This window comes from Neofelis nebulosa, chromosome 1, assembly GCF_028018385.1.
Source record: "Neofelis nebulosa isolate mNeoNeb1 chromosome 1, mNeoNeb1.pri, whole genome shotgun sequence".
Lineage (NCBI taxonomy): Eukaryota > Metazoa > Chordata > Mammalia > Carnivora > Felidae > Neofelis > Neofelis nebulosa.
The window spans coordinates 42,640,132-42,712,220 of record NC_080782.1 but is presented as its reverse complement, the minus strand read 5'-3'; the positions used below and the strand labels follow the sequence as shown (position 1 = coordinate 42,712,220).

The 72,089-nt window shown below is 39.1% G+C and overlaps 1 protein-coding gene across 6 annotated transcripts; it reads left to right on the top strand.

Annotated features, from left to right (window-relative positions):
- Window positions 1-21,169: 21,169 nt before the first annotated feature.
- On the top strand, window positions 21,170-68,546 carry CSNK1A1 (casein kinase 1 alpha 1). Of its 6 annotated transcripts, XR_009258849.1 has the most exons (12): window positions 21,170-21,301; window positions 21,919-22,025; window positions 40,374-40,500; window positions 44,999-45,097; window positions 47,502-47,585; window positions 51,844-51,983; window positions 53,339-53,417; window positions 54,417-54,491; window positions 57,596-57,702; window positions 58,682-58,794; window positions 60,587-62,855; window positions 63,611-64,070. XR_009258849.1 is itself a non-coding variant. In XM_058719798.1 (11 exons), exons 1-11 carry the CDS (start codon window positions 21,179-21,181, stop codon window positions 66,022-66,024), a joined length of 1,062 nt encoding a protein of 353 aa, XP_058575781.1. In that variant the 5' UTR covers window positions 21,170-21,178; the 3' UTR covers window positions 66,025-68,546. The 6 variants fall into 6 exon arrangements, 4 of the variants coding, with proteins under 4 accessions (XP_058575781.1, XP_058575765.1, XP_058575789.1 ...); XR_009258852.1 differs by lacking the exon at window positions 47,502-47,585; XM_058719798.1 differs by lacking the exons at window positions 60,587-62,855; window positions 63,611-64,070 and adding an exon at window positions 66,017-68,546.
- Window positions 68,547-72,089: the final 3,543 nt, after the last annotated feature.

Here is a 72,089-nt window from a genome sequence, read left to right as displayed (position 1 = left end):
AATGGAATCCTAGAGTGCTTAAGTGACATACCCAAACCCCCCCAGGAGTGAAGACCTGACCCCAAAGCAAGGCTGACTTCTAAATCAGACTTTCTGGGGTGCCTGGGTGGCTCAGTCGGTTGAGCGTCCGACTTCAGCTCAGGTCATGATCTTGCAGTCTGTGAGTTCGAGTCCCATGTCGGGCTCTGTGCTAACACCTCGGAGCCTGGAGCCTGCTTCCGATTCTGTGTCTCCCTCTCTCTCTGCCCCTTCCCCGCTCATGCTCTGTCTCTCTCTGTCTCAAAAATAAATTAAAAAAAAAATTTTTTTTAAATAAAAAATAAATCAGACTTTCTGTTTGTGGGGAAAGTCTTGCATGCTCAACACCTCAGTTCTGCTCCTGTAAAGTGTGTGTGTGTCTGTGTGTGTGTGTGTGTGTGTGTGTGTGACCAGTCTTTTCTTGGGAGTATGGAATCAGCTGCTCTCTCTGTTCCGCTTTATATTATTAATGTGCACCTTTCCTCCTTGCTTGTGTTGAATATTCTGTGATTTCAGACACAAGTGTCAACACTCCCCGGGCAACTGCTGTATCACTGGGGTCTCAGGGGTAGCGGGGTCCCAATTCCGCAAGAAGGACTTATTTGGTAATTTAAGGAAAAAGGAGACAAGCTGGATAGTATTTTCATTTGAAACTGATGTTTCTTAGATTCTGTTTGAGGACTCTGGATTTATCTTGAGTTAAATTCCTAAGGTACTAACACTAATATCCCATTTCTTATCCTAGGTCACAAATACTTTGATGCGCAACAATCTAGAACTGCCAACTTCGGAGGAGGCATTCTTTTCTCGGTGCTCTAGACAGCTACTTGTTTGTTTTCAAACTGGAAACCTCGAATGGAGGATTGGGACTGGTTTCTAGAAAATACACAAATGAATGGACATCACCTTGCCCCCAGTGACACTACTTCAAAGATTAAAAGTTCCTCTTCTCTTCTATCCTCAACAGTGATCAATTTTCAAATTTCTTTTTTGAAAAGAAAATGTACGTACCTAGCTCAAAATTCAAAAGTATACCGTTAGGGCTACAGCTTATTGATCTTTGGGTGCCTCTCAGTGCCTGCCATGTTGCCTTGCATACAGTAGGTGCTGAATAAGTGTTGATCGACTGGGTGGATGAGTGTGATGAAAAAGTTGTGGGAGACAGAGGAAGAAGTGGTTTAGTTAGGATGGGGCAGCAAACATTTTGCCTGAGATGCGTGGGCTTCAAAGGAGCCAGTTGCAACAACTCCCAGACCAGTTGCAAATTTGACCACAACTTTATCTAGAGATCTGCATTAAAAGCGGTGGCCTCAGGGGCACCTGGCTGGCTTAGTTTGATGAGCATGTGACTCTTGGTCTTGGGGTGATGAATTGAACCCCCACGTTGAGTGCAGAGATTACTTAAATAATCTTTAAAAAATCTTTAAATAATCTTGAAAAAATATTATTTACTACTAAAATGAATAATCTTTAAAAAAAAAAAAAAAAGCAGCGGCATTAGACCCTTTTGGATGGTGCACGATCTAAAGATTACGTACCAGCCAGAGTCTTTTTGCTGCAAGCGATACTCACTGCTTCTGGTTAACTGAAGCATCAAAGGAATTTATTGAATAGTACTGAGCTCAAAGAATCAAAGGACAGGCTGGAGAACCAGATGGGCGTGAAGGGAGGCTGGGGGGCCAGACCCGCAGAGGAAACCACACGACAGGAAAAACGCTGCTTCTGGACATCGGCAATGTACTGAGGATGGGTGCTACAACGGACCCAGCTGTCACTGCTGCCACCAGATATCGCGTGCCACCACTACTGGAATAAGTTTTGTACATTGCCTGCTTCTCTTGGCTCCTACCTCTAGAATCGTGATCCAGGTGGGATTGGCTGATCGGTCATGCCTGAATCCCAAACAGTCAGCGATCAGGGAACGCTTTTGGCTTCCTTGAGTGAGATGCAGGGCTCTGCTCTCCAAACTTACAAAGGCAGTTTGGAGGCTGGGCAATCAGGAAAACGATAAATGTCCACCATGTAGTTATGTTCTAGTAATTCATAGGCCCCAAAGGGAAAGAATTAAAGAGTATAATCTGTATAAAGGGCTGCATAATACAGCATCTGAGCTGAACTCGCAAAACCAGACGAGGTGGCTATTACAGTTATTACCGAACCTTCAATCTTTTTCAAATGTTATAAAAGTAAGCTCTACGCCCAATGTGTAGTTTGAACTCATGACCCCGTGATCGAGTCACATGCTCTACCGACCGAGCCAGCCAGGTGCCCATTTCCCAACCTTTTAAAATTGCATCCATCTAAGAACTTCTTTATAGCACTAGTATTTTCTTCCCAAGCCTTTCCTTCTCTTTCTCTGTGGAATCACTCATAATTGCACGGCTGAGCAAAGAAAGGTTGAGAAGAGGTAAATTACGCCAAATGTGTACTTAGCAGCACAACACAGGCAGTGCCATGAGCCTAATGAATCGGATTTGTTTTTCTGACCAGTTTGTGTTTTCGTTCAAACTGCTTCCCTCTTTTTAGAGTCTCGGTCTTGAGACCATAGCGATTTTTTCGTTCAGCTTCGTTAAATCCACCACTCTAATTTCTACACCGATACTACAAATAGGTGCAGGACACCTCGGTGGCTCAGTCAGTTAAGCATCCACTTCCGGCTCAGGTCGTGATCTCGTGGTTCGCGGGTTTGAGCCCCGAGTCAGGCTCTGTGCTGACAGCTCAGAGGCTGGAGCCTGCTTTGGATTCTGTGTGTGTGTGTGTCTCTCTCTCTCTGTGCCCCTCCCCCGCTAGCACTCTGTCTCTCTGTCTCTCTCTCTCAAAGATAAACATTTAAAAAAATAATTTAGAAAATAGGTGCAAAAAAATAGGTGCTATTTACTGAATGCCTGATACATGTCAGAAATTTCTCATGGATGATCTTTAATCCTGACCACCACCCTATATGATTTGCATTTTATAATTGTGGAAATGGAGGCTCAGGAAGATTAACCCATCCAAGGTTACATGGCTCATAGGTGACATCTGTAGCCAGGTCTATCCAGTACACAATTCTGTGTCTCAGATGGCTGCTTTCTCCAAAGATTCTCATCGCCATTTAAAAAAAAAAAAAAAAAAAAAAAATCTTACTAAAGGAGCACCTGGGTGGCTCAGTCGGTTAAGCATCTGACTTTGCCTCAGGTCATGATCTTACAGTTCATAGGTTCGAGCCCTGCGTCAGGCTCTGTGCTGACAGTTCAGAGCCTGGATCCTGCTTCAGATTCTGTGTCTCCCTCTCTCTCTGCCCCTCCTTCATTCATGTTCTCTCTCTCAAAAATAAATAAATGTTAAAAAAAAATTTTTTTTAAATTCTACTAAGTCTGAATGTAATGATTTCCTCTGTCTTCGGAGATCTTAAATCGTCAGAAAGACAAGTCAAGAAATTATCGGTTGCGTGTCCTTAGCAGAATTAAGCTTTTATCACATTAACAGGCTAGTTTAATAACCTCATTACTAATGTATAAAAATTTTTATAACAAGAGTGTCTGCTTTATTCAGCCCCAATTACAAGCCAGTTACTATGCTAGTTAGCCCTAAAAGATGAGTTTAACCATGTTCTTTTTTATTAATGAGAAACCTGAGATTTTCAGCAACAGAAACTCGCCAGGGGCCTCGCTGCTCCAAAGGGGCAAACCTAGGACCACAGCCGCAGCAGCCGGGACTCTGAAGCCTCCTTTGGTCCGCGATGTCACACTCTTTCTGGGCCACTTCTATAATTTGTACTGATGTGCTCGCTTCGGCAGCACATATACTATAATTTGTACTGAGAAACACCACCTAGCATCTCTTCTGTTTCTTTCTCCTCCTGGTTTCCAGTGGCTTCCATCTGTGTTCCCAACTTGTCGTGGGTATAATCACCATATAAAGACAGAGCTCTTCCCTGTTCCCTTCCAAGTTTCCCAGCTCCCTCTTCCCATAGTCAAGGGCACAACCTTCTCCTTCTCCTTCTCCTTCTTAATGTTTATTTCTTTATTTTTGAGAGAGAGAGAGAGTAAGAGCATGTGGGGGAGGGGCAGGGGGAGTGGGGGAGAGGGAGAGAGAATCCCAAGCAGGATCCATGCTCAGCACAGGAGCCCAGTGGGATGGGGGTGGGGTGGCGCTTCATCCTATAACCGTGAAATCATGACCTGAGCAGAAATCAAGAGTCCAATGCTTTACCCACTGAGCCACCCAGGCGCCCCAAGGGCACAACCTTCTCACACAGACTCAGCCCTGAGCTCTGTCATAGTCCTGTTCTTAATGTGCAGAAAGATGTGAAAACTTAGTTTTGAAGTTTAGGAGATACCCTCTAAATCTACTTTGCTGGAATCCCATCCCTGAATAAATGCCTCAGTTCTAGAAATTGACTTTAACACATTACAATCATGATTTTTTAGCCCAGGTTTGGGAAACTTGTGTTTACCCCACCTTACTCCTCGTATTAGTCAGTGCTCCTTTGGTCCCAGTGCCAGAAATCCAACTCATCTAGAAATCATAATGTCCATTAGAGACATCTCTAGAGAAAAGACCATCTCTGCCTATGTGTCTCTTCAAGAGAACAAGCCCTCCTGGGGCACCTGGGTGGCTCAGTCAGGTAAATGCCCGACTCTTGATTTTGGCTCAGGTCATGATCTCACAGTTGCTGAGATCGAAAGCCCCGTGTTGGGTTCCTTATTGGCACTGGGCTCTGTGCTGACAGGGCGGAGACTGCTTGGGATTCTCTACCCCGCTCACTCCATCTCTCTCTCTCTCTCTATCAAAATAAATAATTAAATGTTAAAAAGAGAGAGAGAGAGAGACAGAACAAGCCCCCCTAAAAGTTCTCCAGCAGACTTTTCCTCCCATGTCATTGAGTACAATAACATGTCCATACCAAACCATACCTAAACCAATTGCTGACTGGCTTAGATGGGTGAAGACCCAACACGGGGCCAGCCTCCTCTAAACCATTAGTTATGTAGACTTAACACAATTGGAGTCTTTTGGGGAGGGGGAAGGACAAGGGGGAATGCCCTTGGGTAGGCATCCAACAGTGTCTGCTGCAGGAGGGAGTGGGCAATTCTACAAGGAAGATGAGAGCCAAAGATAAGGTGACCCTTCCTGCTGAGTCCTTAAAGAGAGAGTTCTTACCAACTAGATAAGCATGGAAAGTTATGCCAGGTAGAAAAAGCTGCATACATATCACTATGCAACTTCCTAGGGGTGCCTGGGTGGCTCAGTCGGTTAAGGGTCCGACTTCAGCTCAGGTCATGATCTCGCAGTTGCAGGTTTGAGCCCATGCCCGCATAGGGCTCTGTGCTGACAACTCAGAGCCTAGAGCCTGCTTTGGATTCTGTGTCTCCCTCTCTCTCTCCTCTCTCTCTGCCCTTCCCCCACTCACGCTCTGTCTCTCTCCCTCTCACAAAAATAAATGAACATTAAAAAAATATGCAACTAGCTTGTGTTTTCAGGAAATGCAATCACTTCATTATAGCTAGATTGAATGTTATACATCGGAGTGTGCAGTGACAGCTGTAGGCAGGCACCGTGTTCTGGAAAGCACATATGTCCTGCTAAGGAATTTAAATTATGTCTGTAGGCAATGGGGGAGTCATCAAAGAATGGAGACAGCATCATATTATTTGAATTTTAAAAACATCACCTAGTGAAAAATGGATCCCGGAAAAATATAAGCTGAAGGCTGGGAGACTAGTTTGAAAGTTGTGGTGTTCAGCCTGGGGTGAGATAATAAGGCCTCAGGTTAAGGCTGCAGTAATAGTGAAGTAGAGAATGAAAGGATAAGAGGAAAATGTTGAGGGAATATCTGATGACCTATAGGATGTGAGGGGATGGAGGGCCTAGGCCTACTGTGAGATTTTTGTCTTGGGCAGCTAGGTGCATGGTGGGAAACTTCGCTAAAGAAAGGGCATCCTAGAGAAGGAACAGGTTTGGGGCAAAGGTTGGGGGTGGGAGAAGTAGTGAGATCACTTTTAAACCAGCTGACACCCTGAGCATGTCCAAGTGAAGACGTCCAGTGGGAAGATGGAGGTAAGGTTCTGGAAGAGGGAAATTGAGATTGATAATCCAGCTTTGGAAGTCACTGGCAAACTGTTGTACATGAACCTATAAGAGTGAACGAGAGGGGCGCCTGGGTGGCGCAGTCGGTTAAGCGTCCGACTTCAGCCAGGTCACGATCTCGCGGTCCGTGAGTTCGAGCCCCGCGTCAGGCTCTGGGCTGATGGCTCGGAGCCTGGAGCCTGTTTCCGATTCTGTGTCTCCCTCTCTCTCTGCCCCTCCCCCGTTCATGCTCTGTCTCTCTCTGTCCCAAAAATAAATTAAAAACGTTGAAAAAAAAAATTAAAAAAAAAAAAAAAAAGAGTGAACGAGATTAGCCTGGAAAAACGGGAAGGACATGAAGAAAATAAGACCAAGGACAAAGACCTGTGAGCACAAGCAAGGGACAGACGGAGAAGCTGGCTAAAAAGCTAGGCTAGGGGAAGTCAGACAGTGGGGAGGTGAGCCAGCCTTTTATAAAACTTCCTTAGGGACAATTTCTTTCAACTGTTGTGCTTCAGTCTGGTCCCACACCACCAAGACAAACTACGGTTAAAATTCTTGGCCAGTATTGTTTGAATTATTTTAGTATCTGATTTTTATTTATTGGTTTCTAGTTGAAAGTCCACTTGATCAATGCAATGCTTTGCTGGAAACTGCAGGAGAAAAAAAAGGTCTGGTGAGGAAGGGAAACTTCCTCAATGCAATATGCATTCCCTGTCCTGGAATACAGCCGGCAAGGTCTTGTTGCTACACATTTAAGGATCTGCAATAATGTGGCCAAGGGTGTAAATAATTTGTAAGACTGGAAGTTGATACAACCTTTGTGACTCAGCAATTTCACATCTGTTTCCTATAGAAATCCACACAGTGCACAAAGACACATGGATAAGGTTGTTTATTGTGACTTAAGAAAAAAAATCAAAGTAGGGGCACCTGGGTGGCTTAGTCTGTTGAGCATCCACCTCTTGGTTTCTGCTCAGGTCATGATCCTGGGGTTGTAGGATCAAGCCCCATAGGGCTCCATGCTGAATGTGGAACCTGCTTAAGATTCTCTCTCTCTCTCTCTCTCTCTCTCTCTCTCTCTCTCTCCCTTTGCCCTTCCCCTGCTTGCACTCTTTCTCCCTCTAAAAAATAAAAAAAAAATTTTTTAAGTAAAAAAAAAATCAAAATAAAGAGCTAGAAATAGCCCAAATAACTGCCAGCAGGAGATAGTTAAATAAATTCCAGAGTGTCTACACCAGGTACTGCTATGCAGCCAATACAAAAAGAATAAAGTTTTATTTATAGGCATGGACTTGTAAAGATGTCCGTGTTATAAATATTGTTATAGATGTTGTTATATTAACTGAGAAAAAAACAGGTTTCAGAGCCATATGCTTAACATGTCCATAGGTAAATCTATATAATGCATATATATAATCCATTAGCCATTCAATAAATGCTATTGAGTGAGGCACTGTTCTGGGGATACATTAGTGAACAAGACAGAAAAAAATCCTGTCTCAATGAGCAAACGTTCTAGGGAAGGAGGTTAAGTCAAAAAGAGTAAAAGCATAAATATATAAATTTAGATACTAATAAGTGCCATGAAAGAAAATAAAGTAGAATAAAAACCTGACGAGTAGCTAGGTATGGTGAGGGGATGTGGGTAAATGGTTATTTTAAATAATTTGGTCAGGAAACGTGTTGCTCAGGAAAGAACCTCTCAGCTGTGATCTGAACGAAGTATGTGTGTAGATAAAGAGATTTATTTTAAGGAATTGATTTATGTGATTGTGGAAGCTCAGTAAATCCAAACTCTGCAGTGGAGGTGGCAGGCTGGGGACCCAGGGACGAGTTGCAGTTTGAGACCAAAGGCTGTCTGCTGGCAGAATTCCTTCTTGCTTGGGGGAGGTCGGTCTTTGTTCTATGAAGGCCTTCAGTTCATTGGATGAAGCCCACCCGCATTGTGGAGGATATTCTGCGTTAGGCAAAGTTCACCTATTTAAATGCTAATCTTATGCAAAAAACATCTTCACAGAAACGTTCAGAATGATGTTTGAGCAAATATCTGGGCACCAAGGCCCAGCCAGCTGAGTTGACACACACAACGAACCATCTCTGGGGCGCCTGGGTGGCTCAGTCAATTAAGCGTTGGACTATTGACTTAGGCTCAGGTCATGATCTCACAGTTTGGGAGTTCCAGCCCCGAAGTCAGGCTCTGTGCGGCTCGTGCAGAGCCTGCTTGGGATTCTCTCTCCCTCTCTCTCTCTGTCCCTCCCCCTGCCCAAAATAAATAAATGAACTTTAAAAACTTAAGTATCACAAGTCCATCCCTTGTCAACTTGGCACCCAAATGCATCTCCTTAAGCCACACTTAGTCTCTGAATAGACAGTCACAAGGTCACACTTCCATCTCACATGATACAACTATCTCGTGTACAACTGAAAACGAAAACACACTCTTTTCTCCAGAAGACAATACAAAGTCCTTGGGTAATGTTGACACGTCTCCTTAATTACTGCTGTCTGCCATGTGACAATACAAGAAGACTGCAACCCAGAAGAAAGTTCTCACCAGAACTTGACCATGTTGACACCCTCATCTCAGACTCTCAGCTCCCAGAACTGTGAGAAAATCAATTTCTGTTTTTTAAGCCACCCAGTCTATAGTCTTTTTGCTATTTATTATTTGGTATTTGTTACTATGGTATATGTTTCCTTCCCTTTCTTATCCCCTTATCATGTAACATAAGATCCATTGACTTAGGGGCGCCTGGGTGGCCCAGTTGGTTCAGCGGCTGCCTTCAGCTCAGGTCATGATCTCACAGTTCGTGGGTTCAAGCCCCAGATTGGGCTCTGCGCTCGCAGCTCAGCTCAGAGCTTGGAGCCTGCTTCGGATTCTGTGTCTGCCTCTCCCCGGCTCATGCTCTGTCTCTCTCTCAAAAATAAATAAAAACATTAAAGAAAAGATACATTGACTTTATATTGTCATATTCAAGTTTTGTTAATCAAAATGCAGTGTTTGATCTTGTTTAGAAAGCACCATAGGTTTGCTCAAACTCCTGGCAATACTTAGCTTCTCAAGTGTTCTTCTAAGTTCCCTGACTCCAGCTCTTTTCTGGGCATTTAACATTTGACTGTTCAGATCCTGCCAGGTAATTCTGGTCAGGCATTATGCTAGGCTACAGAAGTCGGCTAAAGAAACAGAAAATAGCTAAATCCACAAGGTGGCAGTATTGTATAACTATTGAAAACCATGATGCAGCGTGGGCTCTTGAACATACCCTTCTGTGGCATATTATGTGATCTATTAAATGAATGTCTGTTTTTGTAACTTCACTTATTCTTGAAATAAATGAGCAGGGTGTTTTAAACCTTCCTAGGGTGTTTTATAGTTCTTAGATGTTTAGACTGGAGAAAAAAAAAAGCAGGATTCTTAGAATCAGAAAAGTCTGAGTTCAAGTACAAGATACACCCCTGGCGGCTTACTTCATGAACTTAGGCAAGTTAACTGAGATTTCTGTGCTTCAACTGCTCTTTCTAAAAATTTTAAATGGGGTGTGTGGGTGGTTCCGTTGGTTAACCTTCCAATTCTCGATTTCAGCTTAGGTCATGATCTCATGGGTTTGTGAGTTCAAGCCCCATGGCAGGCTACACACCATGCAGAGACTGCTTAGGATCCTCTCTCTTTCCCCTTCTGTCTGCCCCTCAGCTGCTCGTGCTCTTTCTCTCTCAAAATAAACAAATAAACTTAAGAAAATACATAAAAATAAAAATTTAAAACATGGGGGCACCTGGCTGGTTCAGTTGGTAAAGCATGTGACTCTTGATCTCAGGGTCCTTAGTTCAGGCCCCATGTTGGGCATAGAGCTTATTTTTAAAAAATTAAAATTTAGGGGCACCTGCTCAGTCGGTTGAGCATCTGACTCTTGGTTTCAGCTCAGGGCATGATCTCATGGTTCGTGAGTTTGAGCCCCTTGTCAGGCTCTGTGCTACCAGTGGGGAGCCTGCTTGGGATTCTCTCTCTCTCTCTCTCTCTCTCTCTCTCTCTCCCCCCCCTCCCCCTTTCTCACATGTGCACACAAGCACTCTCTGTCTCTCAAAAGAAATAAACCTTTATTTTATTTATTTATTTTTTAATGTTTATTTTTGAGACAGAGAGGGAGTGAGACAGAGACAGAGTGTGAGTGGGGGAGGGGCAGAGAGCAAGGGAGACAGAATCTGAAGCAGGTTCCAGGCTCTGAGCTGTCAGCACAGAGCACAATGCGGGGCTCAAACCCACGAACCGTGAGATCATGACCTGGGCTAAAGTCGGACGCTTAACCGACTGAGCCACCCAGGCGCCCCTAAATAAACCTTTAAAAAAAAAAAACCCTCATGCAAAATGTTTAAAATTAAAAAATAAAAATTTAAAACAATGAAATTACTTTCCCCGTGAAATCTTTTTTACGACGTGAGATAATACAGGTAAGAATACTACTGTATAACATTTCTTATAAATGTTAAAAATAATTATTATCTTAGCATTGGAAAATCTATCAGGGTAGATGTCATCTGAAAGCTCAGTATCTTCAAGTTGATTAGAAGAAAGGTTCTGAGGCTTTCAGAATAGCCTAGAGTATCTGATTTCTGTTTCCTGTGACACATCTTAGCTTATGGTGACCTTGTCAGAAGGAATCATCTACATAAAGAGATCAGTTGTGGTACTGTCACAGTTATTACACTTTTCTTATTTTTGGCTTTGGACTATAACTGTGAAGTCCCTATTTCAGCTGACAGCCTATCTCCTTCCACCAGGAAGGTTAGAAAAAGTCACCTCTGGCTTGAATTACCTAATAATAACAGCAGCAGGGTATATTTGTATGAGGTTTATGGCTTAAACAAAGTGCTTTTACGTATCCTATTTCAACTAGGGCAGAAGCTATGGCAATCAATGATACAGTGTGAGACAAGAAAATATAAGCTAGGAAGGTCAATAGGATTTGAAATTCTTTTTTTTTTTAAGTTTATTTAATTATTTTGAGAGGGGGTGGGGGAGGGGCAGAAAGAGAGGGGAAAAAGAGAGAGAGAGAGAGAGAGAGAGAGAGAGAATCCCAAGTAGGCTCCACGCTCAGCAAGGAGATAGTCTCAAAACTGTGAGATCACGACCGGAGCTGAAATAGAGAGTCAGACGCTTAACCAACTGACCCACCCAGGTGCCCCAGGATTTGAAATTCTAAGCAGTGAAAGAAAATATAAAATATTTGAGTCTGAGTTGGAAGAGCATATGGCGATTGATCTCGGGGGTGTGAGTTGGAGCCCCACGTCAGGTGTAGAAATTATTTAAACAAATATATATATATATATGTATATATATATATATATGTGTGTGTGTATACATATATACACACACATGTATATATACACACACACGTATATATACGTATATATGTGTGTGTGTGTATATATATATGTATATATGTGTATGTGTATATGTGTAAATATGTACGTATACATATATATACATATATTGTATGTATGTCGGACATATATACACATATATTGTATTATGTGTTCACATATACATATACACATATGCATGCATATATACATACACGTACATGTACATGCATATATATACATATATACACATACATATACATATATACATATACATATATATACATATATATAAGTCTCATGTGGGTTAGAAGGAGGCAGAAGGTGAGTAGAAAGGGTCTTATATCTATCACTATCTCAGCATAGAGAACACTGACAAGAAACAGTCATAGGAGTTCAGATCAGGTTCAGGGTCCAACAGGAAGTAAGGAGGGGCTGGAAAGTCTGGTAGATAGCTAAGATTTAAATAGGTTTGTTGGCTTGAGAATCTGAAAGGGAAAGAGGCAGAAGAAATTAACACTGGCTAGGCAGGAATAAACAGTGTTGTCTAAGAGGAATCGCTGGTGGGGACGGGAGGATAGAGGTAAATAACTGAGGTCGGGTATCTAGGACCAAGGAATCAGCTAGAGAGCCAGGGACTACTAATCATGGAGGAGATGAGTGTAGTCCTCAAAAGTGTGGGAGTTCGGGCTCAGCTGGAAGTCAGAACCCAGACCCAAGCTACAGAACTTCAGCGCAAGATCAGTTGAGCTGCAGATGGCCCGGGGCCGGCCAGCTGCGGGGGGATGATTTAAGTCAAACTTAGATCTACTGAGGTAGTGACTGCTAACTGCTCCCCATTTAGATGTAGAGCAGGCTCTAAGGTCTGGACAGGACATGCTAACTGTGAGAGTGAACAGTTACATCCCAGAACGGTGGCTTTGATTGTGAGTTCTCAAAGGCTGGTGGTGTTGGATAAGTCGCCATACCTCTCCAGATGAATATAACAATAGATGCCCTAATACAGGTCGTGAAAAGCACGAGTTAATGCATCACCAAATACTTGATGAACTGTAAAGGGCTATATAAAGATATTTTGACTTGTTTTGCTTTGTGGATTAGGGCCCTACAATCCGGAGTTCTTTTTTTCACCTATCAGGCCCCTGACTCCCCTCACTGCAAGAAGACTTTTCCTGGCAGCTTTGAGCTTGGCCAGGATCAAATGGCACAGCTACCCATTTTGTGTGATCGGTATCAGTACATCCTGGCATTAGCGTGGGGAGTTGAGAGTTAACAGGATGTGTTTCAGGACCCACTCTCCTCAGGAATGGCAACTCAAGCATCTTCCAAATTTAGTCTCACAAAGAAGAGTAGATTACTATAGTGAGTAATAATGAGTCACTGGGAGCACAGTTTTCATGTCCTTGCCGATGAACAACGCAGAGGAAGAGAAGAGGGGCTGAGAAAGGGAAGGGACCTACAAACGGCAGAAACTCCAAAACACAAAATTCTTTCAAATAAAAATGGCCAACACGAATATCCCCAAATGTGATGTATAACAGCACATTTCCAGGAATTAATGGTGCGTGTGATTAAAAAAGAAAATGTAAAATGTAATTTGATTATCAAAATATCGACAGGTCAGACCAACTGACCCAAACAATATAACCCGTGTACAAGGAGGAACCCAGGAGAAATTCAGACATTTCATCTTTTCAAGTTCTGCTGCTAGTATGGTTTTCAATGAGTATCAGGGAACATCACTGATTTGAATTTCCTCCCTGTCAGGACATATCTCTAACATTTAAATATGACACTGCAGAATGTTCATTGCAGACAAATGAGTTAAAGCCTCAGGCATTATTTCAAAGCAACTCTGAGAGGAAGGGGAGGGGCTAGTGGAAACAGTATTTTAAGAAGACAGGAAGCAAGCTTTGCTTGATTTTCACTGGTGAATCTCATTCCTTGCCAAGAATAAGACTATGTTGAAGAGTCAAATCATTTCATGATTTCCTTCTATGAGAATCTAAGCAAGGATTTTTTCAGACGAGAAAAAGAAAAACTGCCAGAGGTCATTTCACTGAGGCCCCGCCCCCACTTCTAGGAAGAGCCATACCTAAACCTAAGATTCAATTATTGCCTTTCTTAAAATACTTTAAAAAGAAGATATTTCCCAGTCCGTGATTTGGGAGTCTCCTCTAATTTCTAACTACTGTATATATTGATTGCTGTGTTTCACTGTTAAAGAGTCTGCTTTTCCTGACAAGTGTTAAGGGGCACGTGTAAGGACCTTCCCGTGAGAATTTGATCTATTATCTGAATTTTAAGAAGCTGTAAAAGAGAAACAGCATGCTTATTTCCTTTTTCTACTTCAAAATATAGAAGGCATTTTCAGTATATAACACAATGCTTAAAGCTAGAAAAAACCTTAGAATCTGACTTCTCTTTTAAAAGATTACAACCTTGAAGCCTAGAAAATATTTAAGGTAGAGTTACAACAAAAATTCAGATTTTAATGACTACTGAGGTCCGGATACATTTCCCCGCATCATTTAACCTAGTCCTCAAATACCCAAGTAAAAGGGCACTTTGTTTCTCCTCTCCCACCCCAAGGTTTTTGACAACATATTTTGTTTGTTATCTATTTCTTAAAATTCTTTAAAACTTTTTTTTTTATTTTTATTTAGAGAGAGAGAGAGAGAGAGAGAGAGCGCGAGCAAGCCAGCAATTGTGAATGGGGGAGAGGGAGGGACAGGATCTCTGTGCTGAGCTCAGAGCCTGACGCGGGGCTCAATCCCATGACACGGGTATCACGGCCTGAAGGGAAATCCGGAGTGGGATGCTCAACCAACTGAGCCACCCAGGAGCCTCAACTACTTCTTAAGAATAAAATTAATTTCCATTACTCTATTATTGTTTCCATGGGTTTTTGCTTAAAGTTAGGAAAACTTCCAGGTCCTCGGCTACTCTAAATGTAGGTGGCAACAATTTACCCACATAGGTGAAAAAGGACATGTTCTCATTTAACAAAATACCCTGAGATGCCTAATTCAAGCATTCAAAAATGTCTGTAGTAAACTCTGGGTCAATCTAAGTTTTAGAACACTGGTAAGTCGAATTCTCCCCTATCCCTAAGACTCTGCACACTTAGTTTTGTGGGAATACTTGAGCTCGTGCAAAATATGAGAGATTTGAACACATATGAGATTATCCTGTTTTTCCTCTTTCGCTTACTGCAGGCAGTCTTGGTTTTGAGAGGCCTTTGACCTCATTCTTTCTTACCGGAAATTAATTGTCCCCTCCTCTCCTTCAACTAAATCTAAATATCTGTAGAATGCAATTGCTTCACTAATGGCCAACAGAAGTGTCTGGCTAGCTGCGTCCATAATAGGGTCATTTTCAATTGCATGAGTACATCCTTGTAAACCACAGACTTGCAACATTCTTGAGATTTTGAAAGGGGTGGGGAAGCGAATGGGACAGCTGCAAAGAAATCTTCTAATTAAGTTTATTAGGCTTTACAACAACAGGTCATCAGGAAAAATAAAACCCTAACAAACTTTCTTAAGGTAGACAGAAAAAAATTAAGATTTAATTGTAGATAAATTTAAGAAATGTGAGGATAGCCCGTGAATATGGGTTTAATCATCACAGACTGTACTAAAACAATTTGAAGTGGTTATTCATGACACAGTTTTTTTTAAAGTTTATTTATTTATTTTGAGAGAGAGAGAGAGAGAGCAGGAGATGGGCAGAGAGAGAGGGAGAGAGACAAAGAATTCCCAAGCAGGCTCCGCCCTAACAGCACAGGGCCCGACACAGGACTTGATCCCACGAATCACGAGATCATGACCTGAGCTGAAATCAAGAGTCAGACACTCAACCAACTGAGCCACCCAGGTGCCCTCATTCAAGAGGTTTTAAAACTTGTAGCATTTCTGGAAATATACCCTAACCAATTAATTTTGGATGTGAGCAAAGATATAGCTGTACAAATGCTCATTAAAACATTGTTTATACTAGCAAAAATTTGGAAATAACCAAAATACTCAGTTGGGTCTGGTCAAGTGCTGTTCCATCAACACAACACATACTTATAGGTAGACAATAAAAATGATTCTTTGGGGGCACCTGGGTGGCTCAGTTGGTTAAGCGTCCAACTTCAGCTTGGGTCATGATCTCGCGGTCTGTGAGTTCGAGCCCTGCGCCGGGCTCTGTGCTGACGGCTCAGAGCCTGGAGCCTGCTTCCGATTCTGTGTCTCCCTCTCTCTCTGCCCCTCCCCTGCTCATGTTCTGTCTCTCTGTGTCTCAAAAATAAATAAAAACATTTAAAAAAAAGTTTTTAATGATTCTTTGGAAGATTACTTAGTTATGTGTTAAAAAAAAAAAATTTCCACCCAGTAAATTTGAAGATCTAATTGGCTTTATTAAATGATTCATAAATTGGGCAGCATCTCATGTAGCAAGTAGAGGGCAGCTCTGAGGAGTTGTACAAAACGGAAGTTTTTTATAGGAAGGAGGGTGGGGCAAGAAAATTACAAGCAAGAGCAAAGAAAGGACTGTCTCCGCGAACATCACCTTCCCCGAGGGAGAAGGGCAAGGGGTCTTATTATACAGATTACCTCATCTTCCTTTGGGAGATAGAGGAGGTCCAAGAGACAGATGATCTCATTGGTGCTTATCAGAAAATTCCTGACTGACGGGTTAAGACTTACCTTTCTGAGGGAGGTTGAAACTACACTTAGATTAGGTATTAAGCCCTGGTCTACTGACTTGGGGCCTTAACTCAAGTGAGGCTACTTTGGGCCTGTGGTTTTCTTTTTAACCTAAGGACACATGTCTCCAATAAATTATGAAGTGAAAAAAATAGGTGTCAAAACTGAATGTGCCCTATGGTTACTTGTTGTAAATATTAAGAGATAAAATTTACAAAAAAATAAAATTAAATATACGTATATATGCACATATTTGATAGCTATACATACACCTAACACACACACACACGCAAACACACAATATGCAGAGAAAAAGACTGGACATTTATACACAGCAACATGTTAACATTTGGTGATTGTCTCTTAAGAGATTTTTGTTTTCTTTTTTTTTTGTGATTTATCTAAATTTTCTAAAATTTTCAAATAAATATTGACATAAGAAAAAGAACAGTGAACATTTATAGGTGTATATGATTAGGGGCGCCTGGGTGACTCAGTCGGCTGAGTGTCCGACTTCGGGTCAGGGCATGATCTCTAAGTTTGTGAGTTCGAGTCCCGCGTCGGGCTCTGTGCTGACAGCTCAGAGCCTGGAACCTGCTTCGGATTCCGTGTCTCCCCCTCTCTCTGCCCCTCCCCTGCTCATGCTCTGTCTCTCCCTCTCTCTCAAAAATAAACAAACAAAAATACTTATATAGGTGTATATGATTATTAAAAAGTCATTGGGTAGCGTACATAGGAACTTACCAATCTTCAGAATCTTGAAGCCATATGGGTCAAAAGCATAAATGAGCTCAAAGAATGAAATTAATTGAAATTATGGCTAATGACTCCATAGAAAGTAAGAAATGTTCACGATAAGAATGTGTCAAATGTGTTTGAAGTAGCTACCATAGAAGCAGCAATCCATTTTTACAAAGCCTGAAGAATGCAGAGGGGGGAAACGGGACCTGAGATACGAAAGGGACACAGAAATTGCTGTCACTGTCAAAGAGTGGAAAAGAGACTAAATGGATTATCACTCTGCCCCAACAGGACGTTTCTGATGGTCTCTTTTTCAATACTCCACTAACTCATCTGATACTGATTGTGCACAAGGTAGTTTAACAGTTAAACAACACCTGAGACAGTGTTTGACGTCTTCTAAGACATTTCATTTTTTTTTTTTTCTGTGTATTTGTACCAAACACCCCGGAGATAGGCAGACCACTCTTGTTTTTAATTTCCTCCCTACGGCATCCATCTATAATTGTTGTGCTTGTCTTTAACATTTTACTCAAAATGCACTCTGGTTACCAGTGCCCTTTCCTTGGGTAAACACTGGGGCTTTACAAAAAAAGGTTTTCAATTCATCTTGACCCATGAACATAAAAGTAATCACTGGGGCACAACTGTTCCAATTTTCGTTCTACCCCTCCTTTTTCTCTTTCCTTTGGTTAGACGTTCGGGTTCTAGTGCTTTCTTTGCCATTGAGAGCTGTGTGATCTTGGACAAGCCACTTTTGTCCTAGTGCGACACAAGTGATACGTGTGAAGCTACAGTCCATGGCAAAGCATTTAACAATATGATTACTGAACTAGATGATCTCTAAATTTCTCTGAAGCTCTCAAATTTTTTGTTAGTCTATATTTTTCGTTATATTTTTAGTGAATTCATGTGATCCAGGAATTGCATTTTGGCACATTTTGGAAGTCTCCCTCCATTATACCAAAGCTACTGCTGATTCAGTAAGTACAGAATGATTTGTAACTCTAATAGTAGCACTAAAAACAGGTAATTCTTCAATTGCTGAGGTTGAAAATGACCACAAATGATGCATGATTTTAAGGAAAAGGCTGAGTCATAGCCAACACCTAAAAGCTTTTATTTTCTACATTAAACTCCCCCCCACCCCAGCTTTTGCCTTCTTAAATCTGACACATTTAAATCTTTAGATGGAATCAACTGAAATCACATTTGAAGAGGCTACAGCTACGCATACGGCATTTTAGAGCATTTTGCTGGAAATTGTCAGTGCTGGAATAGTGACTATGACAGGCAGGAGACAAATCAGGAGGCTCACCAAATATATACATAAAATCATCATCACATCTCAGAGTTGGAAGGTCGTCTAAAAGTCATTTAGACTAGGGAGTACTAGAGTGTTTGATTTTGAAAGCCTATAAAAATTCAAAATAAATAGCAACAACAGAAAAGGAGGGCAAGCATAAACAGGTCGACTTTTAACTTTGATAAGTAAGGGTATGAACAAAAGAACAAAACAACCATCCCCTATTAGGGCCATTTTATAAAAGGTCACTTTATTTGTTAAAAACTGTTAGCTTTTTTTTCTTAATGTTTTATTCATTTTATCTATTTACACCCCATGTGGGGCTCAAACTCACCACCTCAAGATCAAGAGTTGCATGCTCTTATGACTGAGCCAGCCACGTGCTCCTATAAAAGGGCACTTCACTTTTTTAAAATTTATTTTTAATGGTTATTTGTCTTTGAGAAAGAGAGCGACAGAGTGCAAGCTGAGGAGGGGCAGAGAGGGAGACACAGAATCTGAAGCAGGCTCCAGGCTCTGAGCTGTCAGCACAGAGCCTGATGTGGGGCTCAAACCCATGAATGGTGAGATCACGAGAGCCGAAGCCGGATGCTTAACCAACTGAGCCATCCAGGCACCTAACAGGGCACTTTAATGACATGTGTAGGAAGACAAATATCTAAGAATAAAGTACAACTTGAAATTAAATAAACTCCAAGAAAAATGCATTATACTGCTCTTATTTTCCTAATATCTTTATGGAAATCTGTTAGACTTGCCCTTGTCCCTACACCGACCTTTGGAAATCCCTAATCTAGTCCATTCCATGCACACCTCTGCCTCCATCCCATCCCATCTCCCATTCCACAATGGAGTTGTATCCTCACCAGACCCCCTCCCCCCTCCAAAAAAAAAAAAAAAATCCCTCTAAATGTATGCCCCATCTGCCCTGTGGGGATCTCCTCAAGGTGTGGAATCCATTAAATTTTGGATGTCTGTGGTAGAAAATCAGCAGAATAGTAGCTAACTCTGGAAACTTCAAGATGCTTACACCTGGCTTTTCTTTTTTTTCAAAGACCAGAATCTAATAGCAAGGAATTTTAAGTAGGCCAACCGCGCTTTAGAGTCACTAAAGGAAAATGTCTAATAGTGCTGATTTGGGAGACAGGCAGCGTGAGTTTAGGTAGTGCATCAAAACTTCATTCTAAACCTTAGGGGATCTGTTTTCACATTTAACATATTTGGACTAGAGCTTTATGAATACAAGTATTTAAGTAGGAATCAGAATCACATGGAGAAATTTTAGTTATCTTTCAGGATGAACCCCATTACTAATTACTTAATCAGCTTTCAAGGTTGCAGTCGGGTCTACATTTTTTTTTCCATTTCCATTTTAATGAAACTATTTTGAGAGATTTCGCTTAAACTTTTACAAGTGGGGTTGGATTCATTCATCAGGGTTTGATTCATATTACAGTTGATAGCATCATTTTACGGAGCTTTCTTTTGTGATCATTACTACTAAGCCATTTTCTCGGGTCAAATTTTATAAACCAAAATGTGGTCAACATTTGATTTTTTAAAATCAACTTATAGTAAAAAGTTTTCCTCTATAAACGTTAACAGTAACATTACAGTTTGCTGTTTTAAACGTTATCAATTTTATTTTTGTAATAGTTATTTCCACCCTATGTTTTTTGGATTAGTACTGCAGTTTTGAATATGACCAGTCACTACGGAGTTGTTTGGGGGGGGGGGGGGCGGTGGAATAATAACTTCTACATGCAGTTTTCCCACAGTTGTAAATTTTATTCTGTTGACTGATCTGCCACTAAAATTGAGTCGGGTATTGGTTTTTTCCCTGGGGACCAACTGTATCAGTGGAGAAACAACACAAAGACAGAGGGCGGCAGGGTAACTCTTGCTTCCTTCTTTTCCCTTCCTGTAATATGAGCTTCTCCAACACTCCATAAAGCGCAGAACTCTAATTCTTAAGACTAAAGAGCTAGATAGACTCAGCCAAAACCGGGAACCCTGAAGAAACGCAGCCCAGCTACGTCTGCTTTGCTCTTCTTCTCCACCAGAGGTGACAGCCTCTCGCAAAACAGAACTGGGCTGGAATAAGCCGGTCTGAGGGAGTGGTCGGAGGAAAGATCGAAGGTTAAAAAAGGGCCTCAGATAAGGAGCAAAGGTCAGCACCCAACTCCCAAGGAGGCCAGAAGTTCCCATCTTCCACGAAAAACGAAGGTGACTCCTCCCCAACAAGCTCTCGAGGCCGCGGGCCACGGGACCTTTCAGACACCAGGCGGGTCCGACGTGACTGTTTAACAGGTAGCAAGGTTGGAAGAGCCAACAACCGGAAGTGGAAGTGAGCCCCGGGCGGGGGTGAGGAGAGCCCGTTGCACGCCTGCGCAAGCAGCAGGAGTGCATTACGCATGCGCAGTTGGGCGGTGACGGGGTGACGCTCGAAGCGTGGGCCGCGACTCTCACGGATCCGGTTCCGCCCTCCCTCTGGTTGCCGACCCTCCGGGGCTAGCGCCTGAGATCCCTTTCCCAGAGTGCTCTGCGCTGTGAAGAAGCGGCTCCCGGGGACTGGGGGCATTTTGTGTTGGCTGGAGCCGGAGTAACAAGATGGCGGCGTCGGCGGAGTGACAGGAGTCCCTCCGGGCGGGAGCCGGCGGCAGTGGTGGCAGCGGTATCGCCGCCCTAAACCACCGCGCCCCTTTTCCAGCCCGCGACGTCGCCGTGAAAGCGAGGCAGCGGCGGCCGCCCAGGAACAAGTGGCCCAGCCCGGTAACCGCGAGAACCCCCTCATAAACTGCGGCCTGGCAAAAAGAAGCCGGATTGAGCGGCGGTGATCAGGGTCCCCTTGACCGAGTCTGGGCCCTGTAACGCCTGGAAAGAGCCAGCGCTTGCCGTTTCCTGCCGCCCTCCTCCGCAGCCTGCTCAGTGGACGAGCCCCAGAGGCCTCTGTTCTCCCTTCAGAGGTGTCGGGGCTTGGCCCCAGCCTCCATCTTCGTCTCTCAGGATGGCGAGCAGCAGCGGCTCCAAGGCCGAATTCATTGTCGGAGGGAAATACAAACTGGTACGGAAGATCGGGTCTGGCTCCTTCGGGGACATTTATCTGGCGATCAACATTACCAACGGCGAGGTAATCACCTGGGGTGGGGTTCACGACCACGCTGCGCCAGCCCTCACTCCCCACCCCAACCCCCAAAGTGCTCGGGCCTTTCCCCACCGCACGCACGTACTGGGGAGGGGAGTCCAGAGGGAGCCAGTTTTCCCGGCTTAGGAACCTCCCCCGCTCTCTTTCCCTAAAAGGCAAAGAACCCGATAGAAAGGTTGGGAGAACTATGAAGTTTCCCAGCTTGTTGAAAATGTACCTTAATCGAACTTTTTTAAGCCGTCGTTTAAGGTGAGAACGGCAAAACCGTATTTCTGTGATCCCCGTGTTTTTCTCTCTATATGGATTTATTTTGTTGGGGTTCTTGCTTGCGATCGTCAGTTTCCTTCTAAACCTTTCATTACGTTTTCTGGATGAATCATTTTCCTGCACCTTCGAGGACGTGCCGATTTCGTCACTATCCCCTGAAGAGGCCTTTGAGGCCGGTTGCCCCGTTTTATAATTTGAAAGAGAGCTTTCTCTCTGGGCCCCCGTACTTCCCCTTGTAGTCTCGAGTCGGAGCTTTCCCAGTGTGTCCCCTCCTTTCCCCAGTGACATTGAATCCTTAGGGATGTTGATGCCATCGTCCCCTCTCTCCCCTGCAGGAAGTGGCAGTGAAGCTAGAATCTCAGAAGGCCAGGCATCCCCAGTTGCTGTACGAGAGCAAACTCTATAAGATCCTTCAAGGTGGGGTGGGCATCCCCCACATACGGTAAGAACCCATAAGCAAACAGGCGGCGCACGGAGGGAAGTACGGAAATGGGGGAAATGGGTAGAGGCAGGTAGGAGCACCGGCTGGATCCGGGCCTTGGTCTTTGAGTTTCCTGGGTTTACTATAGCCGGTGGTTTCCTGTGAACCGTGAGACGCCACAATCACTGAGTAAATTTTTAGTTTGCCAACTTCGCGTAGAATTTCACTTTGTTACACTGTGCTCCATTTAGCTTCCGTCATTCTTCCCGAGGCTTTCATTTGCAGTTAAGTGTGCGGGTCGTCTTTGATCCCTACGCGGAAGGGTTGTCTGCCGCTTTCTTTGCGCCGGCACCTCTGATGTTCTTAGGTTTATCCAGGGAAGTGGATTTGAAGCTGCCAAGTGACCGGGTTCGGCCAGTTCGGGTTGCTATTGGAGCTGGCTTGGGAAATGGCTGCTCTTTTGTTGTGTTTTTGTTCCAACATGTCTTCCTCCTCCGCTTAGAAAATGGCGGAACGACGTGACTCAACCACATATTCCTGCCCTTTTCTATGCTGGGGTTCACAAGTGACCCTTCCTTGATTCCCCCTTTAGCAGCCCTGAGTGGATTAAACCTTTGAAAAGCCAAGAATAAAGCTGCAGGCGGCGGTGGGGTCCAAGGAAGGGGATGGCATAATGACAGTCTGTGATCTCTGCAGCAGATGCGACGTGAAATTGTTCAATTATACTATGCGGAATCCCTCATAGTCCCTTTAAAAGTGTTAATTATTCTTTCACGAAGGATAATGTTAGCCGCGTTTCAGTTTGTGCACTAGATTTTTATGAGTAATGGCAAAGGCAGTTTGAGCACTACTGTATTGAAATTGACTCAGATCAGTTGTATTAAAAGGAACATTAATCACATAACCACAGTGCAGTAAGTAGCTTTAACCTGTTGAGTTACTTGGTCGGTAACTCCTCACATCGAGGAAATTGTAGTCTTTTGGGGGATAGGATACTGGCGAAGGCAAATAGTAATAGTGATCAGGATACATGATGACCAGGCATTGGGGTTTTTTAAAATGGTTAACTTTAAAGGTTGTTAATTTGGCTTTGAGATTAAAGACGATCGACCTAGAACAGAGGCCAGATTGTTTAAAGCCAAGCCATTTTTCAGCAATTACTCAAAAATAACATTTGCAAAAAGAACCAGAGAGAGCTAAAAACTGAGTGGAATCAGAGTCACTGTAACCTCTTTTTCTATTCCAGTTTATATTTCTTATGAATTAAGGACTGGATTGCATACATTAATTCAGATGTGGAAACAATCAGAGTAATACTATCCTTAAAAATCTCCAATGCTGGTAGATAGATATTTTTGGTTGTAAGTGATAAATCATTTATTTTATAAGGTAGATAATGTGAAATCCAACATGATGGAAGATTTTAAGTGATTCCTATTCCCCACCCTCCCTCCCTTTTTTTAAAGAATTTTATTACATCGTCTAGTTTTTTTCTCCCTCAAAATGAAAAGTCAATTGCATTAGCCCCAAAGTTTTAAACTCCTTTCCTTTTGTCTTTAAACACACCTCTCCACTCCTGGCCCCCACTGATTTGCTTTGCATCCCTGTAGTTTAACCTAGAATTTCACATACACGTAGTCATACAGTAGTATGAGGTCAGTCTGACATCTCTCATTTAGCATAGTGCTCTTCAGATTCATCCATGCTGGGAGGTTTTATAAATTTCACAAATCAGGTTGGATTTAACATATTCAAAATAATTTTCAAAAAGCATTAAGCATCTGGCATTTTCAGTGCTAAACCCTTTTATCTGGTAGCCTTTATTTAAGAACAGTGCTGGGGCACCTGGGTGGCTCAGTCGGCTGAGCGTCCGACTTTGGCTCAGGTCATGATCTCAGGGTTCATGGGTTCGAGCCCTGCTTTGGGCTCTGTGCTGACAGCTGAGCCTGGAGCCTGCTTTGGATTCTGTGTCTCCCTCTCTCTGCCCCTCCCCCACGTGTGCTCTGTCTCTCTTTCTCTCTCTCTCTCTCAAAAATAAATAAAATGTAAAAAAAAAATTTTTAAGAACAGTACTGATATAGACCAACAAGAGCAATGCTTAATATACTGAATAAGCACATGAATAAATGAAATTGTGAGCAAAATAATAGGCATCTATTATAAGATGTTGAGTGCAGAGAGAGTTGTAGTTATAAACTGGGTGGAGCTAAAGAGAGATTAACCTGGCTTTCAAATTAACGCTTCCTGGGAGAGGTGATGGTATTTCAGGATCTGGCTCTAAGGAAGAAAGCTTGGTTGAACTGGTTGGGGAGGGCATCCAAGAATACCGGGTGGCTTCTGGGAGTAGTCTCTAATGCAGAAAGTAGTAATTGGATGAGGGTGGGGAAAGAGTAAATTTGTTTTAGGAGTGGTAGACTCTGGTACATAGGAACAGTAGTGGTTCTTTAGCTATAAAGCATGAGAGAATTTTTTTCTGCTGAAGTGAAAAGGGTAAGAAAGACTTACATAAATTCTTTTTTTGGGTGGTTATAACTTCCCACCCCTTCATTTTGTTCCCCACTGTTTCCATGTTACCTATATATAGCATATATACAGTAAATATTTACTTGGTAAATATTAAATTAACATTAGTTTATTGAGATGAAATAAAGTAGTCTGTGTGTTATCCTATGTTTTAGATGGATATAAATATAAAACATTTAGATTTTGGGTGCCTGGCTGGCTCAGTCAGTAGAGCATGTGACTCTTGATCTCGAGGTCATGAGTTCAAGTCCCATGTTGCACATAGAGCTTACTTTTAAAAAATTTGGAATTTGCTGCAATTACATTTAACTCATTTTCTTCCCAGCCTCCCCACCAATTTATTTTAAGATACTTCAGGATATCCTAAAACAAGGGCTCAAAATTACCTGGCCCACATAGCAGACCTAATTAAAAAATAGTAAGGGAACTGTTGTTCTACCGAAGCATAGCATCCAGTGCTGGTGTAAAGACCAGGAATGAGGGTGGTGTTCACTCTCCATATTTTTAAGAAACTAGGGTCATTCTTTAGTTGAGAAACTAAAATCGTTAATTGACTTCTGGAAGCTCGTTAAAAATTACTGTATTTTTCTCTCCCTCCGTCTCTGCCCCTCCCTCTCTCAAAATAAACATCTAAAACATTATTTAACAATTACTGCATTTCTTTTACAACCTTCTGTTTGTGCCCCTCAATTTGAATTGAATTAACATGATCTTTAAAGAAGGATTTATGCTATCAAGCTCTAGATTTGTCATGGGATATTGACAGAGTGGTCTGGGGTCAGTCAATCCTTTAACCTCTTTGGGCCTACCAGTTAGTTTCCTCATCTAGGACACGCAAAGAGGATTTTACCCAGTTAGTAATTTTCTAATTCTGTTGGAATAGGAAAGGAAAATAGTGGACAGAAAGGTTTAGGGTTTCCTACTCTTCTAGAAAAACAATTTTGCAAATTGAGCTTTTGGGTAGGATTTTATTTGAACAAGGTACCCAACCTAAATAGAAGTTGTTGACCTAGTTGATCTCAGAACTTCCAGCTCTGAAATTTTACGATGATTTTTCAGTCATGTAGGTTTTACCTTTGAATCTTAATTTAGTATAGAAACCCCACTCAAGACTATTAAAAATGCCATCTGCATCAGATAAACTATCAGTACCATTTAGAAGGAAGTAAATTAATGGAATATATATATATTTTTTATTGGAAAATAAAGAAGATGGGAAGGGGCATGGGAGAATTGTTGCCTTATTTTTTTAACCATTTTGTTTTTTTGCTCTCTCTGAATCTTAAGAATTATAGAAGATATTTATAAAGTACTAGTTAATCCTTACTCTTCAGTGTTAAAAGCAGCTTAAATTTTAATCTTAGCTTTTTTGGCACTGAGCATATATCTTGCAAATAAGTTCTAATGCTGTTGTCCGAGAACAAAGATGCCATCTGTACTGGATAGGTCTTTATTTGTTACAGATCACTGGATGCATGAAAAATGTGATTTTTAACTCAAGGTAACTGAATCCACAATATACTAAACATGCTTTATGGTGGCTTATAATGGGTTTCTAGTTATGGAATGATGTAATGATGCTTAAGTAGCATTAAGTAGCAGCATTTGTGAGCTGCATGAAACCTGAGAGATATAGCCTGATACCTCAATGCAAATTAGACTACTGATTCTCAGAAAGGTTACTAGAGTCTCCTAACTCCTAATTTTTCTGAGCCATTTTTACCTTTATGTCAAGGTCAAATCATGCCTGTTCACATACTTCATTCACACCTTTTCATGTGATGCTACAGAGCCATACTCTGCCTCCTTCAGTTTATGGCATTTGGTCTCAGAGAAACTGAAAATCTTTTCTGTAAATACAGGTTACTTATTGTTTGTATTATTTAACTAGATGCTAATAATTTTTATTGCCCTCTTTGGCTTCATGGATTGCAGGATGAGAACTTTTGTTGGACAGTATTGATTTGTAGCTTAAATAGAAGTAAATACTTGTGAGCCCATGTATAGAATATGTACTTTACCTTGGCTTTAATCATTTTTAGAGCTAGATCATTTTGTTTCAGAGTACCTAAAGTATCAGTTAATGAGGTTTTTCTCCTGATTTGTCAGTGTATAGTAAGGAACTTTAAATTTTTTTTTTTTATGTTTATTCATTTTTGAGAGAGAGAGCGAGCAAGCAGGGGAGGGGCAGAGAGAGAGGGAGTCACAGAATCGGAAGCAGGCTCCAGGCTCTGAGTTGTCAGCACAGAGCCCAATGCGGGGCTCATGAACCTCAAGATCATGACCTGAGCTGAAGTTGGACGCATAGCCGACTGAGCCACTCAGGCGCCCCGCCCCATAAGAAGCTTTAATGTCCAGAAGTCTATAAATGTTATAAATTGAATTTGAAACAAATGTTACGAATGGAATCATTTAAGCTTATTTTGGTATGTTATTATCCGTCCTTAACTTTAACAGTTTTTCTGAGGTTAGGTGAGTAGCTTTCAAACTAAAAATGACTACTTAGTTAAAATGATGGGTTTTGTCGCTGTTTTTGTTTCCAAAACAATGTCAGGTGGCTTGAAATTTAAATGATCAGTAATCACATAACATGGACTAATGCATGTTTTAATGATTTTTTTAAAAACTGAGATGTAACTTAAGAAAATGAAATGTAATTTATATACAGTAAAATGCGTAGCTTTTAATGTGCCATCAAATGAGTTTTGACAAATGTATACGCTGGTATAACCCACACTCCCTACTGAGATAAAACATATTTGATTTTTTTAAAACATTTGTTTAATGTTTATTTATTTTGAGAGAGGGAGAGTGGGGGGGAAGGGCAGAGAGAGAAGAGAGAGAGAATCCCAAGCAGGCTCCGTGCTGTCAGCATGGAGCCTGAGCCGGGGCTTGATCCCACAAACCATGAGATCATGACTTGAGCCAACAAAACCAAGAGTTGGACACGTAACCCACTGAGTCACCCAGACACCCCTGATTTTCTTTTTTTTAATACTGCTAATCCTTGGTAAACTACATTTTGTGACAGGGTAGGTTTTTTTTTTTTTTTTAAGTTGGTCTTTTGGATTATTTTTACACAGTTTTTTTCTGAATATGATGTTGATTTGTCCACATGCAAGACTACAGGTTAGTAATCTTTTTAGCACCACGAAGTGTGCTGTACAACTTGTCTAATGAAATAATCAGGTGGGAGTGATGAACACGGAGTGGCAATTGAGATCTTAGCCTTATTCTCCTTAGAGGAACCAGAATACTGCCTCTTCCTTTTCTGAAAGTCCTCGGTGGGATATGTTTTAATGGGGACCTTGGAAGTATTGCACAAAAAGATTTAGCTGTAGAGTACATTCTGATCCTCAAGGTAAAGGGAAATGGAAAGAGCACTATATGAGAGTCAAGAGTTAGAGATCTGTCTGTGATGTCATCTAGGTTTAAACCTAGAATGAATTCTAAAATTTGTAATGTCAGCTTTCATTTATAAAAGGGATTTTGTAGGATTAACTAGGTCTTAAGAAGTTTTCTAATGCATTGTATAAATTGATGGGATCAGTAGGCTAAAATACGGCTCTTCTATTCTCTGATGCAATAATTTTCTCTAACTTTAATATGTAGTTGTCTTAATTTATGATGTTGATACATACTACTGAAACAACTGGGTAGTTTGTTGAATTCAGTTTGGCTAAACATTCCTTTTCCATCTGTGTGCAAGAAATAAAAGTAGAATCGACTGTTTGGACGTTGTACATGGTCTGTGTCATTACAACAGTCCTGTAATGGGGGTTTCGTACAAAGTGTGAGAGTGAGGGGTTAATTTGCCTAAAGTCACATAGCTAATGTGTTTAAATAGATCTTACTGCCTCTTCAGACTGTGCCATTGGTTCCCAAACTTTTTTTTTTTTTTTTCCAACGTTTTTTATTTATTTTTGGGACAGAGAGAGACATAGCATGAACGGGGGAGGGGCAGAGAGAGAGGGAGACACAGAATCGGAAACAGGCTCCAGGCTCTGAGCCATCAGCCCAGAGCCTGACGCGGGGCTCGAACTCACGGACCGCGAGATCGTGACCTGGCTGAAGTCGGACGCTTAACCGACTGCGCCACCCAGGCGCCCCTGGTTCCCAAACTTTGCTGCACATTGGAGTTACATGGAGAGCTTAAAAAAAAAAAAAATTGACATTTGGCTCCTAATCTTACATATTTTGTTTTATTTCTTTATTTTTAAATTTTTTTTAGGTTTATTTATTTTGAGAGAGAGAGAATCCCAAGCGGGCTCTATACTACCAGTGCAGAGCCTAATGCGGGGCTCACACTCTTGAACTGTGAAATCATGACCTGAGCTGAAATCTTAAAAGTCCGATGCTTAGTGGACTGAGCCACCCAGGCACCACTTACATGTTTTGATTTATTGGGTTTGGGGGTATGCCTTAAGCATCAAGAGTTATAAAAGCTCCCCAGGTAATTCTGATGTGCAACAGAGTTTTTGGAACCATTTTACTGCACCATATTTCAAGGTTATAGTGCTTCCCTGCTCACAACCCACCAAGTCTCATCTTTCTAGAACTACAATTTGATAAGACTTATTTACCTCCTCCTGTGAATTGGGTTAATTCGGGAAATCCTATACTAAGAAACATGGCACTGGAAAATACACTGTAATCCTGTACAATCAAATGCTTCGATTTCTGAAAAGTATCTAACACCAGTATTTGAAATCACTTTTGTACTCACATGTCTCAGATACATTCCACAAGAAAGCATTCTAGAAATTTCTGGAGGGAAAGAACCATGTCTCGCTGACTGAGGTATCTTTTACGTTTCTTAGAATAGTGTTGGGTAAAAAAGGCACTCATGATTCATAATAATGAAATTCTGCTTTTATTTTATTTATGTGCATTTCCTTTTTTAATGGAACCCTGTAGAAAGTTTGCTTCTACACATTTATAAAACTTCAGGAATACCTGATGCATGCATAGCTCCTAGTGGGAGTATTTATCATCTCTGTAGTACTTAGTATTTCTTAAGTATTCAGCTGAACTCCGTAGCTGGCTGCCAATTTACAAATGGAAATGTGATTGTACTAGTTCCTTCAGCTTTGAATGGTGTGTAAAACTACTACCATGTTATTAAATGCTAATGTCCGTGAATTTCACAGTGAAGTCTTGCTGTTGTGGACATTTATCAAGTTAAGTATCTATTAACATCTCTTAGTATTTCTTAGTGGTGTTGGCCTTTTGCAATTTCTTTTGGTTCTAGATCAACATAAAGACTTTGCAACTTTTGTACTGGAGGATTTTTAAGGGGGACAAGATGGTGACAGTGGCTAAGCACACATCATATAGGTCATCCATACGTTTCATTTGTTCATTTGTGCCTTCATTAAGTGTATAGTGGAAAGATGTGCAAATTAACCTGAAATTGAGGTTTACTATATTTCACCTCACCTGGAAGCTACTTTAAGTATTTAATCTGTTGTATTTGCCTAGACTGCCAGACTATTCTGTCCTTAATGTGACTTTCACGGAAAGGAGAGTGTAAGATCTGATTATAAGCTGCTTGTTGGAAGGTAATAGCATGAAATTATTGTAAGTTTTAAGTGTCAATTTCCAGGTCTTTTAGTTGTATTAGAAGTGTCTAATACATTGTTCTTGGTAACAACTAAATTAATGAAATTCTCCTAAGCAGACTGGAGTTTATACCTTTACGTAAATACCCTTCTTTTCCTTTCCTTTACTCTGCTGTTCGTTATGTATTGAGGTCAGATTGTTTCCTTGTTTCCTTTTTGGCTGTTTGCACTTGATTACAATTATTCTTTTTCGTTGTTTGTTTAAGAGCAAGTGGGGGGGGGCAGAGGGAGAGAGAGAGAATCTTTTTAGTTTATTTTTTTTGAGAGAGTGAGAGTGAGTGGGGGAGTGGGGGTGGTTGGGGGGGAGGGGGGAGAGAATCCCAAGCGAGCCCCACCATCGGGTAAGTGCGATGGTGGGGCTCGAACCCACGAACCATGAGATCAAGACCTGAGCCCGAATCAGGAGTCCAGCTCTTAACTGACTCAGTCACCCAGGCACCCAGTTATAATTATTCTTACCAGAGAGTTCCACTTACTGAAATTCTGGTGTTCCCATTTCGAACCTCCATGATATTAATACTTTGTATCCCTCTTAAAGAACAGAGTAACGTTGTATCCCTCTTAAAGAACAGAGTAAGGTTAGCTTCTACTCTTCTAATGAAAGCTCAAATGTTCAAAAGTGTCTTGGTGAACTTAATAAATTTCACAACACCTCCTACAGTATTTTCTAGAGGATAAGCAAGAATTTCTTTCAGTCAAGAAACATATGAGTACCTACTATGTGCCAGGCATAGTTTAAAATACTGGGCACATTTCAGTTAGAGACCAATTTTGTGAGACTTCCATTCTTCCTGAGCATATGCCATGCATTTGGCATATAGTTGTGAATTTGTCTCTCTTGCTGAAAATTAAGAGGAAATGTATAAATCTCAGTGTGGATATGTTTCCTTAACATCAAAGGGATGGTATCTTGAGTATTAGCCCACAATAGTACCCTGAACCATACATAATTATTACTTACAGAGCTTGTTAAAGATGCCTGTAGCACTTCAGTTTCAGATACATAGTAGGTGCTTAATAAGTATTGAATCAGACATTGGAGGAACAGGTTTGGGGGAAAAACTTTTTTTTTTAAAGATTTTAAGTAATTTCTATGCCCAGTGTGGGGACCTGAACCCACAGCCTGGAGATCAAGAGTCTCATGCTCTACTGACTGAGCCAGCCAGATACCCCTGGAGAAAGAACCTTTAAGGAGGTAATTTACATACATAAATCACCTATTTCAAGTGTACAGTTGATTGGTTTTTAGTGTATGTACAGAGTTGTGCAACCATCACCATAACCTGATTTTAGAATATTTTCATCATCCCCAAAAGAAACTTGAACCCATTAACTAACAATCACTGGCCATATCCTGTCAGCCCTAGACAACCACTGATCCACTTTGTTTCTACTTAGAATGCTCTTTTAAAAATTTGATAAAGCCTTTATAATTGGTATTATGAAAGCTGTAGGTATATTGTCCACTTCTCCACACGCTGTCTTCCAGTAATACTACTACCGATATTAGAGCAGTGACAGTGAGGACTGACAAATCAGATCATTAGTGATCTTTTTTTTTCTTTAAGTTCATTTATTTATTTAGAGTGAGAGAGAAAGAGTGAGCAAGTATGAGTAGGGGAGGGGCAGAGAGAGAGGGAGAGAAAGAATCCCAAGCAGGCTCCAGGAATCCCAAGCAGGCTCTGCCAGCCTAGAACCCAGCGTGGGGCTTCAACCCATGAACCCATGAGATGATGACCTGAGCCAAAACCAAGAGTCAGATGTTCAACCAACTGAGCCACCCAGGCCACCCCCATTTGTGATCTTTGAAATATAATTCTGGGTAGTATGGTGAGAATGATAACTATTTTGCTGGGAATCAAGAAAAAAAATGAGAGTGAGATGGCAGATGGAAACTAGGTTTTCAACAAGTTAACTGGTAAGCAAGAAAAAAGGTGACCTTGTTTCACTGTGTCCCGACCATGCTGGCTACTTCCAGTTTGTTGTGAATACCAAACTTCAGGCACCCTCCTAACTCCCATCCATCTCTTTACCTGGCCATCAGCCATTTTACACTTCAGGGATCAACCATGCTTGTCAGAAAATGCTTGTCAGAAAAGATAGATTGGGTTGCCATAATTGGGGCCCTCTCAGCACTGGGCTGTCCATCAAATGTGTTATTTATTTGCATACACACACTGCTGTAAGCTATGAAAGCAGGAATTACTTGGTTTTGTCTTGTTAGATACCATAAATACTGCTTGTATCAGTAAATGGTACCTTTAGTACTGGGTAATGATATGTACCAAAGCACATTTTTTGGTTTTGTGTTTTTATAATTTTTGGGGTTAAGGAACATTTATGCATCTTTGAAGGCAAAGGGCAGGGAACAAGGAGACTAAGAAATATGAAAATTTTATAGCATTAATTCAAGGATCTTGGGGACGATATTGTCTGCAAGGGATTAGTAGTAGCAGTTAGGAGGGTTAGGATGGAGAACAAAAGCGTCTTAGTTGACAGTAGTATTGCTGAGCACAACATACATTTGATGCCCAACTTTTCAGATCTTACTCTGCGGTGTCTTTACCTTAAAAATTGGGTTTTGAGGAAGAGGGGAATAAGTGAAACAAGTGATGGGAATTAAAGAGTACACTTACGATGAGCATTGACAGTGTATAGAATTGTTGAGTCACTGTATTGTACACCTGAACCAACTAAAACACTGCATGTTAACTATACGAGAATTAAAATAAAAAACCTAATAAAATTTAAAAGAACCCAAAATGGTCTTGAAACAGGGATTCTTAATCTGGTACAGATATTCCTCATTCTACCCTCTCAAGTGGTAGCTAGGGGAAACAATGACATCTTTATTCTCATGAACTTCTAACCGAATCTAGTAAGATGGTCCCAGACTTCAGATCGTTTGACTGACTTACGATTTTTAGACTTTACAGTAGTGTGAGAGTGATACGCATTCAATAGAAACCATACTTTGAATTTTTGAGTTTTGATCTTTCCCCAGGCTCGCAGTATGTGGTATGACTCTCTCGGGAGGTTGCTGGGCAGCAGCAATGAGGTAGCTCCAAGTCAGCTAGGTGCTCATGAGGATAAACACCTGGTACATTTACAACTGTTTATACTCATGCAACCGTTCTGTTTCCCCTTTCCATACATTACTTAACAAATTACATGAGCTGTTGAATACTTTATTGTAAAATAGGTTTTGTGTTAGAGGATTTTGCCCAGCTCTAGGCTAAACTTAAGCATTCTAAGTACGTTTAAGGTAGGCTAGGCTAAGTTATGGTATTCGGTATATTATGTGTATTAGGTGTATTTTTGACGTAGGATATTTTCAACTTGTGATGGGTTTATCAGGACATAACCCCATGGTAAATTGGGGAAGATCTGTTTCTATTATAAATGTGGGCAAGAAATCGCCACTATCTTTAGCAGTGCCTTACGGCTTTATCACCATATTTCCATAACACATTATTGTTGCAGATATCTCAGAATATTGTTTACAGTCATTGCTGCTTCAGAATTATAGTATTAATTAGATTTGCCCGTATATCATTATTTAATGCATTAATAAAGATACATTACTGTGTCAAATTTAAGTACTTTCATTGTAGTGAAATTTCTCCATAATTTTCCTTTTTAATGCTGTGTATTTTCTGCATTTAAAATATTCTGAGGAGTCCATAGACTATCAGACTAGCAAAGGTGGGAGCTCCGCAGCACCAAAAAGTTTTAAAAATTTTGGAATAGAACGAGTTGTTCCACCTCCATTCTCCAACTTGTTTGGACAAGTTCTTTGTCATTGTGGCTAAATAACATTTAATGCAAGTTTGGTCATTCATTTGGTAGATTTCCAGTATTTCCTTTTTTTTTTCCCCCCAATATTTATTTTCTTTTCCCTTTTTAGCCTTGTTTAATTCCCAGTTAGTTCCATGTTTATTAATGCCCTCCCCAGGCTTGTGAGACTGTAAAGGTGGGAAAATCAGCCAGTTAAAAAAGGTTGAACAGTTCTAAGAAAGAATTGAAAGATTGAATTAATATCTAAAATTTCTTGAGATCATGATATTATCAGTTACTACTTTGATTGCCATCCCTACAACTAAAACTTTAGTTACTTCACATCTAAGTAAGTTGCCAGTATGGAGAAATCCATCTAATCTGTGTGTGTTTGTAGTTCTGTGTATTCCGAGTGTTTTCTTTATTAAACCTGATTTTTCAGTTTACTACAGTAGCCAAATGGTATTGAGTGTCTTTTCTCTAGTGAAAATGCCCTGGATCTCAAACCATTTTAGAGGTATTTATGCAAGTTATAAATCCAAAGGATTATGGATAAAAATTACGTGTTGCTAGCCTTTTAAAATCTGGATTGCATTTTAAATGGGAAATTGCAAGAGAAGGAATAGATGGATGCTCTTACATTTTTGGTGGCAGGTCATTAAATTCTAGGTGTCTTGTATTAAAAATAAAGGCTACAAATCTACAGAGCATTTATGGCCAGGGAAGCTTAAGGAGAATGAGAATTATACAGCAATCTTGTTTATTGAGAATTAATAGAAAACCAAGAGGTAACCCATATTTAGTTCTGTGTCTAGTTCTGTTTCAGAAAGGGCTGAAGAGTTACCATGAATGAGAATGTAGTCGAACCTGTCTTGCATTATTGGTTCTGTTTTCGTGATGAATGCCATTAATAAGATGGAGCTTAATAAGTACTGACAGTTTTAGGTTAGAAGTTACAGCATCTGACTCAAGTTCACAGATGCCTGCAGCTTCCAGAAGTAATCAAATGAACACACTACCAGAAGGATTTGAGACTCTTGTATTTAAATGGAGAATAGCGGGGTTGTATTGTGGTTGAGAGTGCCCCTCTGTTAGAGTCTGGTAATTTAGGGTTGTGGGGAGGGAAATCAGAAAGATTGTACTAGACCAGATCCATCCATCCATCCTTCCTTCCTTCCTTCCTTCCTTCCTTCCTTCCTTCCTTCCTTCCTTTTCTTTCTTTCTTTCTTTTTCTTTCTTTCTTTCTTTCTTTCTTTCTTTCTTTCTTTCTTTCTTTCTTTCTTTCTTTCTTTCTCTCTCTCTCTCTCTCTCTCTCTCTCTCTTTCTTTCTTTCTTTCTTTCTTTAACTTTTTTAATGTTTGTTTATTTTCGAGAGAGAGAGAGTATGAGCAGGGAAGGGGCAGAGAGAGAGGGAAACACAGAATCTGATGCAGGCACCAGGCTCTGAGCTGTCGGCACAGAACCTGATGCGGGGCTGGAACCCATGAACCGTGAAGTATGACCTGAGCCAAAGTTGGATGCTTAACCAACTGAGCAAGCACCCAGGTATACCATCCGTAGATTAGATCTTACTTTCTACCCTCACAAAAAGGAACATAAAGATTGGATGATGGTAAGTTGGCAAGAAAATAAGTTTGATAAACAATGTCTTGAGACTGGAGATGCTATCTTACAGCACTGATTCGACACTCATACTTTTTAGTGTTCAGTAAAGACTTTGAGACCTTGAGATTATTGACCTGAAGATGGGAAGGTAAAAGGCACAGGAAGAGACCTGTACCAGTTAAGAATATCACCTTTAAATATATATATATATATATATATATATATATATATATATATATATATATATATATATTTTTTTTTTTTTTAAGTTTATTTATTTTGAGAGAGAGAGGGAGAGAGAGCGAGAGCTGGAGAGAGGGGGAGAGAGATGCAGGTTTCAACATTCTTAGTGTGGAGCCGGACGTGGGGCTTGAACTCCTGAACCGTGAGATCATGACCTGGGTCGAAACCAAGAGTCGGAAACTTAACTGAGCCACACCAGGGCCCCTTTTTATTTGGGGGGTGGGGGGTGGGGAGAGAGAACGTGTGCGCAAGAGACCCGCCTCCAAGTGGGGGAAGAAGAGGGGCGAAGAAAGCCTGAGAGCGAGAATTCCAAGCAGGCTCCACGCTCAGCTGAAATGGGGCTAGAACTCCCAAACTGAGTTCATGACCTGAGCTGGAATCAAGAGTTGGACGCTTAACTGACTGAGCCACCCAGGCGCCCTGAATGTAACTTTTAAACTTTTGTAATTACTTGGTTAATTTGAATCAAAGATGAGTAGAGTCTTCCTGATGATTTTATACTTGCAGTACAGAGTGTTTTTGTATTCCTTGTTTTGTTTTCCTCATCTGCCACATCAAGCACTCCTTAGCCTGTTAGAGCCTGTAATATGGCTTTTCATTCTTTAGTTCAGCAAATGTTACTGAGCATTCCCTGCGGGCAAGGCATTGTGCTGGCTACTGGGAATGTAGAGTTCTGAACAGGACAAATACAGTGGCTGCCCATGTATTAGTCTGGATTCTCCAGAAAAGAGAACCACTGGATTATATATAGATATACAGAAATATTTATTATGAGGCATTGGCTCACACCTGTGGAAGCAAAGAAGTACCATAGTTTGCGGTGTGCAAGCTGGGAGGCCCAGGAAAACCAGCGGTGTAGTTTGGTCCCAAGCCTAAAGGCCCAAGAACCAGAGGCATGGACATCCAAGGGTAGAAGAAGTCCCAGCTCTGACAGTGAATTTTCCCTTCCTCTGCCTTAGTTTTATTCCCTTTTTTATTCAAGCCTTCCACTTTAGGAAAGGTGATCTCTACTTATTCTATTATTCAAATGCTAATCTTGATTCAGATGCTAATCTCTGGAGACACCCTCACAGACACCCCAAAATAATGTTTTACCAGCTATCCCAGCATCCCTTAGTCCAGTCAGTTTGATGCATAAGATTAACCATCACACCAATCAAACTAATAGTCTAAAGGGGAAGACCTACATGAAACAAGTTTTCTGTTATTAACTGTCCTAGGCATAGAGATAGAATGTATTTGGTTGCTTTAAGCTGAACTGAATACTTATGATGGTTATACTGATTTATAGTTCTTGGAAGTCCTTAGGTATTGTAGCAATACCTATTTCATGGGGCGCCTGGGTGGCTCAGTTGGTTAAAGCGTCAGACTCTTGACTTTGGCTCAGGTAATGATCTCATCGTTCCAGTGGGTTTGAGCCCCATGTCAGGTTCCATGCTGACAGTGCAGAGCCTGCTTAGGATTGTCTTTCTGTCTCTCTCCCTCTCTCCCTCTCTCCCTCTCTCTCTCTCTCTCTCTCTCTCTAAATAAACTTAAAAAAAAATGTTCGTCATTTTATTTTCTAAGGGTTTTTTTATTTTCATAAAGAGATTTCTCAGAGAAAAGAAAAACCCTAGCTTCAACCCTCCAACTATAACACTTCTAACTGGTCGCCATGTCCTTGTCTCTCTTCTTGCCCATGCCTAGGATGCCCTTTTTCTACCTTCCCTATCAAAATATTATCCCTTTGTCAGGATCTAACTGGTAACAGACTATTTCACAAGGTTTCTTTGGAAGGATTTAATTCTTATTGATCTTTTGGTTTTCTGAATTATTTAGGCATTTCAGTGACTTGTGCATGTATTTTCTTACATTTCTGCTTTTTATTGTCTTAATTTTTTAACTAGGTTTAGTTTAGATATTGGTTTTGGAGGAAGGGACATGAGAGCAAAGAGGTGGACTTTGCCTTCTCTAAGCATCTTCTTCAGACCTTAAGGTAGATTTTTTTTGTGTTCTAAATGGTTATATAAATTTCAAACTCCTTCAGTCTACTTCATTGATTGTTCAGGCAACACTGAGTCTGAAGGCATTGATTTGAAACAAATGGAAAATGAGACTCCTGCACTTTTTTTTTTTTTTAACTTTTCATCTATTGCTTGTTTTTTTTTTTCTTCGTGTTTTGAAACTTAGTAAGAATAAGGTCCAAATCAAATCAGTTCTTTTTTTTAATCTAATAGGTATTTGAGTACCTACGTTGTTTTGTGTACATCACTTTATCATAGTGTACTTACTAGCAACATATATTATACTCACATAAAAAAGGCACCAGGATATTGTATTGTCGAAGGGTTTGATTGTGGATATAAGTAGTATCCCAGTGGCTATGGGAATTCTGTGAAATAGGAGACCAGTGTGGAACAGACTACTTAAGGAAGACTTCTTTGGTATCTGGGTATTAAGATTTTGAAATTGAAAGTAGAGAGTTAGAAGCTAGTTTAGAATAGAAGTGGAGGGGCGCCTGGGTGGCTCAGTCAGTTAAGTGTCCCGACTTCCATTCAGGTCATGATCTCATGGTTAGGTTCGGTTCGTGAGTTTGAGCTCAGCATCAAGCTTTGTCCTGACAGCGTGGAGCCTGCTTGGATTCTTTGTCTCCCTCTCTCTACCCCTCCCCCCCCCCCCCAACCTCTCTTTCTTTCAAAAATGAACATTAAAAAAAGATAGAAGTGGGAAACATGGAGGTGACGGTAGAAACTGAGTAAGTAGCCTCTAGATAAGTAGTAGACTGTTCCTGGCTCCTAATCTGTGTGGTATCAGTTTTTATTGGAGTTAACAAAGAAATTATTCCAGTGTAGTTGTAAAATAACTTGTTCTTAAAAAATTTTCTTTTATACTGGCCAATTTTCTTTTCAAGCAGAATTAATAATCTAGAGAAGTTTAAAATTTAAATGGTAGTGCTTATTTTTAGGAAGGTACCCTTACCAGAAATACAGGCATATAGGAACTTGAAATCATTTATTATAGTGATTCCTAGCCCTTGGAATCTCTAAAATTAAAAGTAGATATTTCTGGAGTTTTTGGAGACAAATTGTATATTTATCCACAGTAATAAAGCATTGGATAATTAAAACAGGGCTCCAATTAAAAGCAAATGTCATCTTTGTTGTAATACTGGTTATTTTCTGTAATTAAGCAAAAATGTGACGACTATTTTAAAAAAAGAGCAAGTAATTATTGATTAAATACAACATGGTAGTAAATGGGACAGGAGTTCTAAAATAAAAGAGATCTTTGCTTTGTAAGACCAGTATAGTTTCCTTCATTTCTTCAAATAGGAAGTAGTATCAGATGAGGTTAAGGAATTTGCCAAAGGTCATAGGAATCAGTGGCAGATAGGTATAGAATTCAAGTGGTTAAGGTTACCTGCAAATTCTTTTTTTCCCCAAAGTTTTTATTAAATCTCAGTTAACATATAGTATAATACTGGTTTCAGGAGTAGAATTTAATGATTCATCACTTACATGTAATACCCAGTGCTCATTACAAGTGACCTCCGTTAATACCCATCATCCGTTTATCCCATCCAACCTCAGTTACCTGTAGTTAAGGGTTTCTTTTTAAAAAAAAAAAAAAATTTTTTTTTTAACGTTTATTTTATTTTTGAGACAGAGAGAGACAGAGCATGAACGGGGGAGGGTCAGAGAGAGAGGGAGACACAGAATCGGAAGCAGGCTCCAGGCTCTGAGCTGTCAGCACATTTCCCGACACGGGGCTCGAACTCTCGGACCACGAGATCATGACCTGAGCTGAAGTCAGCCGCTCAACCGACTGAGCCACCCAGGCGCCCCATGTAGTTAAGGGTTTCTTATGGCTTGTCTTCCCCTCTCCCCTCTTTGCCCCCTTCCCCCATGTTCATCTGTTTTATTTCTTAAATTCTGCATATGAATGAAATCATACTTGTCTTTCTCTGACTCATTTGCTTATTAGCACAATACACTCTTAACTCCGTCCACATCATTGCAAGTGGCAAGCTTTCATTATTTTTGATGGCTGAGTAATATTCCATTGTGTGTGAGAGAGAGTGCGCATGTGTGTATATGTATACACACACACATCTCCTTTATCAGTCAGTGGACATTTGGGCTCTTTCCATAATTTGGCTATTGTTGATAATGGTGCTGTAAACATTGGGGTGCAGGTGTTTCCCCCATGAATCAGTATTTTTGTGTCCTTTGGGTAAATACTTAGTTGTGCAATTGTTGGGTCATAGGGCAATTCTATTTTTAACTTTTTGAGGAACCTAAGTAGAAAAGTAAAGCCATCTTTTTTTTTTTTTTTAATGTTTACTTAATTTTGAGAGAGAGATAGCATGCACATGAAGGGGAGGGGCAGAGAGAGAGAGAGAGAGAAGGAGAGAGAGAAACTCAAGCAGGCTCTGCACTGCAGCCCCAATGTGGGGCTCTAACCATGAACTGCAAGATCGTGACCTGAGCCATAATCAGTCACCCGAGCATCTGGAGAAGTAAAAACTATCCTATTATTAGGGCTTAAGAATTTTGAAAATTTAGTGATATTAAATGATAATCAGCTTTTCATAAAGCCCTCTCTTTTCCCCTTTTGTTAGGTGGTATGGTCAGGAAAAAGACTACAATGTGCTAGTCATGGATCTTCTCGGACCCAGCCTCGAAGACCTCTTCAATTTCTGTTCAAGAAGGTTCACAATGAAAACTGTACTTATGTTAGCTGACCAGGTATGTGAAATTTAGATGAAAATAAAAATTGAGAATACTACTATTTAACTGTAATGTAAATTTTCATAAACCAGAGTGTGTATAATCCTGTGTGTCAATCTTATGTTTTATATATATATATATATATATATGTATGTATATGTGTATGTATATATATGTATGTATATGTGTATGTATATATGTATGTATATATATGTGTGTGTGTGTATATATATATATGTATATATATATAAAACCGTAGGTTGTGCTCACTCAAGTATACTTTTCTCTAACACAACTTAAAGATGTTTTCCTGTGGTCATAGGATAGAAATGGATTATGTTCATTTGTTATTCACCTGTAGAAAAGTACTTTTCAAGCTGTTACATCAGATGCAGTCTGTTTCAGTGTAGAATATAGCAGGTTTCTTTATAAGATTTTTGAAAGGGCTCAGTATATATGGAGAGAAATATAAATATGTAGAAGTTTTGGATAAGTGAATTGGATGTTGTACATTATGTGTGGGACCCTTAGGAAAGCTACATAAATATTTTTTTAATTTTTAATACTTTTTTTTAATGTTTATTTTTGAGAGTGAGTATGAGCGGGGGAGGGACACAGAGAAGGGGGAACAGGATCCGAAACAGGCTCTGCTGACAAGGGCTCGAGTTCACAAACCTGTGAGATCATGACCTAAGCCGAAGTTGGACACTTAACCGACTGAGCCACCCAGGCGCCCCCTGAAAGCTATAGTTTTGAGGAAAACAATACTGAAATAATTTAAGGAAGAATTTTTTTTTTTTTAATTTTTTTTTTTTAACATTTATTTATTTTTGAGACAGAGAGAGACAGAGCATGAACGGGGGAGGGGCAGAGAGAGAGGGAGACACAGAATCCGAAGCAGGCTCCAGGCTCTGAGCTGTCAGTGCAGGGCCCGACGCGGGGCTCGAACTCACAGACCGTAAGATCGTGACCTGAGCTGAAGTCGGACGCTCAACCGACTGAGCCACCCAGGCGCCCCTAAGGAAGAATTTTTGACCAAGTAAATGTTTCTTGAAATATTGAATTCTCAGCCATTGCTAGTATTTAAGCAAAACCAGGGAAATTTTGAAAATGTCATGAATTAAATTCATGCACTGGCTGAAGGTTAAATTGTTTTAAAGCCAGGGTGCCTGGGTAGCTCAGTAGGTTAAGCGTCCGACTTCAGCTCAGGTCATGAATGATCTCATGGTCTGGGAGTTTGAGCCATGAGCCACCAAATGGGCTCTCTGCTGTCAGCACAGAGCCCGCTTTGGATCCTTTGTCTCCCTCTCTGTTTGCCCCTCCACTCTGGTTCTCTCTTCTCTCAAAATACATAAACTTTGTTAAAAAAATATATATATATATAATATATATATACACATACACATATATATTATATATATTACATATTGTATATATATTATATATGTGTAGTATATATATAATATATATAAAGTCAGAACTTCTATTTTTTTGTCTTAACAAAATAAGAAAAATGATTTTAAAGAATTTTAAGATTGGAGAATGATATCAGGAACAAGCCTTCAGGTAGTGGATAATATGGTTAAAGATGATAGGTAAATGTCAAGGAATTTGTAATTTTAAGTATTTTTTTTAAGTTTATCTTTTTGAGAGAGAGAGCGCATGTACACATGTAAGTAGAGGAGGGGTGGGGGTGGGGCGGGGAGAGGGAGAGAATCCGAAAGCAGGCTTCAGGCTGTCAGGGGAAAGCCCGACATGGGGCTCAGTCTCAACGGAACCGTAAGATCATGGTCTGAGCTGAAATCAAGAGTTGGACGCTCAACCGACTGAGCCACCCAAGCGCCCCAAGGAATTTATGATTCTAAATTTTGGTCAAGAAACAAGGGCAGGAAAATGATGGAAATGTTTCAAGTTAAACTCAGTGCTGTGGAAGAGAATATTTTTAAAATTTAGATTGGATGTCAAAGTAAAATGAGATGGTAAGAGTATAAAACCAAAGGATTAGAAAATAGTGTTCAGTCTCTGTAATCAGCATCGACATTTCCAGTAAGGTTAACATAAAACTGAGGGGCTCAACCAATATTAGCAAATTACATTGTTTTATTTGTGGTACAATAAGAATTCAAACATTGAAAGGTAAAAATCCTTCTATGTTTTAAGTAACATGAGTGAATCCTAGTAAAAGAGTTTATATGCTGTAGGTTCAGTAACACAGAGGTATTCATACAGAGAACATTTATTCGGGGCTGCTGCTTTACTTAGCACTGGAGGGTGCAAAGAAGAATAAGAACTCTAGTCCCTTTCTTCTAGGAGTGTAGAAGTTAGAGAAACAAAAAATACGATGTTCAAGATTTCTGTGATAGAAGTCTATATTGGGTACACTGTTAACATAGAAAAAAAGTAATTCAAGGAAGGGTGTTGCAAGAAAGCAGTGGTTTAAGGAGGTAACTGCTAAGTCTTGCTGTGTATATGATCCATTAATAACACTTGAAGGTAAGTAGTTGGTGCCATTTATTATCTTTGCCGAACCTTTTCCCAGCAAGTTAATAATCCTGATTTAATGATGGGTATCACTTAGTTAGGACAAATAAGTACATTAAGTGGGCTGAATGTTTTGTTTTAGTTCCGTTAATAAAGTACAAGTTGCTGCTATAACTAAAAGTACTGTTGGGACATTGTATACAGCTCCTTCCTTGAGTATAAATAGTTTAAGCTAGAGATTACAAATTTGGCTTCAAGAGACACTTGTCAAGGTTCACAATCTGTATGGTAATAAAAGCTCTAGGGAAAATGGGGACAAATAAAAAATAGAATCCTGACACATACTACTGAGAAGAGCAAGAACATATGGGTAGAAAGGTAATAGTCTTTGGATATTGAAAACATTTTCAGATGCTTCTAAGTATCTTATAGACACTTAGACATATTTGATAATTTGAAAATTAAAACACAGAAGGGATTAAAAGTGATGCCATAAAGTTACAAGACAGTTTTTTAAAATTAAAATTTATTTACATAACAAACGTAAATAAAAAGATTGTTATGTGCAAAGAATTCTTAAAATCGACAAGACTAGGATAAGCCAAAAAAATAATGGACAGAGTATAGATTGATAGTTCATAAAATAGTAAATGAGAAGACTTTTAAACCAAGTGTTAGGGAAGTAGAAGTGAGGTCAATGCCTGCCATTGACAGAATTTAGAAAGAATTAAAGTTTGCCAGTGGGAAGAAGAATATTCTTAAGTACTGCTGGGAAATGAATTGTTAGACCCTGTGTTGAAAGACATTCTGATGCCACCTATCAAAATGATAGCTGCTTCAACCGACTGTCCCTACAATTAATTGTATGGGGTTTATAGTCCATAGGAATAAAAGCACCAGTAGATAAGAATTGATTGGTTTAAATCAATTGGTTTAATCAATTGGTTTGAGAGAGAGAATGAGCAGAGGAGGGGCAGGGAGAGACGGGGACAGAGGATCCAAAGCAGGCTCTGCATGCTGACAGCAGTGACCCCGATACAGGGCTCCTACTCAAAAACCATGAGATCATGACCTGAGCCGAAGTCGGGTGCTTAACTGACGGAGGCACCCAGATGCCCAGATAAGGATATATTTGAACGTATTAATAGCATTATTGTTTACAGTGGGAAGATACTGGGAACAATGGAAATAATTTAAGTTGGGATGATCGGGGAGAACCTAATACCAAACACCTATACCATTCAACTTGGCAGAATGTCCAAGCAATTAAGAAGAGGTTGTTGGAATGACAGGCTTCCTATTCAGTTTTTGAATGTGATTTGAATGTCATTACTGAAGTGTGGAGAAAAAACATGGGAGAATTCAAAAAGCATCTAAGAAGTAAAACCCAGCATGTATATGTCCCCATGTGTTATGTTTATGTCGTATATGCTACTGACTTCCGAGAATGTTTGGGTTGTTCAGTTAAAAACAAGCCAACAAGAATAAAATGAATAGGATGCTTCCATTCCAATTTAAAACAGTAGCAACTTCTATCTTTCAGTTGGTCAACACCTTCTGTTCCCAATTATATGTGTGTCTTGAGTTCGTGAATGTATGTATGTAAGAGCACAGAAACGGATAATGCCAGGCTATTCGAACACAGGTTACCTCAGGTGGCATAGAATTGGGGTAGAAAGTTGATGATTTAGCTTTTCCTAACTGAAACAATCCTAAACTTACTATTTTGTAATTTAAAAATTGCAAACATCAGTTCTTTCTGTTAGGTTAGATGATTGTCATATTTATAATCATTAATACTAGAACATGCCAAAGAATGGGGCGGGTTTATGCTTAGATATTCATCAGTCTAGAGATAAATGGGGAGCCTGGTTGCCCTTTACATTTAATTTTGTCTAGCACTGTTTTTGTGAATTTAATACCTGGTATCTTGAAAAATAATTGAGATACTGAAATAATTGAGAAATAATGTGTTGCTTTCTTTTTTCACAATTCAAATCACATGATTATCTCTCCCCCCCCTCCTTTTTTCCAGATGATCAGTAGAATTGAATATGTGCATACAAAGAATTTTATACACAGAGACATTAAACCAGATAACTTCCTAATGGGTATTGGGCGTCACTGTAATAAGGTTAGTCAAATGTTCTCTGCATGAAAAGAGCAAAGAGTAAAAACTCCAAAAATTGCTTTGGTAAACTTTGAATCTTTAAAAAGTCATAGGAAATTGTATTTGCTGTTGATGATTGCTTTAAAAGATTGTGCTAAAGGGTAATCAGCTAACTCTTATTAACTTAGCAACTTGAAATAAATTTTCTTCCAACTTACCCAACCCAGGTTAATTATCTGTATGGAAATACAAAATTCCCAAGGGCTTTCTAATGAAATGTAATCATCTGTTATTTAACTATTCAAAAGTTGTATCTATTTTTCATTCGTTGAAATAGTAAAAAACCCCATATACATTTTTTCCTGAATGCTAAAATCAGATTTTAACCTTTGTCACTGAAGCGTGGGTTTTTGCAATATATGTGCTTGTGCCAGCGTGGGAACCACTGACCCCATCTGTCACCATGGCGTTAACATTTGCTGACTGAGCATGATTATAATGAGAATTCTTCAGTCCTTGGATTTGTGTATTCAAAAGGTTAACTTTTGGGCCTGCTTCAAAAGTAGTTGACAGTTTCTTACTTGGGTGCCAAGTTGGGTGGATTCTCTACCCCTTCTCCCCCTTTTAAAGGAAAATATAGTCAAGTGAAATGAATGTTCATACAACAAAATTAGTATTCATTGGGGTCTCAGAATGGTTGAACGTATGGGGTGATTGGGTTTGAGCTAGTGACGCATGATTGCAGTTAGAAACTAATTGTGTTGAAATTTTTCTGCAATGATTAGTTTTATTGAGTGAATTGCTTTATTTATCGATTCAATGTTGAGCTCGGGCAGACAGGCAGCATTGGCAATGCACTAAGCATGTTATGATCTGATGATCTGATAGAAATTCTCAACTTCAGGACAACATGGGGCTTTTTGGTTTTTGTGGGGTTTTTTGTTTTGTTTTTGGAAGGAAGATTCCCATTTGTTTTATTAAGTCATTAGGAAGTGTTTGGTGTTTTTTTAGGTCTGGCTATAAATGTTTACCTTTGTTTGCCTGTATGAATGCCAACTTGTAGCCATTACCATTAGAACTGTTGTTATTTGCTAATGCGTGAGACATTGATGTTGGTCTGACCAAGTTTTAGGAATTTAAATTTTTTTGTAAGCTAACCTTTAAATAATGAAAGGTGTGTATATCTACATATAACTTACCTTGCCATTCCCAAATTGCATCTTTGTTTATTTTTAAATATTCTGTAGCTTCTCTCTCTGAAGCATCCAGGTTCTTAATTGTTATTGTAAAACCTGGTGGTTTAATTGAAAAAAATTTTACTGGTCTTAATTTTTGGGGCAATTCTGTTAGTTTGACCCTGATCTTTGGCCATTTCCCAGCCCCCCCCCTTCCCTATTTTCTTCCTGATAAAGACCCACTATCCTCATGTGATCTGTGTTCTGCATGTTGACATTGCAGTACATGGTTTTTGTCTTAAAATTAAATGATGACCTAGATAATAACTCTTTGCTCCCTGCCCCCCTTTTAAAAATAGCTTTGTTAATTACATAGTTGTGTTAGGATGTCCAGTTTGCCCCATGATGAAAACCTTTTTAGGCTCTTGTGTCCTCTTTAGAGATACTAAAAAATATTGTGGAGCTGCTTGCTGTTAATAGATTCAGAGAGTCCCTAGGGTAGAAGTGCAGTGTTTCACTTAACTAAGATTCAAATTCTAAATGTTGTTCTTGAACATTTTAGATTAGTGTTTTGTTTCTGTAGTTGGTTTTTAGTGTTTTCTTTCTGTATTGTAGTTTGAAAAACATGCCAGTTTTATGAGACTGGAGTCTTTGGTTAGTTTGTTCTAGTAGTTTTCTATTCATGGGAACAAATGGGGGGCTTTTGAGGTTGATTTTTTTTTTTTTTTAAGTCAAATTTCTTACTTGGAAAATTGTTCTGAATTTGATATTTAGGAGTGACCACTCCGATCTTAGTGAATTTATTCATCTCTTCCAGTAATCAGCCCTGCATGCTTATGAAAACCAATTTTGAGGTGACTAAATGCCTTCTACCTCTTCCTTACTGAAGATTTTTTTCCCCTGTACAATCTTTTTTGGGGGAAGGGCAGATTGTGGTACCAAATATTGCAGAGCCAAATTCCCCATTTTTGATGAAAATATTAAAGAGCCAAATGTCACCATTGCTATCCCTGATTCAGGCAGTGACACAATATAGTGGCATTAAAAACTTGAGTATTTTCCAGAATTCAAATGTTCTCGAGCATGTGATTCTTATTTGGAAAACTGAGAAGCTACAGTGCTTGGTGGAAGAAGGATGGCATTTGGCTACCCTGTTCTTTCTCTAATGCCTCGGTGTTGCCTGTCTGCGCCGGCCATTGTTGCAATGTAAGCAATACTGTTTGATGCACTGCCACCCTCTATTGTCTGTTTAGTGTTTAGAATCTCCAGTGGGGAAGAGGAAAAGAAGCATGACTGTTAGTACTTCTCAGGACCCATCTTTCTCAGGATTAAACCAGGTCTGAAACTGTCTCCTATTCCAACCTCAATCCCAAATTCATGTGCTTTTCTTTTTTATTGTTTTCTTTTGATTATTTTTGTTTTGTTTTAATTCTGGAGAATGTAGATCTTGCTCAAGCATCTCTTACGTTGGCATTATTCAGACATACTTGGCAAACATATAACATTACTAAGATGTTTTTTTGTGGCTTTTGCTTAAACCTTGTAAAGTGTAGAGAAAACCTAAATGAAAACAGGATTATGTTTAGATCTGTAACGTCCACATGAGGAAATATGTTGGTCTAGTATTGAAATTCTTTATCTAATGGTAAACTTGAGCTAGACTTTAGTTTTTAAGACTGTATTTGGAGTTGCAGAACTTTTAATGCATGAAATATATCTAAATTCAGTTGCATCAGTGCTGTATGATGAATATATTCTGCCTCAATTCTCTTCCCCTTCCCTAGTGAACTTCAGGTAAGTGTAGACCAGATTTCAGATCTAGTGTGTCTAGAATTGATTGTACCTCAATATGTGAATTCTCCGACTTCAGCCAAAAGGCATAAAATGCTCCAAGAGCATCATGTGCTCTGGAACTAGGAGACATTGCAGTCTAACAATGTAACAGTAACATAATTGAAGCACTTAGCAAACAATTACCATTAATGACATGTAAGATAAATTAATGCATAACCTGATGATTTAGTGTTTGGCAGGCTAAGTAATAAACACCCCAGTACTTTTCTTAAAAAAATTTTTTTATGTAAGTGGAAGTCTCCACTTCTTTTTTTCATAGAAGTTGGCCAACTTTGTTAAGCTCTTGAGCAAAGAAGTGAATGTTAATCATTCAATTTAGTATACACTGAGAAGGAAGTATTGGCATGAGTAATCAAAAAAGATAAGTTGAATTTGGTATAGTTTCAAAGTATGTTCCATACTTTGTACCACATGCATCATCTGAGTAATCGTTTAATCCTTTTCTGTACTGCCCAGCATTATTCCAGGGATCATCTTCTGCTGTTACTGGTTTCTGAAACTCAAACTTATTTTTATTCACGGAGAAATAGTAATTGTTGTGACTAGATCTGAGGTGGGGAGAGAGAGAGGATGGTGGGTAATTAGGCACTTTGTAAAGCATCTAGTTCCCCATTTTTGCTTATCCATTCATTCACACAACTTCTATTTTGTAACCTAATCATTTAGCAACTTCCATAAAATGACATTGGATCGATTATATTTTCTACATACAGATTAGCTGGGTTGTGAGGAAAAGTGATCCTGTGAATGTTTTGAAAGGGCAAGGAACTGTGACCCTCGTTAGGTGAAAAATTGCCAGATTAAGCTAAAAACTAAAATTACCGATAGTGTTTCTAAAAACACCTCTGCTAAAATAAAATGCACCTCTGCTGAATGAAGTTATCCCACTATGCCCAACATTAATTCACTCCCACATGCCTTTGAAGAATAGACTGCATTCTGTAAAACAGGCACAAATTTTACTTAGCACACAAAACAAAAATTCACAGAAAAGCAGCTTGACCCACCAGAGAAATTAGACTTCTTTTGCATATGCAAATGTATAAAAATATATTATCTTATGACTTACTGAACATTGACTTTTCCTTGTTTGGTTCTCCCTTTACATATTTGCGGCTGTTTGGTTGTATCCTTGGAAACATGGTGTCATGTAAACACTTCCATTTTGTGTATATTCATTTTTAAATTCAAAGCAGAGAACTACTAAAGAAGCTTGATAGGTACCAGAAGATCATGAACTACCAAGAGATTAAAAAAATTTTTTTATGTTAAGTAGCTTTCTTTTTCAGTTATTTGTTCTTATTTTCACCTTTGCTTAGCAGTGAAATTATTTTTCCTGACTTACTTTCAGTTTTTATAAGAGGAGAAAATTTAAGTTGTTTTATTTGCTTTGTAGTTTTTTGTTTTGATATTAAAGATTGAAATATTTGAGAAGACAGTGTTTGTATTTATTTTTTGTTTTCTAAAACTACATTTCATCCTTTAGCATTGTGGAAAGAAAGAACACTAGAGAACATTGAGCTTTCATGGAACAATCTTTTAAAAAGTTGTGAGAAAATGTCTGGTCATTGAGTTGCAAATGGAGCAACTGAATGTACACTTGGACATGAAGGACACTATCAGATCTAATTGTCAGAGTTATTCTTATTTTCTCCTCCATTTTGAAGTACTAAAAGAAGCAATCCTAGGAAATGTCCTTTAGAGGAGAGTCTTTGTCTTAATTGCCTTTTGTTTAAAACTCACGTAATTCTTACGGGCATTTAAAAAAATACTGTGGAGCTGGATGTCTTTTTGTGTTTGTTTTTGCCTTGTTTTCTTTTCAGTGTGAATCTGCAGAACTTAAGTCATGCTTTTTGGTTTGCTTAACAGAAATGTATTTTGCTTATTTTAATATTTGTGTACTGAACCCATTTTCATATCAAGAGAAAAGTAGGAGTGTGAGCTTTATTTCTCTTTGTGTGTTCTAAGACTTTCTCTTGATCGTATAATAATGCGATTGCCGAGGAAGTGAATTTAATCTTACTAGACAGGTCTCATTATCCAGTTAAATTTTACTAAAAATTTGCTCTTCATTCTTTCATAGTAGACCAGGGGAAAATAGGTATGTCCTTGTTACCTTGGTGACAATAAGCTCAAACCTCAATGTCTTTTCCCATCCAATGTATAAAAAAGGCCTGCCTTTTTTTTTAAAAGATTTTTCTTAAAGTAATGTCTACCCCCAACGTGGGGCTCGAACTCAAAACCCCAAGATTACGAGTTGCATGCTCCACCGACTGAGCCAGCCAGGTGCCCTTCCATAGAAGTGTTTTTTACCCTCCTAAGAGAGGCACTTGATCAGATTTTTTTTTCACCCAAATCAATCACTTTATTTTTTGTTTGTTTTTAATTTTTTTTAATGTTTATTTATTTTTGAGACAGAGACAGAACATGAGTGGGAGAGGGGCAAAGAGAGAGGGAGACAGAATCTAATCTGAAGCAGGCTCCAGGCTCTGAGCTGTCAACCCAGAGCCCAATGTGGGGCTCCAACTCACAAACCATGAGATCATGACCTGAGCTGAAGTGAGATGTTTAACCAACTGAGCCATGCAGGCCCCCCTCAATTACTTTATTCTTACACACACCCTAAGAGGCTAGGTGGTGGGTTTCTTAGGATATCATAGATTATAAACTGGACAGAAGGGACCCAAAGTCTGCCTAATGGAAAGAAAAACTAGAAAACGTAGGCACAACTAGGGAACAAAAGGTCTAGGGCTAGGTACTAAAAGGGCACCTAGACCTGCCTGTTGGATAATCTTTGTAGACATAACTTTAGTAAGAGAATTTATGATAAAGACTAAAATTTGAAATAAAGATTATTTATTTTGCTTTAGAAGGTACGTAAATAAATACTGGATTTTTTTTCTTTTTTGTCAAAAGTAGGGGGTTTTTTCCTTCAAAAATTAGCTACATTATAAACATATCTTACTCCCATGTGTCCCATATAAACATGATAGCACTAAACATTATTTTGTTCTAAAATACTAGTCTTGTTTTTAGTTAGCTCCTTTAAACTGCTAATTGTAAGTTATCTTGGTGTAAATAGATACTAAGTGCTTTTTTTAAGATTTTAGATCCATATTTATATTTCCCAGAAGTTTAACCTGATGAATGGATAAATATCAGTGGGAAGTAGTAGAATGTAATGCATGCTTGTTTTTAAAATGCTTATTTTTTTGTTAATACAAATCTTGGTTTTGTTGTCAATATCAAACTTTTCCAAGTTGTCTTATTTTAGATAATGAACATTCTGTTGCTATACTGAAGGAAGAATAGCCTTTGCAAAATGGAAGAATTCCAGATAGCTTACGTTCAGTTTTTGAAACCTCATGCTTGTTTACCAACAGTAACAGGATGTCAGGTTTCATTATGGCACACAGCACGCTTTTCAACTCTGCTATGAAGCATGTATATATTTCTTCACTACTTTTCTAAAGACAGGCTCCCGAGTGTGTAATAAACTGGGCCTGTGAAGTTGGTTCAGCTGACAAGGATCAACCATTTAACTGTATTTGCTTTAACTTGATTTATTGACGAGAACTAGTAAAAACTTACTGGAATGTTAAGTTTGTTCATTATCTGTTTCGCTTACGATACTTTATTTTGATATAGTTGAACAAGATAGAATAGATGCTGTTGAATGAGTAAGCAGCAGTTCAACTGAGCAAGGTTGGAAACCTAACATCCCTTTATTTTCTTTTAAAGTTATTCCTTATTGATTTTGGTTTGGCCAAAAAGTACAGAGACAACAGGACAAGGCAACACATACCATACAGAGAAGATAAAAATCTCACTGGCACCGCCCGATATGCTAGCATCAATGCACATCTCGGTATTGAACAGAGGTAAGTTTGAGAAATGAATGTGTTTCTCAGATCCATAGCAAAGCCACTAATGGGTTTTGGAAATATTTTAACTAGTTTCTTATGATGCCTAAAGATGTCTCTTGGCTGAAGATTTGAAGGACGCTTATTAATTCTTTTACCTGTTGAGCTTTTGTCAGTGCTGTGATGCCAGTTAAACGAGAGACCTTTTGTTTCTTTGTTGAAGGTTGTCTCTTGGGGAGAAAATACTCCGTGATGGAAAATTAGAAGCATAAATGTAATTTTATCTTGATGTTTGTTTGTTTACTTGCAACTGAAGACAGTAGTACTTATTTTCTTCATGCTGATCTTGAATTTTTATATTTTAGTGATGCAAGTTGAGTTTGGAAAATAATGTTTTAGTTATTTAGTTTTATAAGGAAAATGTTACCTGAGTCCTAATGAACCAGGAGGGGGTTGGTGGGCCATCTCATGTTCTGCTCTTCACTCCTACATAAATTAATAGGATCTGATTTGAAGTAAACATTGTCATGATCTTGGTGCTTTTTCGATTTCTTCTATCTTCTATTTTTTTCTGGTCTTTCATCTTCCCTTCCTCTTTTATCGATCAATTTTTATTCCTTAAAACCAGCATAGAAATGATAAATGATATGCTTCTAGGTTCGGGAACCTCAAGAGAAGGATCTTAAGCTTAGGAAATGTTCAGTGTGTATGTGTATATATATTCACATGCGTCATTAATTGGCTTTAAAATGTTAATTGGGGAGCTTGGGTGGCTCAGTCGGTTAAGCATCTGACTCTTGATTTTGGCCCCGGTCATGATCTCATGGTTCATAAGTTTGAGCCCCATCACCACGCTGTTGGTGCGCAAGGAACCTGTTTGGGATTCCCTCTCTCTTTGCCCCTACTCTGCTGTGTTCTCTCTCTCTCTCTCTCTCTCTCTCTCTCTCTCTCTGTGTGTGTGTGTGTCTCTCTCAAAAATAAACTTAAAAAAAAAATGAAATGCTAATTTATTTCAGCATCTCTCAAGTTAGTTTTTAGGAGCTTCTGCAAAACTTAAAAGTGTCCTGCTACTTTGTACTTTGTTCTGTCTTCTTCATTAACCTCATTTAGAAAGTTGTCTCGCTAAATCCTTTTTGCTCTTTAGAAATTAAATTGCAGGACTGTGTTGGATTTTATAATTTTGTATTCTGTGAGAAAATTTTGTTTAGAAGTAACTCGTTACGAACTTTCTTATTACTTTAAGTATCTTCTTTCACAAGCCACCAAATTGCTCTTTCTCTTCGCTTGGGAAAACTTCTTGTGTACCTGGCTTTTTTTTTTCCAGATGCTTTCCATAATAATTCCAGCTCATAAATTTACATTTTCTTTTCTAGTCGCCGAGATGACATGGAATCATTAGGATATGTTTTGATGTATTTTAATAGAACCAGCCTGCCCTGGCAAGGACTAAAGGTAAACCAGACTTCCATTACCAGTCTTTTTGTTTTGTTTTAAGAATAAAAATACACATTGGAGATGAACTTTAAGGTCCCTTTGAAACCTAAAGCTTTCTGAGAGTGAATTAACTTTATTTTAACCTTTTATTGGGAAAATAAAATCTGATCGCTTCAGCAAGAATTAATAGAATCCCATTGTCAGGCCTGAAGAACAATTTCCTTTGGGACAGTAAGCAGATACCCACTGGTAACCAGTAGCTTTATCTGAATGGAAATTGACGTGGGCTAATTAAAGATGGAGGCTTTCTGATTTTGATGCGTTGCCAGTGTGTTAAAAAGGAAGACTTTTATGTTTAGTAAAACTGGTTCGTCTAGTAGTACTACTAGCTATATTATTTAATTATCCTAACATTTGCTCCTATTAATTAGGAGTTTCACCTTGAGTTTTGTGAGTGTCTGTTAATGATAAAATCACTGTGTTCTAGAATGTAATGGCTATTCTGATACTTTATTGTTCCTTTAAAGGAAAATGGTCCCTGTGTTTATTTAGCATCTGTGAATTAGATAAATTGCTCAGTGCTTGTGTGGCTAGCTCTATCAAAAATGAGTAATTTTTACACTGGAGAAATATTTTGACGTAACGTAACTTACTAATGTTGCTAAATGATGAGCACTTTTGTTGGTATTGAGCTGCCTTTACTTTTGCCCTTGTGTTGAGCATTGATTATGAAAACACATTTCAGATTTGACTTCACCCATTTTTACTTAAATCATGTTCCTATTAGACTTACCCTTTCCTAATAGCTAAAAATATTCTTGAGGTAGAAACACTGGTAAAGAGCTATCAGTTTGGGTGGGGGTTGGGTGTGTTTTATTTACTTTGATTTGGTTTTAATTCTAAGGTATGATTTCTCTTGAATCTCATGTTTACATTTATGTCTAGTGGGTTAAACTAACACGGTTCTTCTCGATAGTATTGACCATGTCTATGTGGTTTGATTCTTATTTTCCACAGGCTGCGACAAAAAAGCAAAAATATGAAAAGATAAGTGAAAAGAAGATGTCTACTCCTGTTGAAGTTTTATGTAAGGCAAGTGTGCTTGAGGCCTTTTTTTTTTTTTTTTTTTAATAATAAATAATCCAAGAAGAGGGAGCATTTTATTTGCCTGTCCTGGAACTTAAACATCCTATGAGGTAGCTAGCTACTACCATTTTTAATTTACTTTTTGATGATTCTAAGTATCTTTAAGAGTAGCTTGAATATATGAGCCATTTTATTTTTTTAAAATGTCTACTTATTTTGAGAGGTTGGAAGGGGGAGAATCCCACGCAAGCTCCACACTAAGTACAGAGCCCTATGCGGGACTCCATCCCACAACCTCAAGATCACGACCCAAGCTGATACCCAAGCTTAACTAGCTAAGCCATCCAGGCATCCCTTTAGGAATCATTTCAAATAAGTATTTTATGTTTCTCGTTTGTTTGGGTTCTGTAATCTGTTAAAAACTAGAGGGGGAAAAAAGGGCATGTAAAGTTGTCTAGTGGAACCTCACTAGTTCATGAGAAAATAAATATTCTCATCCCTAAACTGGTGCCAGAAAATAATGGATATCGGCAGTTGGCAGGCATATCAAGGAGTAGGGAGACAAAGGCATATCACAGTATTCCAAAAATAGCCAATGGTGGACAATATAGGCGACAGTTGGAATCAGGCTCATTTCTCTTAAATCTCAAGCTTTGTAGAGAAGCCTAGGAGTTGACAATGGAGAGCTGTCGGTTTCATGTTGGATAACCGTGGTCTCTTACATAGAAAGAAAACCACCTGGTCATCTTTGAGACAACAGTGGTGTAACCAACATAATTAGAAGACCGTATATAATTATATAGTTGGGTGTTGGGAAGTCAGCATGGAGTTGAAATAGTACTTTGTGGAAGGGGGAAAGTGGTGTTTTTATGTCTCCCTATCCGCAAATTCCTTTTTCCTTCTTCAGATCTACAGTTAAAAGAGGGATTGGGGTGGGTAAGAGACTATGTTCTTTTCTGAGATTCGGGATTTGTTTTAAATTAATAAATACATTGTAGGTCCATGAATAAAATGTTCTTGTCTTATGGTGCCCCCAGATAACTTTTTTTTGTTTTGTTTGTTTTTGAGAGGGAGACAAAGAATCCCAAGCAGGCTCCGTGCTGTCAGCGCAGAGCCTGATGCAGGGCTCGATCTCACGAACCATGAGATCATGACCTAAGCCAAGATCAAGAGTCAGATGGATGCTTAACCTACTGAGTCACCCAGGCGCACTCCCCCCCCTCCCCCCCCCAACTTTAAAATCTGTATACTTCAGGAAGCAAAACATATTTTCTGTACACTACTATTTCTATGCAACAGAATGATTCATTTGGCTTACCGGGAAAGTCAGCCATTTTTCAGGAAGAGAAAGGGAGTGTTAGCACATCGTCTGCTTCTGGGTTACGTATTAATTTTGATCTAGAAATTGTGAACTAGGTCTCACTTTCTGGATTAGCCACATATAATTGTCAGGGTGCAGTGAACACAGAGTATTAGTATTATTAAAAAGTAGTGAGATTGTTTTCAGTCTCGTTACGGTGGTAACTACTTCATATCTGTATTAGTTACGGCATTGGTAGTTTTCTTTTGTGAAGGTTTTGCCTGCTGTCATAAGATAGCAATGCATGAAGTATACTATTTGACTTTTACTTCTGGTTGTTTAGCTCTATTTGGAATACATAAATGCAGGTTCATCTGGTATGTGCCGTTTAATGTCTTGTTAAGAATTTAAATAAAATGTGTAATATACTGATTAGTTTCAGCTGTCCATTCTCGAACAGTGAAATAATGTAAGAATGAAAGCTGTTTACATAAATGCAGTCAGTAAAGATGAATGTTACAAGTATATCCATTTTATCCTACCTTAGTTTTCTGGATACGAGAAATTTCTCAAAATTGGAAGGTTGTGGGAAGAGACTATCTCTTTTAACGTAAAGCTCTTCACTTATATTTGAGGGGAAGGCTGCAGGGATTTTTGTTTTAGTATTTTGCATTTCCACATTGGTGATGGCAAAATCTCTTTGGTGATTAATATCTATAGGCTCAGGGACGCCTGGGTGGCTCAGTCGGTTAAGCATCAGACTACAGCCCAGGTCACAATCTCATGGTTCGTGGCTTCAAGACCCACATTGGGCTCTGTGCAGATAGCTCACAGCCTGGAGCTGTTTCTGATTGCATCTCCCTCCCTCTCTCTCTCTCTCTCTCTCTCTCTCTCTCTCTCTCTCTCTGCCCCTCCCTCCCTCCCTCTCAAAAATCAGTAAACAACAACAACAACAACAAAAAATACAGGCTTAGAGATATTTATATACATTTTTGAGAATCTTTCCTAAGAAACTGAAAATGGAAAAAGTTTATGCCCACAGGTGTTCTTACTAGTATTGTTTAGAAAAGAGAAAGATTTTAATTGCCTGAATGGCCAGTTACAGGGAACTAGTTAAGTATGATGTATTCACTCGTTTGGATATTGTACAGCCATTCAGAAGCTTATGAAGAGGTTGGAAAATTACACAGAAAGATACTTGGAATATAATGTTGGTGGCAGAACAGTAATATGTAAATTATGTAAATAAAATAACAGTTGCGGAAAAAAGAAAAGGCAATCCGAGTCTTCGTAGGACAAAGCATTGGATTGATCCGTATCACAATAGTAGTTGCTTTGTATGATTGCACTCTCGGTGATTTTACTTTTCTGTTTATATAAGTATATTCTACTACAAAAAAGAAAGTAATTTCAGAGTCTGAGAGAAAGTGCCTGTTCACTGTGCCTTTGTGGCAAGTACCATTACCGGCCTTGATTTTGTCATTTGTTAATTGTTTTCCATTGAGTTGTTAGACGTTGATAAAGTAATAAATTAACAAGTGGGTTCTCCAAGTTATTTAAGGACATAATACTGTAGGGAAAGGAACCATATTTTCTCTGTACATGATGAAGTGGTCAGAACAATGATATTTTATTACATTTATGAGGATACCAAGTCATATTAGTTGCGTTCTCACATCTTATGGCAAAGTAGTAATAAAGCACTGTCCTCAAAAACAAGTTTTACTTGCATTTTTAAATGCATTTATTTTTCTGTCTTAAATAAGTTGTTTTGTTTTTTTACTTTGTGTTTTAACTCTTGAACTTGTAGGGGTTTCCTGCAGAATTTGCCATGTACTTAAACTATTGTCGTGGGCTGCGCTTTGAGGAAGCCCCGGATTACATGTATCTGAGGCAGCTATTCCGCATTCTTTTCAGGTCAGTTTTTAAGGTGTTTTTAAGACTAGAGACTCCAGGGAAGGAAATTAGTCAAATCCACCCAAGACATCTGTTCTGACAAGTAGCGAAATAAAGTGACTCTAACCAATATGAATAAAATATTAAGAAATTTGAGTTCGTTTGGCATGTTTCCATTGTGATGCAAACGTGCTTGAAATTATTTTAGTTTGGGATGGAGAAACAGTTGACTCAAACTCAAAGAATCTAACCTTTCCATGATAATGGCAACTGATGTTAAGTGACTGTTCGTGGTCCTTGGAACCCTATTTAATATCAAAATTAACAGCAATTTACATACTAGATAGTTATGGGGTGTATGATGGTGTGGGAGCAGGCCTCATACTTTAGGGTTCCCTGGTGCAACCCAGAAATGGTCTTGAGCGGATGGGGGAGGGAGATAGAGTGCATGTCACTGGAAATCTTAGTTGGAAGAGAAGAAGAATTGGGGTAATTCTCTAAGTCCAGGAAAGTCTACTTTCCAAGCCACCAGCATACACATCTACACACACACACACACACACACACACACACACACACACAGACACACACACACCAAGCTTACATTCTCATACCTACTCTGATTTGTTCTTAGAAGGTGCTTCCTATTTGGATGTTTCCCTAGATAATTGACAGCTTGAGTGCTGTTCATTACCACTCCCCTGCCTCTTTCAAGAAAGTTCAAAAGTCAGCTTCTTTTTGAAAAAGGAGAAGATTTATTCTTATTGAATACATCAGACTGAAGTGTGGTGACATCATTTTCCTTCAGTTGTGACTTGTAAAAAGTGGAACTGAAGAGTTAAAAAGTCATGTGTATGGAAAGAATTCTTTTAGGAGCTACCATAATTAGAGAAAATACTACCATTTTTCTAAAAAGTGCCCTCCCTGTTTTGCAGGTTCAGTAGAGTGTTTAGCCAGACTCTATTATTAAAGGATTAACACATCATTTTCTGTTTTCCAGGACTCTGAACCACCAGTATGACTACACATTTGATTGGACAATGTTAAAGCAGAAAGCAGCACAGCAGGCAGCCTCTTCAAGTGGGCAGGGTCAGCAGGCCCAAACCCCCACAGGCAAGCAAACTGACAAAACCAAGAGTAACATGAAAGGTTAGTAGCCAAGAACCAAGTGACGTGACAGGGAACAAATTGAACACAAAATTGGGTAATTCCTTCATTTCTAACAGTGTTAGATCGAGGAAGTGGTTTTGAAAGAAGTAAAAATTTGGCTCTGTGTTTTTACAAAGAGACGTCCTTGGAAAATTTGACTACTAACTTTAAACCCAAATGTCCTTGTTCATATATATATGTATATGTATTTGTATATACATATATGTGTGTATATATTATATCATTTCTCTTGGGATTTTGGGTCATTTTTAACAACTGCATCTTTTTTACTCATTCATTAACCCTTTCCAAAATAAACATTTGGTGTTGGGAATATGGTATACTCAATCAATCCAAAATCCTAGACCTAACACTTGTTGATTTTTAATAATGAATCTGGTTAGCCGTGGTATTTTGACTTTCAGACTAACAGTGTTAAGAATTTTTCTGCATGTTAATGCTGTAGCATTTAAAATGAAAAATGGTGCACATGGTCCGATTTCCAGAGGTGGTGCGTCTGGCATTGCCCCCAAAGTGTCTATCTTCTCGGTTGCGGAGCATCTCATTTACGTTCTTAAATGCTCAAATAACTGAAAAGCTCGACACATCTTTCCTACTCGAGAACCAGATCTCTCTTTTGGTTGCTATTTAACTACCTAGGTTCTTAATTTTAAAACGCTTGTTTTGTTTTGGGCTTTCTTTTATGGAACCTTGCAAATACTCAGGGTCTGGGAATTCGTTGTGGAATTGAACTCTGCGGTTAGGCCTTGCAAATTGGAAAAAATTGGGGCAAATGCCACTGAACTGTTAGTCTCTTTCCTTTCTGTCTCTGGCACTCTTGGTGCTACTAAGGAGTAGAACTGTTGGGGCACATTCTTGTCACTGTTGCCATACAGTTCGACTCCCGAGTTTCGAGTTTCGTGGTTTTTGTTTGCTTTTCTTTACCCCCGTCGTTCCCTTTCTGGGGCTTACCTCCTGATACCTGCCTACTTTCTGGAAGGGGTGGGCAGGTAAGGTTTGGTTTTTGTGGTTTCTAATTTCTTTCATTTCTGAATGACTGCTCTAGTCTGAACCTAGCCTTCTTTGGGCTATATTTTTAGTATTGTATCTGAGCAATTTGGTAATTTAAAAACAGATTCCGATCTGAGGTTACTTTTCAAGAAGGAGAATTCACTGGTGTCATCCTCATCCCAGCAGCTCATCTGTTAGGAATGAAGTTGAGATTCTTTTCTTCAACATTTCTGTATTGGGGGAGGATTCACAGCTGAAAGCTTAGCGTAACGGCGGTTCTTAGATGATGAAACTTCCGCTCAGGATAACAAACACCGATGCTTGCCTCTGCATCTCAGTTGGGACCTAATTGTCCCTTTTGAGTGTTTTAATCATGATATAGCTAATCAGAGTGCCAAACTCTTAATGTGCTAGGTAGCTAGCTGGTATCACTGAGAAACGGTCCTACCGGTGTAATGTCTCTAAACTTAGGACTTGTTATGCCTGACATCTATTAAGGTATTTGCTTTTTTTCATAAAATGAAACCAATTTTTGCCTAAAGCTAGCTGGGATAATAGGATCATCACGAGTTGCAGTTTCTAGAACTAAAATTAGATTGAAATCTCATCTGACCTAGAACATTTCACTTCAGGCATTCAGCAGCCTTCAGAAAGAATTCCCTTATTTTGAGTTAGTTCCATTGTTAGTTTACTTGTGTGTCTCTTTCTCAATAAACAAGCAGAATTTTTGTCCTGCCTCATCTAGGTCTTAAAGATGAGAAGTTGGATCCAGTGAGTTAGTATGTTTCCTTGGAAAAAAAATTGTAATTAAACTTAAGTTTAATCCTTAATTTTGTATTGTAACTATTTTTCATAAAAGCAACTTTAAATATCTTACACAGTTTGCGGGGCACTTGGCTGGGTCAGTAGAGCCTATGGCTCTTGATCTCAGGGCCTGAGTTTTAGCCCCACTTTGGGGGTAGAGTTTACCTAAAAAAAATAAAAAATCTTACAAAATTTTCACGGCAATCATAGACACAGGGTTTATATAAATTACTACATAAACATCAACTTGTAAAATATTGAAAAATTGGATTTTTCATAAAATGCATCATTTACCATTGACTGCTTTCAGAGAGACATTTTCAGGTGGTATATTTTGATTCCAAGCAAAATACTGCTTGCTACTAAAATATGCCAGGCCCCGGAATACAAACAACAAAATTGTGTTTGATCTTTGGCTTCTCGAAACGTTTGTTTTGTCTTGGATCTAGAACTTAGTGCCCCAGGCAGATCTCATGTGAAATCCCCTCAGTATAAAGCCATGAATGTGTACGGCAGGTTTGAAGGTGGCATGAAATAAGTTTGGGGAGCCTACTTCCCTAACCCCAGCCGTGTTTATCCAGACCATCTATTGAGAAATCTCCTATGAAGTCTGGAGTTTGAAGACAGTCCCTTTTAGGTGACTTACTCCTTATTTCAATCTCTGTGTAATAAGGGTGTTTAAAAGCATGTTATTCTCTTAGGGTCCACTACAGTCATTTTTTTTATTCAAGGAAGAGCTCTCCTGCAGCTCAACTCTTCACTAATTCCAAGAAATCCTTTCAGTGACGATAACATCATATAATACATTTTTCTGGTTAAAACTTTAGAAGGCACTTACCTAATACATCCTATCAGTTTTTGTTCACGGAATTATACGCTGAGGTTTTCCAAAGCAGAGAATTTGGTTTCTTAAATGTATCTTCAGCACATGAAACTGTATACTGCAGGGATATCTATTCCTGGAAAAATCCCCCGAACTGGTTGACATATTAATATATTTTACGTTATTAGTTTTAGTTTTTGAAAATTGTATATGGGATGTTTCTTCCATGGAAAGGTGTGTGTGTAATAAGTTGTTTCAGCAGTTCACTGTGAATGTCCAAAAAGTCTTTTAAAGTCTGACTTACTCAGCTAAGATGGGTTTATTATGTGTAATAGACTTCTATCCTAATTACTTTTCTAAAGAAAAGATCTTTTGAAGTACTCCTTTCCAAGGCCCATCAAAAGACTAAGAAATAAGGCGTTTCTCGTTTTTTGTAAAGCCCACTATGATGTGTACTAATTTTCGGTGCTCTTATGCCACAAGATTATAATTAGTTTTTATACATGTTAAAGAGAAAAATAAAAGATTCACATCTGAGACACTTCCAAATTCATTTCGCTTCCTTTTATTCAACTGTATGTGATTATCAGGAAAGTAGTTTTTAAGACATTTAAGAATTACTGAAGGGAAAAGGAAATCTTTTTAGGACATTCATAATCCAGTTAAGTTCACCATTTCTTTAGTTGAGGTCAGAGATGGGGAGAATTTCAGAAGGTAGTGAAGCCAAAGTTGGATCCTTACATAATTCTATTATCATCTTAGTCCCTCTGTTCACTACTCCAAGCCGTTGATATTAAGCATAGTTTTATCATAATCACATACGTGGATGTCAGATTGTTGACAGTCAAAAAATAGAAAATTTTTCTATCACATTCTCCTACCATGTCCATGGTCTTCCTTGAATTACCTTCCAGTGTTTACTGGAATTCACCTACCATTTATGTCTAGCTTAACTTTTTCTGACTTCACCAATTGCTGCTAGGAACGTGGCTGGTCACTCAGCAACGTAACCCAAATCACAGGGGAAGACCTTGAAATAATCTGGAGACTGATCTTCTCTGAATACACTCAATCTAAAGAAGTGCCAGGGAGCTGCATCTGCTTGCTGAAATTTTTGTCAGCTTTTTTCATTGTGGACACTACCACTGGAGAGAAAAGAGCTCAGTAACCCAACAGGAAACGAAGACGAGTGTGCAAGAATTGATTTGTGGTCATCTGAATGAATCTCACATCTCCAAGGCTGGCTGGACTTACCAAACATGAACTTGTCCGAAAATCTGGACGATACCACAACAGTCTGAAGACCTAGAGGAGTACAGTGTTGCTGTGACTCAGTGGTGTATAATGCAGACCATCTACCAGTTGGGGAAGGAATCAATTGTAACAGGTATTTCAAGTTCAACAACCTCAGAATTCTGTAATAGGGAAGACAAAAAAAAAAAAAGAGATACCAGTCTGTTTTGTTTTTTTTTAAAGGCAGCTGAAGGGGTAATGTGTGTACTTTATATACTTAAGTCGTCATTTATCTTATTTGTAGTGATAAAAAATCTATTTATCTTTCCCAACTTTTATTTTTTTTTAGTTTAGCATAGGAAAAGTTATTGTAGCTGTTTGTGTTTTTATTCTTGAGCTTTTATAGTGCCAATCTGATTCAGAATTCTCCCAAATTTGATTATGATTTCTGTGCAGCCAAAAAAAAAACCAAAAAAGAAAAAACACAGACATGTTAACTAATAATAAATGGCATTACATCATGAATGTGAATACTGCATTCAGACTACTTTTAAAAAGTTATGTCTTCCACTAGGAAAGGATACTGAAATTTAAAAAGCCCATCACAAACTTCAAGCCTTACTATTATATAAATATCCCTTTGAACTAATTTGTGGTTCTATTTAAAAAAAAAAAAAATCAGGGACATCAGAAATGCATTCATAAATAAGAGCCAATGTATACTTTTCAGATTTTGGATTAAGGGGTAGAGTCTCACTAGTTACATAAACATTTTTTTCCTTTTGCAGATTTGAAAAGAAACTTAAATGTAGCTATTAACTCAGTAGTTACAGTGATGGTCCAACTCAATTTTGACTTTGCTTTTTGCTCCCTTTTTTTTGTTTTGTTTTTTTGTTTCTTTGTTTTTAGGAGCAAAAGGATCCCTTCCTTATTTTAACTGTTGTTGCAGTGAAGATGGGTGTTTGGACTTTTAGAAGCCAGGAGACACCACCTAAATTACAAGATAAAAACCAAGGAATCAATGCACACTGGAAAAAGGAATGCACTTGAAGATTGAATGTTGAATACTTGCTGAATGCTCCCATTGAGATTTTTCCTACATAAACTTGAGTAACATCTTAGGACAATTCTCTGGAGAAACATTGATCCCTGGGTGGAGTATCCTACCATTGGCCGATCTGAAGAGTTACATCTGGATCTGACTGCTCTATTCCTCCAGGAATATTTTTAGGCTAGCCTCTGTCTGATTCCTAAGCAATTGTAATCATTAACTGACCCAGTAATTTTTCAAATATCAGATGAACAGATACAATTCTTACCTAGATCTAATTTTTATCCCTATTAAAGACACAAGAGTATTCTAATATTTTGACATTGTAACTTACGTTTTCTTTTTAGTTAGTGATAGCAGTTTCTATTTTAAAGCTGTTTGGATATTCAACGTAGTAATTAGATTATTCAGTATAACGTAATCACATAGCAAGGTGTGGTAAACAGTTTTCGTAGCTGTGTAAACATTTTTCTTTATCATATTTAAGAATAATTGCAGGACTTGAAATTAAATGCTCATCAGGGTAAGGGTCATCTCTAATTAGCTAATTCATAGTTTTAATTTGCTTCACAGTATTCTGTATTTTAACATTGGAATTACGTTACAGAATATGGTCTTAATTTTAAGGTTTTTAATTCAGGTTTGATCTGACAGCCTTTTCTTTTTGTGCTTACTTTGCTAATTCTCTTTAGTCATATATACCAAATAGAATATTCCTTGTGATGAAGTTCATTTTCAGAAAGCTTCATAAAATTTTTCATTTTGGCATTTACTTTATGAATTTAGTACTTGGGCAGGCAACAGGGGTTTATTTTATTTATTTTTTTTTAACAGAGGTTTATTTTGTGTCTACTCTGTTAGTCGGCATAGAGAGCGAAAGAATGTGTACAGCACTGTCCTCAGAGTGTTAGCACAATATGTTTTTAAATGAATTAAGATGACTTTCAGTCCTCAAATGAACAAATTCCTAGTTAACGAGTGAGCCCATATTTCCCCAAAAATGATATATAAATGTTTGGTGTTATCTTTGCGGGGGGGGGGGGGGTGTGGGGAGGCAGATTTTAGAAGCGTATTATTTGTCCCACAGAGCCCATTGGAAATGGTCCAGCGAATGTTTAAGAAGCACAAAGAAGGGAGAAGTTTATGATGAATAAAAACATGGTTTCCATGCTGAATTTAGAAGTGAGAGATCAGAGTGGGCTAGAAAGAGCTATAATGAGGCCAGCTATATAGGGGTTTGGAAGGGGATGAACCAAGGGGCATGGTCACCTCAAGGGAAGGCTTTTGCTGAGAAAAGGTGGTACTGATGGGATTTTCGTGTTTTGGCTGAGGAATGGGCATACTTCCTTTCTGCCTTGAGCCATAGATAAAGCTTGTAGGTAATAGTTACATAAACATTTTTTTATGTTTTATGTTTTTTATGTTTATGTTAGAGCAAAAAAAAGCATTTGCTCTAGTGGTCTTTTGCCACAGATGGAACATGCAGCTATTACTACCTGAGGCTGGTTTCTATTCAAACCTGCCTATGTGTGGAAGTCTTAAGAGTCTAATTGTGGCAGAGGGAGGTAGTGTTTACAGGGTGGGAAGGCTTGCAAAGTAAACAAAGCCAAAACAAAAAAGCGTCACTTGTTTAGGTTTTCAAATCCAGGGCAAAACTTTTTTAATGTATTATTGGTGGAAGTACAACGTTTTTAAAGGTTTAAGGTTTCTGTGATAAAAATCATACTGACCAGGTTTGTGTTCTATGGAATAACTCAATTATGTCTTGAATACATTTATTATTAAAGCTTATTACTTCTTATTTGGATCAGAAATAATGTGCAGAAAAGTTCCTGCATATAGTATGGTTAAGACTATAGTTTGTAATTTTTAAGGCAAACCCGTCTTATTTTTCATTCGTTTGATAAATACTTGAACACATTCTATGCTCTAGATACTAGAAGTCTAGAAATAAATAAAATAGGCTCATTGGAATTCCCAGTAATTCTCGGGCCTGAAAAGTGTATGCTGACTGGGAAGGCTTTGATTCACTGTGTACTGCTCCTACGTAAAGGCACCTAGAACAGAAAAGTTTTTGTATGTAGTTTTAAGATGAGCCGTGATTTTCAAATAGATGAAAATATTCTGAGTCACCATTCTAATAAAGTAATTATTGGCCCAGTTCCACCCAATTTCCCAGTTTTGGGTGTGGTTTTTAAAAATCTTTTGTAACTTGGAATTGTAACATTCTTTTTTTGTTTCGATTTTTTTTTTTTTTTAAACAGGTTTCTAAGCATGAATCAAGGAACAGAAGAAGCAGAGCAGATGATCGGAGCAGCATTTGTTTCTCCCCAAATCTAGGAATTTTAGTTCATATGTACACTAGACAGTGGTTGTGAACAACCATTTACTTGGTGTAAAGAACTTAATTTCAGTATAAACTGGCTCTGGGCAGCATTGGTGATGCCGTGTCCTGAGTTGTAGCCGCTGTAATTGTGAATATTAACTGAGATAGTGAAACATGGTGTCCAGTTTTCTATTGCATTTTTTCAAGTGGAAAAGTTAACTCTAAATGGTTGACACACACAAATTGGTGGAGAAATTGTGCATATGCCAATTTTTGTTAAAATCTTTTATTTTGAACTATACTGCTTTGAGATCTCATTTCAGAAGAACGGCATGAACAGTCTTCAGCCACAGTTGTGATGGTTGTAAATGCTCACAATTGTGCGTTCTTAGGGTTTATCCACCCCTGGGGTTTGCAAGTTGTTCACTTAAAACATTCTTAAAATGGTTGGCTTCTTGTTTGCAAGCCAGCTTGATACGGTAGCAACCAAAGATTCCAGTGTTTGAGCATTCGGAAGACTGCCTGCTTACCTGTGCTAGAAATAACAGCATCTAAAGTGAAGACTTAAGAAAAACTTAGTGACTACTAGATTATCCTTAGGACTCTGCATTAACTCTATAATGTTCTTGGTATTAAAAAAAAAAAAAAAGCATATTTGTCACAGAAATTTAGTTAACATCTTACAACTGAACATGTATGTATGTTGCTTAGATAAATGTAATCACTGTAAACATCTATATGATCTGGGATTTTGTTTTTATTTTGAAATGGGAGCTTTTTTGTTTACAAGTTCATTAAAAACTAAAAACTGTTTCTGTAAGGAAATGAGATTTTTTTTAAACAACAAAAATGCCTTGCTGACTCACTATGAAATCAAAATCTCCCCAATTTTTTAATAGACTACTTCAAGCCATTTGTTACATACAGTTCCTTTGCGAATCATTTTAGATTTAGTGTTACAACTTTTCCTCAGATTTTTATTTAAAAAAAATTTTTTTTTTTTTTTTTGGTCTGAAGGGGAAAGGCATTCTTTATTTTTCCTTTTATAATGACTTACAGGCACAGTACCTAGTGCCGCAGCAGCCGGGACTCCGTGTTCTAACTCCTGCGGCCTCGCACTAACCGCTGGACTGATTGTGCATAAGAATGAAAGCGTTAAAGGGTTTAACTACCATTTTGTGGCTTTTCTTTAAATTCCTGGTTAATTTGGCTTTGAGCAGATTGATTCTTAACTTTGGAGAGCATCCCGCCAGGTGGCCAGGTGAGGTTCCTATGATTCCTGACCCTCCCTAAGCCCCCATTCTTTCCCCTAAGTTCTCTGTGCGCTTCCTCTTAATCTTAAATGCGCTCTTCTCTTTCCTCTTTCTGACCCAATGGAAAGAAAAATTTATTGACAGTAATTCTTTAAATAGCGTAATTTATTCATTTATAGCATGTCAGGATTAATTAAAAGAACCTTTGTCTGAAAATGCTGCCAGGAGCCTGTTGTAAATGTAGGTATTTTGTAAAATAACCTTGAAACTGTAAATTGACAGGTTTGTTCGGATTGTGTCAGGTTTAATTTGTTTTATTTCTTTTCTCTTTCTTTTTTAAATCTACTTTAGCAATAATTAATTCCATGATCACCACATTCTGCTATTACAGAATATATTAGCACCCTCCCACTGCAGAAATCTTAATGAGTGCGAACTTTTGGGGTAGGCAGCTTACTTGTTTCTTTTCTATCCACCCATGTGAGTTAAGGTATTTGTTTCTTGACTAATAAACCCTTTGATACTTTTAGCCAGAAATCAGTCTCATAAAGCTATTTTTGAGTATAGTTTGTGTAAAATAAAAATGTTTAGCTTTGGTAATAACTTTTCCGAGCTGAACTCCCTCTAGCAAGATATTTTTCAGTGCTTTTATTTACTATGCACTTAGACTATGCACTTTTTCTGAAATATTTTTGTAACACTTAACTTTTTTGTATTTTTGCCATTTGAAAAGGTTGTGGTGTAGTTGGTCTGTAATTAAGTTGCAGATTTAAAACTGCTGTTAGCTTTGTAAATCAAAATATAGGTGTTTCTGTCCTGGTATATCTTCATTCCATCTGCAGCTGGAGCTGGAATCCCATTGATCTTCTAGCTACCATTCATTTTCTTCACAGTTCACAAAAGAAGAATGTGAAATTCAGTGAATGCTGTTCCTAATCCTGTCGGGAGATGAATCTCATTTCACCAAAATTAAATTATGTTTTTCCACTAAAATGATGATACAAGTTGAAGACACATCACTCTGAAATTGGAAGACCTCACCACTTAAGGCTCCGCAGTGGCTTACTCAGCTGAACTCTAGGTTACTACTCTACTTTGTTCACCCATTGGGGGGTGCAGTTTTTTTTAAATGTCGGGAGATGGCCATTCTAACTACTGTTGAATGTCTCTGTTTTGGGAAGGTATAACAAGAAAATAAAAAAGAATATATATGAAGGGAGAGACTGGTTATCTCCTCCCATACGGTTGTGCTCATGCTCCTATGGCCTACAAATGGAATTTGGGAGGTTTGCGTTTTCTATTATTTTCCATCAACAAATAGCAAGAGATTTTCCTATTTCTATTAGTGCTCGCAGTGCTATTAAAATGTTTCAAGCGGAGAATACCGTAATGGCTATAAACTGAATTCCATTATAATAAACATAGCAATCAAGATTTTAGAAACCAAGCCAGTAAGCTAGTTCTCCCTACCATTTGCTGAAATACAGAGAATGGGTTCTTCTGACTTGAGTAGAATGAACTGTAGGACTTCTAAGAAGGGTGCCCCTGGACTTTCTTCATCTCAGCTTCCGAAAATTCAGTGGTCTGACCAGGGCTCTTCCTGAGCCAGATGGATATGTAGCCATGTTTTACGTTTTCTTGTTAGTTTTTCAACGAATAAGCATGTGATCAAAATGTGAGTGGGTCTCTACGAGGTATATAGCAAAGCGTCATGAACAAAAATTTATCTCAGATCTGCCGTCCCCTTTAAAGTGAGACCTTGTGAGACTGTACCTTGACAGGGTTGTTTACGTGCTCTTCTCATCTTTTAAAATGGCTAAAGATGGTGATGAATCAAGAGTAAGTTGATCTCATCGGTCTTTGAATCATCAAACAGTACCTTGTTGAAGTAAAATGGCTTGATTTCTGAAATGACTGTTAGACCCGTTATGAGGACATAATGCAAAAGTAGTGAAAATGTTGAACAGTAGGAGAGCTGTCAGACTAGCCGTCCACGGCCGCGGTCACGTTGTTGGTCAGATGGCATTGTGTCTGTTGCTTGAGGCTGTGGACCCACGGTGACTAGAAGTCCACAATGAGAAGGAAGATTCTCCTCCTCCTTGTGAGTTGGGAGAGCCCTCCTTGGACTTCACACTTCATTCTGTTGTTTGGTCTCTGCTATTTGTCAGCCTGGCACGGTGACTTGGTTCCTTCTACCTCTGCCTGTACCAGATCAGATCCCTTAAAGAAGTGTTTCGGGGAACTGCTACCATTGGCTACTGTGTACACCCGTCGGGATCAAAATCGCGAAGAAATGTTTGTAATGGCGATTTGAAGTGCTGGGGCAGTGTTGAGTTCATTGGTGTCCGTACCACCGTAGACCTGAGCCACAGCACCTGACTCCCTAAAGAACTTCTGACTCCCTAAATAACTCCCTAAATGGGAAGAACAGTAAAGTGGAGGTGGAGAGAGTGTTGAAGTGGCCAGTAGATTAGATCAGTGTCCTTCATAGTGAGGAGGCCAAGCAGGACATGTAGGGGTTGTAGTGACTCATCTTGTGTTTAAATTCAGGATTTATTACTCTACTTGGCCATTTATCACTCCAGCCATGTATGTTTTTATAGGTGAATATTTGGATACAGAAGAGTTTTAAAAAATGAACTGTTTTGGCATTGCAGCGCACATTCCAAGTCGATTTTAGACTGTCCGGGACTATGCCAGCTACAGGGAATTCAGAAGTGACCAAGACCATCCCCCCCCCCCCCCCCCCAAGCCTTTTTTTAAATGTTTGTTTATTTTAGGGAGAGAGAGACCGGGCAAGCAGGGGAGGGGCAGAGAGAGGGAGACACAGAATCTGAAACACGCTCCAGGCTCCAAGTTGTCCGTGTGGAGCCTGATGTGGGGCTCAAACTCTTAACAGTGAGAACATGACCTGAGCCGAAGTCGGACGCTTAACCGACTGAGCTATGACTGAGCTACCCCGGTGCCCCAAGACCATCCCTTTTTAACAGCTCAGTATAAGAGAAGAAATAGCAATTTTGTATCACTGTAACCATTGCTAAAGAGGAAGCATTTGGGTGTTATGAGAGCACCTAATAGAGACATCGAACTGTCTTAGGGTTTTAAGGCGTTTAGCAAAGAAATGTAGACAAATGGAGCAGCACATGAAAAATCTGAAATAAAGATGGGACTAATTATGGAAGGTAGTAAGTAGCTGCAGGACCATTAAAGGTACGGATAAAATTCAGGTGCCCTTTGGAAGGATCACAAAGTACGGGCGGCCCATTGAAGCTGTTGTAGGGAGACCAGGGCCATTCCAAGAAAGCAAAAAAGTGTGGAAAACTTGTGACTGAGGCTCCCAACTGAAGAGACCTTTACAGTTCTACATTTTAGCATAGACCCAAAAGCTGTGGAAAGGATTAGATCATCCAGTGGCAGTGGGAAAAGGACTGTGGAATCTGCAGAGTATGCCCTATTTGTCAAAATCCTGAAGCATCTTATTTACTGAAGGAGACACTTTAGAGGAATTTATGGTTCAGGTCCAAATCTCAGTCTTCCAGCATGGTATCTTATTTGGAAGAAGTGGGGAGAGATTCCATATTAGGATGAAATTTAACAGCTGTATGAAACTACTTTCGTTTATTAACCCTCAAAAATCCCTTGGCCTATAGCAAAATTTAGGTGTTTATATATACGTTTTTTTGATGCCATTAAAGATGTTAATACAGGGCCACCTGGGCGGGTCAGGTCAGTTGGTAGAACATGAAGCTCTTGATCTTGGGGTTGTGAAGTTAAGTCCCATGCTGGACATAAAACTTGTTTTTGTTTTTTGATGTTTATTTTTGAGAAAGAGCACCAGCGGGGCAAGTGCAGAGAGGGGGACAGGATCTGAAGCGGCCTGTCTGCTGACAACAGAGGGCCCGAAGCAGGCTCGAACTCACAAACTGAGTTAATTGACCTGAAGTCAGATGCTCAACCTACTGAGCCACCCACGTGCCCCGCCCCCCCGCATAGTTTACTTCTTTAAAAAATCTGTTACATAGACTGTTTTAGCTTTATTCTTAAGATAAAAAATTTATCCCCCTTTTCATCGATGACACAGTGACTTGTGCACGTTTATCTACTAAATCTCCTAGTTCAAATTTTAACAAGGCCAGAGCTAGGTCATCTCTGAACTGAGCTGATACCTGTGGAAATAACGTCCTTCAGTCTGCGAGGTGCTTCTTACGCTTTGTTCTTTTGATATTTAAGGAGTGTCTGGCGGGCTGAGTCAGTGGAACATGTCAGTCTTGATCTCAGGGTCATGAGTCGGAGTCCCACATCAGGCATAGAGTTAGTTCACCTTAAATTACAAGAATGGTACAATGATTCTTCCTTATGCTCAGGAGATTCAACAGTTGTTTACATTTTGCCCATTCAATCTGCACATCTATTTTTCTTTTCATCTTTATTTTTGAGAGAGCGAGCGAGCATGAGCGGGGGAGGGGCAGAGAACCCAATGCGGGACTCAAATCCACAAACTGCAAGATCATGACCTGAGTTGAAGTCGGACGCTCAACTGACTGAGCCACCCAGGTGCCCCTGCACATCGCTCTTTAAACATACACTTTTTAACCATTTGAGAGTAGGTTACGGAAGTATTTTAATTTTTCTGAGAACAAAGATAAACTATTAATCATGGTACAATTAATCAGAATCAGAACATTTTAAGATCGACCCAGTTTTCTAGTCCAATTCCGTCTGTAGTCCCAGTGTCTTTCATAACCCATCTTTCAAATT

Excerpts from the sequence above, each read along its gene's own strand:
- CSNK1A1 (XM_058719782.1), top strand. The coding sequence starts at position 21,179 with ATGGCGAGCAGCAGCGGCTCCAAGGCCGAATTCATTGTCGGAGGGAAA. Across the intron at positions 40,501-44,998 it reads TACTTATGTTAGCTGACCAG|ATGATCAGTAGAATTGAATA; the intron begins GTATGTGAAATT and ends CCTTTTTTCCAG. Across the intron at positions 57,703-58,681 it reads CTATTCCGCATTCTTTTCAG|GACTCTGAACCACCAGTATG; the intron begins GTCAGTTTTTAA and ends TCTGTTTTCCAG.